This window comes from Taudactylus pleione, unplaced genomic scaffold (genome assembly GCF_031769625.1).
Source record: "Taudactylus pleione unplaced genomic scaffold, aTauple2 ptg000016l, whole genome shotgun sequence".
NCBI lineage: Eukaryota > Metazoa > Chordata > Amphibia > Anura > Myobatrachidae > Taudactylus > Taudactylus pleione.
This window is the reverse complement of record NW_028284418.1, coordinates 2967912-3040000: the sequence shown is the minus strand read 5'-3', so window position 1 is coordinate 3040000 and position 72089 is coordinate 2967912. Positions and strand designations below refer to the sequence as shown.

The 72089-nt window shown below is 42.7% G+C and overlaps 1 protein-coding gene across 1 annotated transcript; it reads right to left on the bottom strand.

The window, feature by feature from the left end:
* Window positions 1-13745: 13745 nt before the first annotated feature.
* FSCN2 (fascin actin-bundling protein 2, retinal) lies at window positions 13746-68044 on the bottom strand. Its single transcript, XM_088472917.1, has 5 exons — window positions 67119-68044; window positions 29479-29635; window positions 21648-21769; window positions 19379-19546; window positions 13746-15831 (listed from the first exon to the last, which is right to left on the bottom strand). The coding sequence occupies exons 1-5, from the start codon at window positions 67942-67944 to the stop codon at window positions 15626-15628; spliced, it is 1479 nt and encodes a 492-aa protein (XP_088329043.1). The 5' UTR covers window positions 67945-68044; the 3' UTR covers window positions 13746-15625.
* Window positions 68045-72089: the final 4045 nt, after the last annotated feature.

Here is a 72089-nt window from a genome sequence, read left to right as displayed (position 1 = left end):
ATGAGCAAAACAGGTCAGGGAGGAGTACCTGGCATATTTTAATGGACAAGGTGCTGTGCCATGGCAGTAGGACTCTATCAGATAAAGTACATTGGACTATTGGGGACCTTCTCACAATTAAACATTTCTCTAAAAATCTGGACTCTCACATTTCACAATTACATTTAATTACGTTGTCTCTACTTACCGATAGTGCTTCAGATGTTCCCCACATCTACGGGCTCCTCTACATTCTCTTTCTCAGCCATTACTACCTTTACTCTTACATTACTACCTTTATTACTCTTCTCTGTGGTTCCTGGTCAAGGGTGAAAATTAGCTTGTCATAATACCACAGTGTGGGCTGGCACAATTCATCGGACGCCGCACCGGACCTCCAGGAATTCTGTATTTTTTTTTGTGTTCTTTGACAAAAACTGTTTTAAGGTTCTGGATTTTTCTTCATACCCAATCCAGTAAGGCAGCTTCGTAATAAGGCCTGCTGAAGTTGGTCAACTGTTGCAGCGCCTGGTTATGTTTGGACTTGTTGGCGTAGTCCCTGGATTTTATACGCCAGAGACACTCATGGTCTCTGTACATTTCAATAAAGCCTTGGATAAATTCACAATCCTTATACATTGACATATCTATGAGAAAAGTATCAAAGAAAAACCCTTATTTTTAGCATATAATACACATTTGGGGGTAAACATAAAACACATTTGGGACAGTTTTATTTTAACACAAAGTAAATTTATTTATGCAAATGTTTTTAAACTTAGTTTTTTTGTGTTCATTTTTTAAAAAGATTTCTACATCTAGTTAGTGGTTTTAATGTTAAGATAATGTTTTTACTTGCTTATTAAAGTTTATACGTTTAATCATCTATCAATTATTTTATATGTATATATTTGCCTTTTAATGTATAGGTACAATAAAGAGTGGCAAAATAAAGTTTGACACAAAAGTCCATTTAAAAAAAAAACATAAAAAAAAAATGTAATGAAAAAAGCAAAGGTTTGTGTAAATTAAATCCATATTTTGGTTGCTTATAATACACAACTGGCCATCAGTAGCATATGATATACATTTTGGGGTCAGTGGCATATAAAACATATGGGAGACAGTAGCTGGTTCGGTATGAAATCCCGACTGTCGGGATGCTGCTGGTCAGAATCCCGACGCCCATAGGAACGCATGGTAAGTATTTTCCCATCCCTAACCCTCCCTCCCTGGTGCCTAACGCTAACCTCCCCCCTAGTGCCTAAACCTAACCTTTCCCTCCCCGCACCCTAATGCTAACACTCCCTTCCCGGTGCCTAACCCCACTAGCTAAGCCTAACCTCCCCCTAACACCCCGATACTTACCTTCAGGATGCCAACGGTCTGTATACCGGTGCCGGGATCCCGACCTGTCGGGGTTTCGTCGCAGGTATTTAGACAGTCGGCATCCCGCACGCCGGGATGCCGACTACATCCCGACAGTAGCATATACTACACATTTGGGGGAGAGTAGCACATAAAACACAATTGCACATCATCAGCAAATATTCCACTTTGGGGGACAGTATAAAATATAAAAATTAATTGGTGTTCAGGGGATCATACTTTATTGGTATGCAACCATAAGTGTTCAGAGGATCATACTTTTTTGGCGGCCAAACATTGATGCTCAGTGTATATAGAAATAGGTGTCCAGTGGGATAAACATTGGCGTTCAGGGGGGTAAAATAAATACACATTATGGCCTACATTGGTGTTTAGTGGGATAAACGTTGATGGCCAGCAGTACACATACCAAAAACAGAAGAATTGTCGCTGTTCTGTCTGCTGCATGTGCTGCCACTCCAGTCTCCTTGCGATTCTGCACAAAATGAAGGGTGGGAGTGTACAGTCAAATGGCGCAGATTGGACGATTTATCGTACAATCGATCGCAGGCGCAAGAAAAATACCGATCTGCACAAAATCGCTAATGATATTGCCAGATCTTACCTGCAGTAGGTAAGATCTGAAGATACAACAATCGACCCACGGGACTGCGCATCGAATTGTTATTGTTCTTGGCAGCTGCACGATTTGCACGTATTTAAACTGTATAATTCCGATGTGTTTCGTGCAAATCGTGCCCAAAATCGTCCAGTGTTTGGGCACCTTTAGAGTGCAGGGACCCAACGCCCCTCTCACAAAACTGAAGTCTTTAGCACAGCACTTACATTCAGTAATTACAGTGTTTCTCAACAGGCCTTTGACCTGTTTCCCAGGCAGTGAGAGACTGACTATAAAGACTGACACACCCTTTATCAGCCTATCACAGGTGGTCTGGCAATCAAGGCTGCTAATCAGCTTCTGTCTACCAGACGGAAGCTAAAAACATGTGGCATTTACTGAATATCCCCCTTTGACAAACTTTCCAGTGTTTTTGTCACTATACACACACACACTATATATTTATTTTGCTTTGCATCCACTGTCAGGCTGGTGGGAGTTTGACAGAGCTAACATTTCATTTGTACTCTTGTAGTAATGTGCACACTGTCATTCATACATGTAGCTATGGTTACCAAGGCAGTCATTAAAGGCTTGTGAGTCACTGTGAAAAGACTGATTACTGTCTGGATGAGAGGATGCTTTGTACACAAGTACAGACACATTCTCTATTGAAATCAGTGGGGTTTAGAATTTATCCATTTTTCATATATATTTTGATATATATATTTGATGTAATTCATTTAGATACATTTAGCAGATTTTAAAAATTTACATTATTTTATTGGTCCACAGAAAATGAGCAACTTTTTAAAATTATAATAGAACAATGGATTCATCACATCAGAGACAGGAATGTAACAAACCAATATATCTGTATTGCTTCATATGCAGGTCTGTAATGCTCACAAATGTTATCAACCAATCTGGTATTTTGTTTTTCTTACCCAAATGGGCCAAACTGCAATTACACAATGTGTAGGTGTGCCGCCTCACCATAAATGTCCAAAATCAGAAGCCCCAGCAATATGTAAGCCAATTGGATCTGTGTAGTTTGGTATCCAATGTGTGGCTATATTGCTTATAGAACACAACAGATTACAGTGACCAGTACAATTGGGCAGCAACATGTTTGGTCTGCACAATACCCATGTTTAGTGTCACTGCCTTTATCTAACAAGACTCAGAGTATAGGTGTACCCACAATTAGTATGGCCATGGTCAGACATTTCAGTTCAGACACATCTGAAGTGCACATATTCAGGGTGGGTTTCAGTTTACAAAAATGCCACGCCACTCAATCCTTTGCTTGCACACTTCATATCACATCTGCACCTGCAAAAGCTGTATGTTGGCACTGATTAGTTCAGATATGTGCATGTTGTAACAACAGAGGACATGCACAGTACGGTTCACTGATTGCAGAAATGACCATTTGTTATAAGCTTACTAGCGTGCATTAAGCAAGCAATGTGAGCACAGTACAGTATGTTTCCCTGGACACACATTGTGGGAAATCTTTCACATTTGGGGAGTTGGGTGTTGGTGCAGGATATAGTCAGGATGCCAGCGGTCAGAATCCTATTGTTTTCAATCCCTGTACAGTGTTAACCACATGTCCCTCAATACCCTATTAGCCAGAGGCTTGTAGGGCCTGCTGGAACTTATAATTCTATAGCAGCAGATGAGCGACAGGTTGCTTAAACTATCTGCAAGTTATTACATGCACTTATGCTGCATGTTGTTCTAGAAACATGAATTCTGTATTTCTTTATTGATCAAGTTAAATGAACACAATAGTACACATTAAGTGATTTGTTTATACACTGAGTAAAAGCAACATACCATGTTTGGTAAATTACTGTTAATTAGTTTCTTAGTTTAGGGCTAGCCATGCAATAGACATTAAGCCTTTGATATCTGGGTGGGTATAACACTACACTGCCCTTTATTACATGCCCTTTGTTTTTAAATGGGAATAATATGCAGCAAGGACACATCTCATGAACCAATCCTTAACTTCCTCTTTCCAGGCTCTGTCCTTATAAGGTGAAACTTCAGAATGTTTCTGTGTGAATTCTTCCCTTCCCCTCCCTTCTGCCCAAGAGCACTGCAGAGAGCCGCTGGCTGCTTTACATTCCACTTAGATTACTGCATAGTATTGTAGTACAGCCCTGCTAGGAACTTTACAGAACTTGTCCCCCTTCTTTAGTAAGCATACCTCTTATTACTCTCACTTATAAAAGAGAGACAACCTATTACTGTTTGTAGGTAAAGTCGTGCTTATCAGCAAATCGTGTGTATACAGTATGTGCTGTTTTACATTCCCAATAGGATTTCTAAACTGCGTGCGCCTTTAAATAAGTCTTATCCATTGTGATATGAACAACTGCAGCACCAGCTGCTGTGTACACAGCAATAATGTACTGGGGATTTTGGAGCACTTTAAAACCAACCTCCGCTGTACATGGCCACTGCTATTGTTCTAATTGCTTTAGCGCTTCTGTATCAGCTGTATAGTAAAGTAGATACTACCTGATCAATGATTTATATTTGTGGTACAACATGACCATAATCAAAGGTCATTTTCTTTATTTTATGACATGAGCTGGTTTACATCATATAGCCTGAGATTGAATGCAGGTTAGGTCATCGTGTCTTTATGACCCACCCTGCCCCCAGATGCTGGTTACCATGTCACTGAATCCAATTACATAATGCCCCAGTTCTGGTAGAGCGTAAACTACTGCATCATTGTATGGAACTCTTCATACATTTCACTTTTGGCTTGTGTTTGCCACTGCTTGCATTATATAGGAGGGCAGCATTTGCCACCAATCATAGCTCTTTTACACAGGAGAAAAATGGTGCCTGGTACAGAGACAGCAGGCTCATGTCAATTGAATTCCTTTAGATAAATAAACCCTAGTCTTAAAGTTTACAGAAACTTGTCTCAGCCTCTTGTAAATGCATACAGAGACAGACAATAGCAGACAGATCAAAAAGCTGCTTGTCCAGGTTTCTTCTTACAAAAGAGGTGAAATGTTATGCTGTAAAGTTAGTTACATTTGTTCTAGATGTTCAGAAGCTACAAGACTATATCAATATACCTGTTGCAAAATAAATGCAATAAAACAAATAAAATTTTAATATATTTGACTTTAGAAGCAAAATTAATTGCAGTGGCATCTTGCCCGATAAACAGCTCATCAGTGGAAACTGCTTATTTTTTTAAAATTGCAAGTTTTATTGTTTTTTTCTATGCGCTTTTGCAAAGTAACAACCACATAGTGCATTCAATCAATCTCCATCTGTCACATGACTTGAATAGTTTCTAGACATGAGGTTTTTCATTTTGCATTAGGGATGGTCATTGACCATCGATGGTTAGAAACCATCAAGGGTTTTATCATCAATGGCGGAGATACAGATAGTTTCCCACGATAGATGGTAGCCATGTCCTCAATGGTTTTATTTTTACGCTTGCACTGCGGCACAGAGCTATTGGTTATCAACCAGCAGCCCTGCACCGCAGCGCTAATCTGATCCCGGCTCCGAGAGCCACAACAGTGACAGAACACAGTACCTGTGCTAGGATGGTTAGCCCGCTGCCCGCCCTCTTTCTCTACTTCTAGTTGCTGACTTAACAGGCTCAGCTGTCAGTCAGCATCTGCGACCACTTTCTCTTATCTTCATTGGCGGGCAAGATTGTTACTTGCGTATTGCCTCGCCTCTGTGGGCGTACAGTCAGCCTCAGGGAGGAGGAGTCGATGACTCTATCTTTCCTCTCTCCCGTCAGCTGTACGTGTTGTGGGCAGCGCCAGCTTTGGCCCAGCTGCCGCTGCGCATGTGAGAACCTTCAATAGTAGGAGCCATGGATGGTTCCCTCTGTTTTCTCTATCGATGGAGAGCACACCGATGGCTATCCCTATCTTGCATGTGCAATAGATTTTCCCAGTTCATATACATTTTACAGAACTGCCAGAAGTTGCAGGTATTTGGTGTTCCTTATGTAAGCGGCTCCTTGTCTTAGGCTGAAGAACATGGTCATGTATGATTGTGTGTGTAGTGGCTAATTTCCAATCACTATATCGCTAGTATAGACATGCATCAGACAGATTAGAATGTACAGACTGAATCCAACATAACATAACTTTTAACAGCTGCTGAAATGCTGAGTGTACTGGCCCATTGAAACATTCATGTTTAAAGTGTTGCGTTCAAGGTATATTAAAAAACAATGTTAAATGCTGGAAATAATGCTCATGCTAGTTTCTGGTAGAAAAGGTTGGAACAAATGCATGTCTCACAACATTAATACACAGACACTGCTAGATAATATTGGTTGGTTGCAGACGACTAGTTGAGCCTTTTTACTAAAGTGCCAAAACACATTGGGCCAAATGTTATAGGGTGAGAGTTTAGAAATTGGTCAAGTTTTATCTTAAAAATGGGAAAACAACTGAATGAGAGTTTAAAAACACGCGAGTTTGCATGTTCTCGGACTCTATTACATTGGCCGAGTTTAAAAAGTGTGAGAGTTTACTGCTAAACTGACACTTTTGCTAAACTCTCACCCTATTACATTTGGCTCTGGAACACCTTGTCCCTTTGCTCATCAATCAAACATAGAATAAGCTGTCAAATATCCTCCCCTAGTTCTTTGTTCATACAGTAGTTACTGGTAAATCAGGGTCATTATGTCCAGCAGGCTAGTCTCACACGTGTAAGTAAAGCACATATACCCTTGATCTGAAATGCCCTTATAAGGAAATATATATTAAATCCCTATACAAGCAAATTGTTTTCCTTGTTTTAATGTAAAGTACTGCAAACAAAGCAAGAAGCTGCATTGTATCACAAGTACTAAAAATAATACAAATATCTATATGAAAACAGTGCTACAAATTGAGATTTTTTGTTTTTTTGTAAATATTGACTTGTGGTTGTTTTAACAAACAAGTATAAATTAGATTGTCAGCATTCTGAGTAGTTCACTCTTGAGATGCTTACTTAAAAGCTATATGAGAATCACTCTAGTCATCAGATTGCCTGCTTTCTGATTGGACGCAACCATTGCTGCGACTAGCTGTCACATGACTTTGTTCATTAACTCACTTCTGCGATGTGCAACTTTGGAAATTTACCATGAAATTTGCCACAACTCAGATTTAGATATTTTCTTATTCCTTACTAATATATATCAGAGGACAATTACATTTTTGTAAAAGAACTTGTCTAACAGGCACAAGTGAGTTATCTCACTGTGTTATGTTAATGTAACGTTTTATTTGGCTTATCTATCCCTCAGACATGTGTAGTGGATCTAAGGAGCTGAATGAATATACTCCTACATAACAAATATAAAATTTTAATGGTAAAGGGAATGTAAGTATCAAGCTCCAATACGCACCAGTAGCAATAGAATAACAATTATTACATATAAAATTATGTTTTGTGTTAGAATGTAGTCTATTTTCCCCGTAAATTGAGAGTTATACAGTGCAGCTAGAGTATTTTTGCAACACAAACCCTAATACTTGCAGTAGCTTTTACTGTACAGGTATGCAGCCTACTAACCTGGATGTTACATGACTGTGCTATATCCGAACACCGATGAACAATCAGTATGTTAATTAGAGATTATTGCTTCCTATGAGACTGTTGTCCCATAAACACTTGTACAATAGAGTGTATGAACTTGAATTATGGAGCAAAAACGTTGTATCTCAGCATCATTTCATTGTATTCTCTAGTTATTCTTAGCATATAAAGCAAAGAGTGTTAATTGGACAAAAATCCATAAGACATGTTTATAAAGTTGGATCTGAATGTGAAAAGCAAAGCATGATTAGCTTGTAAAACACAGGTAAAGCTAGTGTGATGTGTAGTTATAAAGCAAATTTAGCATGTAAGCATCAGGGTGTCACCAATTAAGCAGACCCTATTGAATGCTGTGTCTGTGATTTGGTAATATGATAGTGATGTGATGTTTGTGTGTCATTTACTTGCCATAATATTATAGATCCAGCCTTTGCTTTCTCATGAAGCCTTGGTACAGCGTTCATTGCGGTGTGGTTTGATCTGTCGATATTCATCATGTAGACTAATGAAATGTCGACATGTTAGTATGGTCTCTGGTGGGCAGCGGTGATGGCTACAGCAGCTTCCAGCAGCATCTTCTGGGTCCCATCGGTCATGTGATTGTTACTTCCAGCAGAGTCATCAGCAGGTGGGGAGTACCGTTTCTATACCTAGCCCTAATCCCTAGCCCTCCCTCTAGTGTGTTACCCCAAGCTGCCCCCATGTAGTCTAATTCCAACCTCAACCTAGTGTTTAACCCTCCTGTCATGCAGCCTAACCCTAATATCGACATACTGACAATGTTGACATTTGACATGTCGATTTAATGACTGTAGACTGGGCAGGAACTGACTGCATATGCATGCACATTGGCTTACAGGTTTAGCTCCAGTTCAGTTAATATCTAGCAGGGCAGGCTGCGGAGGGAGCCATACCCAATGCCAAGTCAAATAAGCAGAGCCATCCCAGGTTCGAAGACTAATGTACAGAGCTATACCTAGGGGTATATTTAGTGAGAGTTTTTAGAAGTGGGGATGTTGCCCATAACAACCATTCTGATTCTACTTAGTATTTAACTAGCACCTTCTATGAGATAATAGCTAGAATCTGATTTTTTGCTATGGGCAACATCTCCACTTCGAAAAACTCTCACTTTAGTAAATTTACCCCCTAGTATCAAGGCTAATTTGCACAGCTATATTTGGCCAAGACTAATATACAGAACTATATCTGGTACCAAGACTATTGTGTAGAGCCATATCTGTTGACAATTTTAAGATACAGAGCCATACTTAGTGCAAAGACTAATATGCTTAGTCATATCTGGTGCCAAAGTTAATATGCAGAGCTCTGTATGCTGCTAAAACTAACGTAGAGAGTCATGTGATTTCAGAGGGTGAAATCTCACGCAGCCTTCAATCATTTGTAGTAAATAATAGTAATGAAAAGTGAATTCTGTCATAGTCACTAAACTTGCCATCTATTCTACACCAAAGCAGTGGTGCTTGGTTGCATATACCAGAAAGTAAAATCATCATGAAGTATGTAGTATTGAGAGTATCTCCCTTTACACAGTAGTTATTGTCACCAGACTTTCAGAGTGACAGCTCCTATTCAGGTTTTATGAGGATTTGTCACTTGTCACTCTTAGGAACTATACCTGCTTGTTTCTCTGTCATAGTCACTAAAGTTGCCATCTATTCTACACCAAAACAGTGGTGCTTGGTTGCATATACCAGAAAGTAAAATCATCATGAAGTATGTATTAATGAGAGTATCTCCCTTTACACAGTAGTTATTGTCACCAGACTTTCAGAGTGACAGCTCCTATTCAGGTTTTATGAGGATTTGTCACTTGTCACTCTTAGGAACTATACCTGCTTGTTTACACTGTCAGCTAAGTTCAGTCCCACATATTTCATTATGATTTTTCTTTCTGACACTGTTATGTGTAGGTAAGATCATACTTACATACATTACCGCAGTGTCCTAAAACTCCCAACATTTGAGAGTAGCGATCCCAGATTCCTGAATGAACAGACCAGCCTCACATATGCTGCCCATTTCCTGAGTGACGCGGATGGTCCGGGGGCTTGATGATCACAGTTTTGTACAGTGGTGAGCAGGACCATGATAACACGATACTTGCACCATGCCCCCCACACCTCCCAGCTGGATATCCCCTCCAGGATTCTCTCAGAGTGATATTATTACAAGTTGGAAAGTATGGGTTATAAAATGGTCTCTAAGCCCAGACCTTATTACAATTGCACTCCGCAATCTCGGCTGGGGCTTTACTGTCAAGATAAACCCAGTCTCCGAATGGGACTAGTAGTTCCACAACAGCAAAGGAGTTGAAACTACTCCTGCTTAATGTAAACGCTTTCTATATTATTTAGATTAAGCAATTGCAAATGATTACAGTTTACAAGCGCTTCACTAATTGATGTTAAATAAAAGCATTGTTGATCACCAGTGAATGCAGAATAGTGTAGGTAATTGTAACAGTACATTAGGTGTTGAATCTGAGAGCAGAGTATTTTCTACCATGTATAAGGGGTGGTGCTAGAGGATCTGAAAACAACTAAATAGCTTTAGGTATATATAAGGTGAAAAGTCAGAAAGATAGGAGGAGACTGGGAAAGAGCAGAGCACAACAAATTCAATTAAACTTTTGCTCTTGAGTAAGAAACTTCTGAGGATGTGAATAGGATTAAACTTGAACAGCTAATTATGTCTAAGCAGTCATGTTTCCTGACAGCTCTGTTTTGGAGATGGGCCTACAGCAAAAATAAGTGAAGCCTTTTATGATCACGGAGTTAGTAAGGAGTGTCAAGATCACAGAGAGTTAAATGGATTCTATGTAAGATAAAGAAAAATAGTTCCCCTGAACCAAAATACTAGTTGCCATAAAGGGACTTCCAATTTAGGAAGGAGCTTTTGCAGTGGGAGGTGCCCAGGACTCTGAGAGCAAAGGGTGCGGACACTCATCTCCCCACATATGGTAAGGCAAGCTCTGGTCCACAACCTGGACTGACCCTCCCACTGCATGTCCATTGTGCAAAAGAGGATTGGGAATAATGCTTGCTTCACTAAACCACAGCTCTCGGTGTATTATGCAAGGCTAGTACTTTGACTCTATAGAAGAGATTAACCCTGAAAGACTTGTCACTGATATTGTGGACAATGTTTATTAAATAGGATGAACAATAATCAGTATAACATTTAAAAAAATATATATTTTTAGTATTTAAAAATATTGTACAATTCACTGGCTTATTTTTCATTACATTGTAATCCAAATTACTAGTAAAAAGAACTGCAATGCTTCCTACTCTCCATGTTACATCTTACTATTCCTCAGTGACTCTGGCAACTAGATAGAACATGCGTTCTCTATATAGTGGCTGTCAATAAAAGAGACAGTGCAAAAGACTCAACAGCTAACCGTATTGGGAGAAATAACTTGTGAGGTGTAACAGTGTCACTGCTGCAGGGGTTAAACTATTTTCAGTCAGAGGAAATGAAAAGTGACTTTTCTAGTCCCACTACTAACAATGTCATGGGGAATTCTACTTGTGGGGAAGGAGGGGGGTTAAGTTATTTTGTTTGTTATTCGTTTGGGCAATTTTCTTATATCAGGTTCATCAGAGAAAATAAAATAATGTGTCTTAATCGTGCCTTAACGCTGCCTTGCAATTGGCAAAAACGGGACACAGCGTTTAGAATTCCTTGTGTTTACCCAGAAGCAAATGAATAAATACTAATCTAGTCACATCATTATATGTATGAAATATTATTTATTCATTTTTTCGGGGTGGGGGGAGAGTTGGTTCCCATATTTTAAAAATAGAATTTGCTGTGAGTCTCAGCCAGATGCAGAGCAGTATAAGCTTCCTTCCTGCCAGAGTTAACTCCTCCTGGCTGCACAAACAGTTATGGTGCGTACACACTGGGCGATTAAAGTGGACGACTGAACGATAACGATATCGTTATCGTTCAGTCGTCCACTTTATCGTCCATTTTTAACACAAAAAAGATGAACGATGACGACGACGCGCGTTCCCGCGGGTCGTTCCTCATCCTCGTTCATCGGGCTGACATGCAGGCCAACCTGACGACCTCGTCAGGTTGCTGCATGTCAGGGAATGGGTGAGAGAGCCCGGCGCTGAACGATATCGCTAATGATATCGTTCAGCGGCTGTGCTCAATGTCATGAACGACATTGAGCACAGCCTGCCGGGGACACACTAGACGATATCGCTCAGGGAGCATATCGTCTAGTGTGTATGCACCTTTACAGTGTGAGCCCCATGTTTTCCTTAATATTCCAGGGTTTACTGAATTACCAGTAGCACTAAGGGAATGTGATGTAGAGTAATGCTGTACCACTCTCCCATTATCAGCTCACTGACTGATTCACCATGAGGATATTTCCTGCAGGACAGCTCTCTGTATGATTTCTTCTTGCCAGATATCTGTCTAGTCTCAGTACCTAGTGGAAGGCTCACACTTGGCTACTTACATTAATTACATAGCGGCTGAGGCTGGAAAAGGTCATTCATTGACGGCAATAGGTAAACATTCAATGAAGCCACACAAGACAATGGTGAATTATTCCCAAAGGTATCATTACACTTCATAGCTTAACATTTTGCCACGACTCAAGCTGGCTGAATTTAAAAGACCACACATTTTATATTCATATTAGAAACTGTTCAGTTGTGAAAATATGCATATTCTGTGTTATAGTTGTCCCTAGTTCTTCTCTGTATGTGGAGGAGATTTTGGTTTCTTCTTAAAGTATGAGCTCTCGCTTCCACCTCCGTCACTAATCACTGCAATAAAGCTTGGCAGCAGCCACAGCAGTTAGTTGTTCCATTGTTGCAACAATGGGGTTGATTCAGCGTTGCGCACTGCTACAACTACTGTAGCATCTTTTGCCGTAGTTACGTCTACGACTTTATGCTATTACTAGTAATAGCCCTTCCACAGGAGTACAAGTGTGTGACTGTGCAAGGACTGAGACGTCCACTGTATGCAACAATCCAACTTGGTGCATCTTTAGACACTACCATGGGATGCACTATTGAAACTTGCGCGTGTCCCATGCTAGGTGCAGATTCTCCATCAGAGTATGGCCTCCAATATAAGCGATTCAGTATGCAACTAGTTATGCTACACTCCCATAACACACCCATGAAACAGTGTATGGAAATAGTCACTGCCCAGGAACGCCCAATGCATTTCTGAAACCACGTGTCTCGATCGCTATTGCGTGCACACCGTGAGGTGCATGCAATGCATGACTTTTTAGTTCTTAGACACATGAGCAGTTGAAAAGCATTGACCATTTACAGGAATATCAGCATTGCATGAAGCCCAATATAGCAGATTTCTGCCAAACAGCTATGTCTAAGTGTGCATATGTAGTTTAATTATTTGTAGCCTGGAATGTAACAGATAACTGAAATGTACATATACTTGATTACCAGAAGTCATCATGCTATTATCGGGCCTAGTTCAGAGATGTTTTGGTAGTGCACATGTGTGAAAAGTCCAAGAATTCCTTACTGCACATGCGCAAGCCAAGTGTCCGATGGTGTTTGCAATTGCGTACAGCATCGCTAACATTTCAGAAGGGGTTTGCGATATTATGTATCAAGGTGGATACTGGGAGGTGACTTAAAGTGATCTCAAAAAGGGGCCGTTTCATGGGAGAGTTAGGGAAGTGTAACGGGCGTGTCTGGGAACGCTGCTGCAGTCCCAGTTGCAAAGCTAATGCTTCAGAGGCCATGTGTAGTTGGTTTTGAGTAGAGTAGCTAGAGTAGATCCTAGGCTACCGCAAATGTTGATGGTGTGACCAATGTTGTGTTGATGTTGGAGTGTTTACAAACACCATCGCAAATGCACAGACCACGGAGCCTGACAGTGGGCGTCTCACTGCTCGTACACTCCATCGCACCGTGGAGCAGAAAAGAAAGGCTGACATCAGCATTTGCTTATTCCCACAACTGCATGGTTGCCACCTGTTCCTAATTCCACAAACAGTCCAGGTTTTAAATACAATCCCCTGGAAATCTTTGTGTCTGGATTTGTCACTATTTTGTAGTATTGACCAACTACACACAAATAAATACAATTTTTTCTATGGTTATTGTTATTCTTTAATGTATGCGTATTCACTAGGCTTTATAAGTCAATATGAAGTCGAGCATTAAGATGAAAAATAAAAGTATGCACTATAAACAGCTTTAGTACACATAACATCATGACGATTGAAGAGCTCCAAGGTCTGCTGATATTATCACGTGTGATATCCTCAAATCTGCTGACTCGGCAACAAAATGTCCATGGAAAATTTGTTAAAATGTTGGCAACTATGGACTTTTGTTCTAAACCATCTGGAGCACCATATGCTGCTCAAGTTTGGTCTTTCCCAAACGCTGGAGCGCCTCAGGTTGCATAAGTTTGGTCTTCTTCACCATCTGGAGAACCACAGAATGCCAAAGACCAGTCTTATCAGCTGGAAAGCCACATGTTGCCTAAATTTGGTCTTCCTCACCAGCTGGAGATCCACAGGTTGGCAAAGTCTGGTTTTCCTTGACATCTGGAGAGCAATATGTTGTCTAAATATCTGGTTTTCTGCAGTAGCTGGAGAGCTACAGATATCCAAAACCTTGTTTTAATCAGCAGGTTGAGAGCCGCAGGTTATTCTACATTAATAAAATGGTTCTATCTGTTCAAATGTCCTGCAACCAATATCAACCAATGTTGCTGCCATTTTCTATTGCAGTTGACCAAATTTAAGCAATATTCTTAGGGGTTGCTATGTGTTACAGAACATTTCTGCTCAAGGCACCAGTTTATTAAATAAGCCCCAATATATAATTATTGCTATGACTGTTTAGTCCATCATATTTACTTTTCGTATGCCGTATGCTACCCCCCCACAGACATACTGCCTGTATTGAGGAACGCTTAGGTGAAGATAGGCCCTTTTACAAATGATGTTACGTTTGCACTCCTTCCTGTTCCAACATGGCTGGCATCTCCAAGAAAAACCTCTGTACTTTTTGTTTCCATTGATGTATAAATTAGACCTACTGTAGCTTGTGTTCTATGCCTTTATAAAGGGGCGATTGATACACTTTTTGTGGTCAACAAATTCATCTTTATTAATTTTGTGAATGAATACAGCAGCAACTCTTAAAAATGGTATAAAAAAAAGCACCCACCCCATTTTCTATCAACAAAAGGGATGCAGCTTATGCCAACTTGTGTGCTTTGCATGTGGTTTCTTACCAGGGCACTGGTCAAGGTACAGCTACATTACTGACCGCTCTGCATATTAAGGGTGTATCTTGGATGAACTACTGTAATTGTACAATTACTAATTCTGCAGTTCAATTGCAAAATACATATGTTTCCATCTGTATGGTATGGTCCACTTACATTGTGTCTTTAGAATACAATCTCAGACATGTATATGTACATGTATTATATTTGAACTATACTAAATATAATAAAATGGTACTTATATAATTACATGCATTTCCCATAATCCTAATGGGACATTGCTAGTAGAAGGTCATTGTGTCCTTGACAGACTACGCCTGATCTCATTACAGAACACTGAACTCATGTGGGAAGCTCATTGTCTCAGTGCCCACCTCTCTAATATTGTTTTGGGGAAACATCTTGCCAGGGCCGTAACTAGGGTAGTGCGACCAGTACCGTGGCACAGGGCACCACAGGGCAGGGGGCGCTGTTTGGGCCTGTCAATTTTCCTGTTTATAATCATTCTCACTTGTAGCTTCCTTTTCTTTTATTCCCAGCATCTCCTGGCCTCCCCTATGTCTTCCCTGGCCCATCCCCATGAGGTCATGGCCCTTTTTCAGATGCACTATCTTATGTCCCTATTTAAAAAATGGAGGGGGGGCGCCAATGCTCTCTCTGGCACAGGGCATCATAAAATCTAGTTACGGCTCTGCATCTTGCTTTGTCAGTCCTTTAACCTCTCCCTCAAAGTAAATCATCTAATGTCTTCTATATCTAAGATGTGCTGGGTGTGAGTTAGTACTCCCAGAGTGTTGCATTGTTCACCGACTCTGCATCTGCTTTCAGGGTGCCTGCCTGGTCCCCCCGTAGATATCGGCCATTTTTGCCCTTGATGGCCACACGGTTGTATTCTCGGAACTCAAAGAAGAAATCTTCTGACATGTCTCCATCTGTACAAATGGTGCCATTGCTAGAGATGTACCAGAACTTTCCACCCTGACCTAAGAAGGGAGTGAAGATTAGAACATTTAGGATTACATTCTAGAATTTATATGTATTATCTATATTACCAGGGCTGCTTTTAGCATAGGGCAGAGAGCATATCTGGATTGGGGTTCCACAACTAGAATGTGTCCCAAGTTTCCATAGAAATTGTCAATATAACTATATTTAAAAAAAAAAAGTTTAATTTTAAGGGTGGGATTTTATTTTTAAGGGGCTTTATAGTCAAGCTGAAGTATTCACAGCTTGTAATGTATCCTTGGCCTCTTCATTTCTACCTGTTACAAATTAAGACCTGGGGGTATATTTTCTAAAGTGTAGGTTTTTTGAAATGGAGGTGTTGCCCATAGCAACCAATCAGATTCTAGCTATTATCTTCTAGAAGGTGCTAGATAAATGTAAAAGTAGAACCTGGTTGGTTGCTATGGTCAACAGCTCCACTTCTAAAAACCTGCACTTTAGTAAATATACCCCTAGAATTTATGTTATTTTATTATTTATCTAAAATATTATGCCTCTATATTTGTCATATATTCAAGTTTGTTAAATAAACACTGATTTCTACTCTATTTGTGGGAAAGGTTTTCCACTGTACCTTTTGTACACTTTGAAAAGCTTAAGGTGGGTACACAACTAGCAGATATATCTGCAGATCGAGTGATCTATATATCTGCAGATGGTCGTTCATACACACTGAACGACCATCATCTTCCAGGCAGCCGCTGCATGTGCCACCCGTAAACACTTGCTGATAAACAGATATGTCTGTAGATATATCTGTCCATCGGCTGTGCAGCACAGCCAATGCGATATGTCTGTAAGCGACGTTGTTCACAGACATATCGCTGGTACACGCTGGCCGACAGGCGCCAGATATATTGGCCGATTCAGCATAAACCCATGCAATCCACACATGCAAAGAAATCAAACCATAGATGTCCATAAATTAAGTTATGTGTAATAATGTGAAATGATACAGGGAAAAAGTATTGAACATGCTTACTGAAATGTATTTAATACTTCGTACAAAAGCCTTTGTTGGTAATGACAGCTTCAAGACGCCTCCTGTATGGAGAAACTAGTCTCATGCATTGCTCAGCTGTGATTTTTCTTCCACACAAACAGTCTTTAAATCTTGAAGGTTCCATGGGTCTCTTCTATGAACTCTGATCTTTAGTTCGTTCAATAGATTTTCAATTGGATTCAAGTCAGGTGATTGGCTGGACCATTCTAGCAGTTTTATTTTCTTTCTCTGAAACCAATTGAGAATGTCCTTGGCTATGTGTTTGGGATCATTGTCTTGCTGAAATGTCCACCCTCGTTTCATCTTCAGCATCCTGGTAGATGGCAGCAGATTTTTATCAAGAATGTCTCGGTACATTTTTCCATTTAACCTTCCTTCAACTACATGAGGTATGCCAGCACCGTATGCTGAAAAACAGCCCCGCACCATGATGTTCCCACCTCCAAACTTCACTGTTGGTATGTTTTTTTTCTGGTGATGTGCAGTGCCATTTCTCCTCCAAACATGGTATTATGGCATCCAGAGAGTTACATTTTGGTCTCATCTGACCGGACATATTCTCACAGTATTTCACAGGCTTGTTCAAATGTTGTGCAGCAAACTTTAAACGACCTTCAATATGCTTTTTCTTCAGCAATGGAGTCTTGCGTGGTGAACGTGCATCCAGGCCATGGTGGCTGAGTGCATTACTTTTTGTTTTCTTTAAAACAATTGTACCTGCTAATTCCAGGTCTTTCTGAAGCTCTCCACAAGTGGTCCTTGGCTCTTGGACAACTCTTCTGATAATTATTTTCACTCCTCTGTCAGAAATCTTGCTAGGAGCACCTGGTCGTGGCCGGTTTATGATGAAATTATGTTCTTTCCACTTCCAGATTATGGCCCCAACAGTGCTCACCGGAACATTCAGAAGTTTAGAAATCCTTCTGTAACCAATGCCATCAGTATATTTTGCAACAATAAGTTTGCGAAGGTCTTGAGAGAGCTCTTTGCTTTTACCCATCATGAGATGTTTCTTGTGTGACACCTTTGTAATAAGACACCTTTTTATAGTCCATCTTTTGGGACTGAACCAGCTTATATTAATTTGCACTGACAAGGGGCAGGGTTGCTTTCTAATTACTGATGGATTTCAGCTGGTGTCTTGGCTTTCCATGCCTTATTGCACCTCCCTTTTTCATGTGTTCAATACTTTTTCCCTGTGTCATTTCACATTATTACACATAACTTATGGTGCATACACACGGTCAGGTTTTTCTTCAGATCTGAACGATAACAATTTAAAAAATCGTTCATATCTGAAGGAAAATCTGACATATCTGACATGCCTGAAAGATGAACGATGAACGATGCGCATTCCCGATGGTCAGATAACGATATCTGACATCTGATGTGTTTGTAGTCAGACTTGGACGATTCCATTCATTTTAATGCAGTCAAAAATCGTTCAAATCTTTGGTAAAATCGTTCATCTGACAGATCTGACAAATCTGACCGTGTGTATGCACCATTAATTTATGGACATTTATGGTTTGATTTCTTTGCATATGTGGATTGCAAGGGTTGTTGCTGACATTTGGTGAAAATGTCATTACAATAGCCCCATTACAAATATATTTACTGAGAAAAATGTTGATATGTTCAATACTTATTTTACCCGCTGTATGCTCAAACTCATGGAGTTGCGGAGGGGGCAGAATGACTATTAAGTTCCTGCAGGCTTTAACTGTAAATCCATGATTATTTTAACTGTTTGTAGGATATTCCTGTAAAAACTATATATACATTATTAATCTAAAAAAAATCCTAATTTGAGCAATTTCTTTGAGTTCGCTTTACATCATTTAGCACCGATCCCATTCTGTCTCATGTTATAGTGTACAATTTAGTACATAGGGCCTCATTCAGCATGGATCACAAGTCTGTAATCTCACGCACCCGCTCGCTGTGAAATTATGCAAATGAATGCGATCGCAGTACTATAACAAGACACCCACCACTGTATAAAGCCGGCCAGTTCCCATTACATCCACAAGTCAGCGAAAACATCGGTAACATCGAGTAACGTCAGACCCACACAAACAGCTGTGGTTGAGCTGACCCTGACTCACAAACTGAGAAACTTCCTGTCGCCATCTAGAACTCTGGCTGTGTATGCCATAGCAGGGTCTTAATTATGCACGCCTCTGTAACGGCATTCAAACGCACAGGCACGCCTGTGTTCCTTCTGCCACACCCCCTCTCCACCCCCAAATGGCACTTCCTGTCAATCATTTCTTGATGGCTCTGCGTACCTGCTGCGTTTGTTTTCGTGATCGCAGCAGCCGGTTCGTGCGTGCTGCAGTGTATGCACAAAACACAAACATCGACCAGGTGCGTGCGTTCGCAGACGTGCGATCCAAGCTGAATCAGGCCCATAGAGAAACAAACTTATCTCCTACCCGGGATCCGACTATGTATTCAAAGATAAGCACTGAACTTGAACCCTATACATTGTATGTAGCACACACTAAATGGCATCTGACCTTTAATTTGATATGCTCCATTGTTACAGATGATCTGGAAGACATCATATGATGAGCGATTTGCATCTAGAGTATTTGATGTTTTATGGTAACAGACAAATCCCAGATCTCCACGTAAGACCAGTATTGGTCTGTTTATCAGCTTCAATGTGAACTCCTCATCCTCACCTGTGGATTAAAGTGAAAAAATGGAGGTAGAGTATTAATGTCTAGCTGGAATTACATAGTCAATCTGATTGCCAACCCACCAGTCATTCACACACTTATGTTGATCGGTCTCTGAATAGATTTCCAGGGATACTTTACTGCTGAGCTGACTTGTCTTAACTCATCATGTGATACTGTCTCCATCATCAACACCTATTTAATGAATTTGACAGCAATAATAACAATAATAATTTTATGTAACACTTTTTTTCTCAGTAGAACTCAAAGCACTTTTTATTTGCAGAATAAAAACAATACAAAATAAGCATAACAAACATTTTGCATTTTAAATTGTCATATTTAATATATAACAATTTATACAGTGCAAAGATTAAGAATAGATGGTATAAATTGTAATAAGAGTGAAAAAAAAAAATTACTGAGTAGTTGGTCAGTATTAACAAATAGGAACATTTCTTGGGAAACTTTACCAGGAACAAATCTCTAAAACCTGGGACAATTGGCAATTATACTATGACTCAACATAATATTTTATGGAGTAATGTAATCGCCCTTTTCTGGTGGATTGTGTTTGTTTTCTATGTATAACTAGTCTGTGTATGGCACTTTTATGACACTTATATGGTTATATTCTGTGTGCAAGCACTCTGATGCTGGAGTCTCGTGAGTATCTTTCCTACATAAATAAATCATAGTACGCTAATCCATTGCGATCGCTATGCCGTCGCAGCACAACATCAGGACGCCCACACATCCGTAATGTTTAGCAAGACTGCGAAACCATCGGTAACATCGAGTACCATCGCAGCCTCATGCACACTTGCACAAGCTCTGACCATACTCAGGAATTGCTAGCTTTATTGCATGCTATCAGTACTCATGATGTGTATGGCATCGCAGTGAATAACTTATGCACGCCCACGCAACAGCGTTCAAATGCACTGGCACGCCTGCGTTTCGCCGACCCCCCCATCACCTCCCAAAAAGGGCACTTCCTGTCAATCACTCTGTGATGGTTCTGCGTAGTCACTGCGATCGCAGTACCAATCACCGTGGCTGGTTCGTGAACTGTGAGATGCATGCTCAGAAAACAAAAATTGGACGATTGCGTGCGTAATCGCAATTGCGACTGTAATTAATCAGGCCAAATGTTCTGTCACCTCCATCTATGAAGCATTGCTGTCCCACACAGCTGTTCCTGACGTGTCATGTCATCATTTCCCTAATCAACTGCAACCTCTCCCCAACTGACCTAACCTTCAGTCATGTAGTACAGTGTTGAATCTGAATCATCGCACTCACAATAATAATTATTTCTTGCTTTTTGTTAAGACCCCAGCTTCACTTATTTATTGTTACTTTCTCCTTACCACTCGTGTCTTCCTATTTTTCCTACCCCACCTTAATGTCACACAAACTTTCAGATTTTATCATATAAACCAGAGGTTCTAAATTCTGCCATTACAGTCCAGGTTTTAAGGCTATCCATGCTTGAACCCAGATGGTTAAGTCAAATTGACTGTCTGTGCTCAAATATGGATATCCTTAAAACCTGGACTGTAATGACGGAGTTTGGGAACCTCTGACATAAACTATTTTGTCACATAACCAACATGATTATTTTAGCTCTACCCACTGTATAGCATATTGCTTCCCAATCTGCATCAACCCAAAAAATATTGTTTATGCCCCCTTCTGTTATCAGTAAGATTAGTTATGTGTATTGTTAGAAAGCCTGTGCTTTATGTTTTCCAGTCTGACTGATAAGTGAGAACCTTATAGTTTTGCAGCCAATAAAATAATGAATGTTAGTGATTACTAGGGTGCGATTGTTTTATCATCCTCTGGACAAGCCAGTTAGAATTTAGAAAATGTAGAATTGTATGGACATATGTATTTTTAAACCTCTGTAAACCTGTATCTACGTATGTAAACCGTCGGCTAATCAGATTCAGCATTGATAAGTCAAGTGTGAGTTAAATAATATCTGGTTACTACGGCATATAGTACACACAGTAATTTATTCACAGTTTTGGACAATGTTGTACTGAATATTTCTAGAAAAAAAAAGTAAATGTAAGTCCTAGCTTTCTAAACTCACCAACTGAGTCGCACACAGCCGCCAGCTGTCCGTTCTTTTTCGTACAGACGTACTTCCCATTGCTGGCCTTCAGTGCAACTCTCCTTCCCCTCCATTCAATCTCGAACATTGTGTTGGCAGCACTGTTGGTGACAGGGGAAGGATAAAGGGTAACATTTCAGTTAAACCCCTTCTACTCTGTTAGATACTTACAGTAGATTCTTTGGTGACCTAGAAATAATGATGATGATCATTTAAAAAATTATTTCACTTACTGTTATTTTTCTCCTATCATATATATTTTACAAGATATAGCTAGTTTAAGCAGATTGCAAGTTTATAATTCATACTGCAGTTTTAGTTATTGAATCACACTGAAATGGATAGTGTTCTCAGTGACGTAAAAAACAAAAAGAAATCTGCTGACTTGATGCAGAATGGTTTGCACTCTCAAGTGCTTTATGGCGTTTTACACACTTTGATTTTCAAACATCTACCCTGGTGCAGGATTATGACTTTCAGGGTCCAAGTGTAATACTGACCCTTTCTATACTGGAATATATATAGTATTATACTTAGAGATGAGCGGTTCGGTTTTGCTGAAAACCAAACACACCCAAACGTTGGGCGTCTGGGTCGAACCTTGTTTAGGCTCGGGTAGAACCAAGTCCTGTCTAGGGTCTTCTCGCCAAGTTCGAAACTCTGATCTAAAAAAAATGTATCTTGTGTATTTTGGATTGCATTTAAGTCTCTCCCTTGTGACTTCAGGTTCTGTAAGGTAGTCAAAATTGAGTGGAAATGAATGTTTTTGATGTTACTACTACTATAGGAACAAAAGCTGGTCATGAGTTACATGATTTTAGCTATTTTTATCAATATTTAAAGAAAACTGAAATCGAACGAAAACACTTAAAAGGGCGGTTTGGCCAACATCAAAACACGACGATGATTTAGAACCAAAACACGGGGATCTGACATCTCTATTTCTACATAATCCATGTGCTGTGTAGAAATTGCAACCCTTCTTGCTGAGCTCTTAAAATGATTACACGTAGTGGAAGCAACCATATTGTGCATTCAACTGGCATTCAGAGAAGGCAGCGTATCAACTTATTAGGAACCAGTGACAATACTGAGTTATATTGATAGGCTCTTGTATGTAATTTTGGGCCTAATTCAGTCTTGGGAATAGACTAAGACAGAGCAAGTAACTGTGTACCTGGACAAACCATGTGCAATGCAAGTGGTGTTAATACACACATTGGTTTTTTGCATGTGGGGTAAATACTGGCTAATTTTGCATATAGCCCACAAATGCTTGTCAGCTTTATTTTTTTATACTGTAATTTAGATATCAGTTTGAACTTACCCCTCCCAAATCTAAATCTCTCTGCATATTTAAAGTCTGCCCCACCTGCAGTGCAGCATGGTTTTACCAAGATGCAGTTACTTGCTCTTTGTTAAGGGGCATACACACGAGACGATATCTTTGAACGATATATCGTTCATATCGTTCCGTGTGTATGCAATGAACGACCAACGATGCGCACTCCTGCTGGACGATAACGATATCTTTGGTCGTCCGTACATGCAGGCCAATATCGTCAAGAATTGCCTGTTCAGAGATGTGGCAGGATGACTTCACTGAAAGATATCTTTCAGTGTGTATACCCAATATCGTTTTTCCTACAATACAGAAAGTTCAAGGGAAATCGTTCACCAATATCGTTCTAACAGTACATTGTCCCGTGTGTATGAGGCTTTACTCTATTCCCAAATCTGAATCAGGCCGCAGGCTCACACCTTTCACTTCTGTGATCCTGCAATGGTCAGTGATGGGATGTGCATACATTTTTTTTTATTCTTTTAATTCTTTTTATTGAATCAGAGACATAAAGACAAACAATTCAATTCGACAGTAAATCAAAAATAGGTTTGTGGATACATAATAGCAAACAGCATCAATTTGGTTTAACAAGATGTCAGAGTATATATGATACAAAATATAAATAGCAAAATGATGAAAATATAAATAATATAAGTAGTATAAGTACTATATGTGGAGAATGCACCGTGTGGGATCCCACTATTGAGCCACTGGGGGATCATTATCCAGCAGACGTAGGAGGTACCACGAGGAAGAAGAAAAACATTTGATAAGAAGTTGTTGTGTAACTACTGGAAGTGTACAAATATAGCTCTCCCATATTTCAAAAAATTTAGCCACCTTGGATTCTTTGTCCAAAGAGGCCTCCACCCAGTCCATTTGGAACAAATAAAATAACTTTTCTTTAAATAATGAAAAGGGGGGAGTGCTTGGTTGAATCCAAACCTGTAAAATTGTTTTCTTAGCGGCTGCACTAATTGCCAACAGTAGTTTGTGACAACCTTTTGTGATACGTTGGTCTTGGGGGGGAAAATACCCAATATTGCCCACATAGGATCAAATGGCACAAAATTAACTAAATTATCCAGAGCAAATTTACGAACCCTTAGCCAAAAAAACTAATCAGGGGGCAGGACCACAGACAGTGATAAATATCTGCGTTGTCTTCCCTACAACGGGGGCATGCATGTGAGGTCGAGGATCCCGTTAGGAAACTACAGTGTGGGCTAATATACGTTTTGTGATAAATATTTAAAAATAGTTCCTGATAAGAACTCGCCGAGATAAGTCAACAAGAGTCATATAAATTCTTGAGCAGTATATCAGGCGTGAGATGAGGGAATTGGTGTGACCATAAGGGCAGACTTGTTTGAAGAGTATCGTAATCCAAACTATCTCCCAAAATAGGTAGTGGTGGGATATCGCCTTGCATGAGGGTGGGGGAACCGATGGTAATGAATCTAAATTGTTAACCCAGTCCTTATCAGAAAAATATTTGGTGACCTGTCTTATATAATGTTGAACTCGGTAGTAAGCAAAAGGAAAACATCATAGAAACTCAAATTTCTCAACTGCCTGATGGAACGTGAGAGGGCTCCTAAGACTAGAATCTACCAAACATTTCACAGAGTGAATACCCCGGGCTGCCCACATTGAGAAAGGGATTGTAGCACACCCATGTTGAAATTCTGGGTTTCGGATCAGAGATATAAATAGAGTTTTGTGGGCATTTAATCCATGTTTGTGCCTTAGTATGTGCCACATCCGACGTGTGGGCCACAAAAGAGGGTTAGCCTTTTGATCCAGAGTGATTTCACAATCATGAAGGTGCAAAAATGAGATTAGGTTATAGTCCATTAGAAAGTTTTCTTCAAGGACTAAGTCAGTGTAAACAGATGTGACATTCAACCAGTCTCGTAAATGTCGTAATAAAGCGGCATGGTTATAATTATTTATTTATTAACAGTTTCTTACATAGCGCAGCATATTCCGTTGCGCTTTACAATTGTCATTGATTAATAGAACAAAACTGGGTAATAGACAGATATATAGGTAGGGAAGGCCCTGCTCGCAAGCTTACAATCTATAGGGAAATAGGCAGTAATACACAAGGATAGGTACTATATATTGCATTTTGGTCCAGCCAGAATGCACAGTTTCTTGGTGGGCTGCATGATCCATTCACACCGGAAAGTCAGCCAAATGTCATGAGGATGTGAGAGAAAGACGATATGTGAGGTTGTGTGTGGACTGTGAAAGGGGATGTAATTGGATATGGAAGCTATGAAGGTTATGTGGGCGGTTCTGGGATCTGATAAGCTTGCCTGAAGAGGTAAGTTTTCAGGGATCGCTTGAAGGATTGGAGACTAGAGGAAAGTCGTATTGTGCGTGGTAAGGCATTCCATAGAGTGGGTGCAGCCCGAAGAAAGTCCTGTAACCATGAGTGGGAGCAAGTAATGCATAGGGATGAGAGACGCAGATCTTGTGCTGAGCGGAGAGGTCGGGTAGAGAGATATTTTGAGATGAGTGAAGAGATGTATGTTGGCGTGGCTTGGTTAATAGCCTTATGTGTAAGTAAGAGTATTTTGTATTGAATACGGTAGAAAACCGGCAACCAGTGGAGGGACTGACAGAGCGGGGCAGCAGACGATGAACGTTTGGCAAGGAAGCATAAGCCTTGCAGCTGCATTCATAATTGATTGTAATGGCGATAGCCTTTTTTTGGGAAGACCAGTAAGGAGACTGTTACAATAGTAAATGTGGGAAATAATAAGTGCATGGATTAGAGTTTTTGCAGTGTCTTGTGTGAGATATGGTCGAATTTTGGATATGTTTTTTAGATGTATGTAACATGATTTTGAGACAGATTGAATGTGGGGAACAAAGGACAGTTCAGAGTCAAGGATGACACCAAGGCAGCGAGCTTGTGGGGCAGGGTGGATTGTCGACTTATCAACTGTGATAGAAAGATCAGGTTGGTAACTGTTATTGGCTGGTGGAAATATAATTAATTCTGTTTTAGAAATATTAAGTTTCAGGTGGCGAGATGACATCCAAGATGAAATTGCAGAAAGACATTCAGTGACACGGACCAGTACAGTTGGTGATAAATCTGGGGAAGATAGGTAGATTTGAGTATCATCCGCATACAGATGGTACTGAAATACAAAAGAGCTGATTAGTTTGCCAAGAGAGGAGGTATAGATTAAGAATAGCAGAGGCCCTAAGACAGAGCCTTGTGGTACTCCAACTGATAGAGGTAGCGAAGAGGAGACAGAATCAGAAAAACGAACAGTGAAAGAGCGATCAGATAGGTAGGAAGAGAACCAAGAAAGAGCCGTGTCCTTAAAACCTAGGGATTGTAGTGTTGTATGAGAAGAGAGTGGTCAACAGTGTCAAAAGCAGCAGAGAGATCTAGAAGAATTAGGAGTCAGTAATGGCCTTTAGCCTTGGCAGTGACCAGATCATTTACTACCTTAGTCAGTGCTGTCTCTGTGGAGTGTTGGGAACGGAAGCCGGACTGAAGTAGGTCCAATAAGTTGTGTGAGTTAAGAAAGTGTGTGAGGCGGGTGTAGACAAATCTCTCAAGTAGCTTGGAGGGTCATGGGAGCTGGGAGATAGGACGGTAATTTGAGAGAGTGTTGGGGTCAGAGTTTTATTTTTTCAGAATAGGAGTAATCACTGCATGCTTGAACAGTGATGGAAAGTTGCCAGTAGAGAGAGAGAGATTACAGATTGGATAAGCACAGGAGACAGAGCTTTACTGATTTGTGAGGTTATAGGATCTAGAGGAGAGGTAATATAGTAGGAGGATGAGAAGAGGGAAGATACTTCATCTTCGTTTGTGAGATCAAATGAAGAGAATGTGCCAGAGGATACAGGTAGCGAATTGAGCAGGTCACTAGCTGAGGAAGAGCATACCATTTCATTTCGGATCTCATCAATCTTGTCCCTAAAATAGGAAGCAAAATCTTGCGCACAGATAGTAGCAGGTGGTTTGGGTGAGGGAGGTGTAAGAAGCAGTTTAAATGTATTAAAAAGTCGCTTGGGATTAGAGGCTTGAGCAGAGATAAGAGATTGGAAATATGTTTGTTTGGCAGTGTCCAGAGCAGTACGATAAGAGTTGTAGATAGTCTTATATGTGAGGAAGTCACTTGGAGTATGAGACTTTCGCCACTGACATTCTACTTTACGTGAGAGTTTTTGTAGATGCCTTGTAAAGTTAGAATGCGACGGTTGACATATAAGTCTACGTGGTGTGTGATGGGTAGCTGGAGCTACTTCATCAAGGGCTTTTTCTAGAATCTGGTTTAAGTGTGATGCAGCAGTCTCAGGAGAAGTGAATGTAGAAATTGGTGAGAGTTGTTGTTGTAGAGAGGTAGATAGTTGATGAAAGTTAATAGCATTAATATTTCTGCAGGTTTTAGGAGGTTTGGTTGATTTCACTGACGTTGAGGTTGACGTAATGGAGGAGAGTGTGCAGGTGATAAGGTTGTGATCTGAGAGAGGGAGAGGGGCATTAATGAAATCAGAGACTGAGCATAGTCGGGTGAATACAAGATCAAGGCAGTGGCCCTCCTTATGAGTAGCGGAGTCAGTCCATTGGGAGAGGCCAAGAGAGGAGGTTAGAGAGAGTAGTTTGGAGGCATGAGGAGATTGTGGACTGTCAATGGGGATATTGAAATCACCCATAATGATGGTGGAGATATAATGGACAATATTAGGGAAATTAATTCCTCCATTGAATTTGTGGATGTGCATACATTTAGAAATAAAAGTGGTAGAGTACAGGTAACTGTTAAAGGCTTGTTTGGTGTGTTTGTCTGTGGTGCAGTCACAGTGGGCAAACCACATATAAACTGAAGGCAATATAAATCAGCAACAGGGAACATTGGGGCTGTATCAGAGGTGGACGCTAATGCAATAGCTGCTGCGACTTGTCACCAAGCCCGCCAATATCCACGGCAGGCCCGGGTAACAGGGGCCGTGGCCTAATCGCGGGAGGCGTGGCCACGCCCCCTTAAAAAATATATATGTTTTCAGCGCTGCAAAGCGGCACTGCGCGCTGGTGGGGGGGGGGGGGCGCTCTGAGCCCCATCAGACCGGCGCTAAGCCAGGGGGTGCTCGATCAGTGTGATCGCTACCCCCCTCAGGCATAGGAGACTGCTGTGGCTGCTGCTCAGCAGCCACGAACAGTCTCCCGCTGTAGCCCAGCACACGCTGTGTGCTGGGCTGCTGTGAGGGGGGGGCGGCATCGGACCCGGGCCCCCCAGGAAGCCCGGGCAATTTGTACCCGTTCCCCCCCCCCTCTTGGCGCCCCTGCTTGTCACAGCCGCTACTGCAAATGTATGCTAATACCGCTGCAGATGGGCTGTCTATTGAAATTCCCACCAGCTGCGTCTGTAATCACACAATCAAGTGGACATCGGCCGCACCATCGGACATTAGAGCAACCCAGCGGTTGTTCAGAAATTCCGATGGTACATGGCCACCGGTGCCAATGGAACTGCGTCTTTCAACGCAGTCCCTGACACTGATACGCCTGCCAATGAATACCACCCGCCAGTCACCTATTGGAACTGCACTTCCGATCTGTGTTTCCCACCGGGATGCATACGCAGTGCTGGACTTTTCGCTCCACATCGGAGATTTTTCAGGGATAAAGTATCGGGCACGCACCCAATTTATCCCCGTATTCAATATAAAATCTACGAAAAAGGGACCTGGCGACGTGGGATTTGCGATAAACTACGAAATTTTCCTGGAAAAACTTGTAGGACCCCCCTAAAGTTGCAAAAACATGGGGGATCACTATGGGTACCCCCGTTTTAGCCTGCAAATGAAAGTCGGGGATTTAAATAGCCGCAGCAGGTGTTTTTTTCCCGACATTGAAGAAGTGTTGCAGAAGAGCACTTAGGTTATTTTTTTAGTTTTTTTTAAGTGGTCCCATCAAATTGGGGGTACATGAAAATGGGTACTAGCATATTTTTATGTCCCTAAGTTTTTAAAAATTCTGCAACTATGCATCTGCCGCTAATAGCCTATTCTAGAATACACCTGCCTCATACTTGCAGAATAGCCCTGAAGCTATTTCCCTATTTTTAAACACTTTTTTCCCATTTATTTTTTTTCACCCCAATTTTTAAATAAATTTTTTGGGGTGTCCCTATTTTTTTTTTTTTTTGTTCTTTTTAAAATGTCATTCCCAGGGATGCAGGCTATTTTTTTTAAGCCTGCACCCCTAAACCCCAATTCTGCACTTTTTTTCGCCACCTATTCAGTGGTGAAAAGTTGTCCCCGTATTTTTTCCAAAGACTTTTCGAACCTGCGAAAAGTCTTTGAAATTGAATACAGTGTAAAACTAAAACCGGGCAATAATGACGTCATAGGTGCGATATTATCGCAAAAACTGAGTTTTCGTTCCATATTGAATTCCCCTAATAATCTTAAATAAATGGTACTTACATTTCAGTGGCTGTAGATTGGATTCCACCATGGCTCACAAGGGTCCAATACTTGCCAGAATTAGTATGAAAACTACACTTCTTGGTTTCTTTATTAATTTGCATTTGGAAAGTTTCAAAGTCTGTCTCTTCATCTTGGTTGGCAGAAACATTTGTACCTAAAGATTAAAAAAACAGTTTACTAAAGATGGAACTAAACCCCTTGAAACTCTGTTCAAGTTGCTCACAATGAAAAAGTCTGTCACACATCTGTACCCACTGATTTTAATTAATAAATCAGCTACCATGTTCAGAGCTTAACTTTTTTTTAGTATAACAAGGTTTATTTTCAAAACAATTTTTAATATGATCAATTGCAGCAAAATTGTGTGTTTTTAGAACTTATTTTGTAGAATTGCTCTGTATCAGGCAAAGGAAACTTTTAAACATATTATTTTTATGGCAATCCACAGGTACTAAGTTAGAAAAAATGAGAAAGTGTGGCTGGAGATATCTGTAAATATTTAATCTATTACCTAGAACCTTGCATTGTTATAAAATAACATATTTAACTTTTCCTGTTAACACTGCATCAGATGTGGGACGCATATGCTTGCTCTCTGTGGCGACAGTGGTGTACATGCCCAAACCACCTTTGCTTGGCATTTTGATGAGTTGGGATTGAAAATTAAGGGTGTATCATGCTGAACACCCTTTTTGAATTTCATTACATATTTTGTGACTTGAGATGTATTCGGGATCCCAGCGGTCAGGATCCCGACGGTCAGAATACTGTCTCCGAAATCCTGACGGTCATCAGACTACCGGCTCCGGAATCCCAACGGTGAGTATTAGGGTTAGGCTGCCGAAGGGGAAGGTTAGGGTTTAGCTGCGGTAGGGGTGGGTTGGGGGAAAGTTAGGGTAAGGGTTAAAATACTTACCAACAATACATTTCACCATCGGGATTCCGGAGCTGACATTATTACTATTCGGATTCTGACTGTTGGGATCCTTTTCCCAACCCGTTCGAATCATGTATGAAAGTATTTTAGGTTAATTGTACAGTTCTTATATATCAACAGGTGGGGTTGTAGCTTTTGTATAATCAGTATTTGTTTGTGAACTGTAATATGCAGGGTTGGCTGGTTTAAACCAAATGGTTTCTTTAAAAAAAAAAAAAAAACTTTTTTTTCATTATGCTGTGACTGCAGGCACGGCACTGTGACTTCTGAAAACAAACCTATTATAAGGAAATTCCACATTCTAGTTGCTTGTGGTCTTCGTTTGAGTGAGCTGAACCAATACAGTAAATTTACACACAATAATGAATTAGGGAGGGTGAACCATATCAGAGAGGTACTAAATCTGCCTAGGATCAGCTAAGACTCCACAAACTCCTCCCCTAACAATCCTATAGGACAGAAGAAACCAACACTAACATTCTCAGGGGTCTATTTACTAAGCAGTGTTAGGAGACAGAGTGAAAAGTGATAAGGTACCAGCCAATCAGCTCCTAACTGCCATCTCACAGTCTGTGTTTGAAAAATGACAGTTGGGAGCTGTTTGGTTGGCTCCTTATCACTTTTCACTCTGTCTCCTAACACTGCTTAGTAAATAGACCCCTCAATCTTAAAGGGTTAACAACTCCAACACATTAAAGAGGCAATACACAGAGAAACACCCCATAGTTTAATCTCCTTCTTGTTTATTTCAATTCAAAACCTTCAGTCCTACTGAGATGAGTGGAAAGGAGGAAAGACTTGTCTCTGTTTGGATGAGATAAAAAAATCCTAATAATTTTGGATTGTTCATGTTAGAAAGCATGGAAACATGGTTGGTCAAGGTTTCTAATACATAGCTAAACTTGCTATCCTCACAGCCAGCTGTGGTTTACACCGGAACAATCTGGTGTCTGGATTTCAGAGTAATGCTCAGATTTCAATGATCTCAAGGGCAGTTTGATCCACATTTCCAAGGGCCAGATATCAAACTCAAGGTAAGAAACAATTGTAGGAAAGAAGTTATAAAGCCATCAAAAGCACAAGAAGACAATGGCTTTACACTGGACGATGGGCTGCTCTGGTGGTGGTGGACACTGCCGCAGAGTATTCCCCAGATGTAGTTTATGGGTTTTTTAAAAGTGGTGAATCCCTTTAACTAAAGATGGAACATTGGTTTTCTCCCATTGTACTGTCTTACTTTTAACAATCTTTTAATTTATAGGAATAAAAATTAGCAGCTGCTTTGTGCAACTGTATGAAATAGCATGAGAATAGCCTTGGGATAACAAGAACAACATACAGTACATTAAAGAACAACATACAGTATATTATTGATTAAAGCACAATAAGGCTCAGAAGTACTAATTACATCAAATATTTTGTTGCTGTTCCTTGTCAAACCAAAGGTAACACTAACACCACCAAACTATTGCACAGTCCTATCCAGCAAATGGCAAGATAGCTCCTGCGTCCAGCTAAGGCTGGGTACCCGCTAGATGATATGTCGTCTGATCCGGAGGATGGGACCAACATATCGGGCATATCGTCTAGCGTGTACCCACTATGTTGCTAACAATGCGCGCTCCTGTAAAGCATCCTGAGACCATTCATGTGTGGGTTTCTTCTCAGCCAAGGGAGTGGGCTCACTCACAATTTTGCCTTAGAGCACAGCCATGAATAAAGAATGGTACCACAACATCCTCCAAGAGCAACTTCTCTCAACCATCCAAGAACAGTTTGGTGACGAACAATGCCTTTTCCAGCATGATGGAGCACCTTGCCATAATGCACAAGTGATAACTAAGTGGCTCGGGGAACAAAAACATCAAAATTTTGGGTCCATGGCCAAGGAATCTCCCCAGACCTTAATCCCATTAAGAACTAGTGGTCAATCCTCAAGAGGCGGGTGGACAAACAAAAACCCACAAATTCTGACAAACTCCAAGCATTGATTAGGCAAGAATGGGTGGCCATCAGTCAGTATGTGGCCCAGAAGTTGATTGACAGCATGCCAGAGCGAATTGCAGAGTTCTTGAAAAATAAGACTGCAAATATTGACTCTCTGCATAAACTTAAAGATGATTGTCAATAAAAGCCTTTGACACTTATGAAATGCTTGTAATGTTACTTCAATATACCATACTAACATCTGACAAAAAGGTTTAAAAACACTGAAGCAGCAAACTTTGTGAAAACCAATACTTGTGTCATTCTCAAAACTTTTGGCCACGGCTGTACTATAATCTCTGGTACAGTGTGTTTGGCAACACCGCATTGGCAAACCCAACCAGTTTATCATCCTCCATCAGTGGCAGTTCACAGGTTTCAACAGCAGAAAACAGCCAGAGCAGCACCCAAACAATCGTGTAAAGTGCCCAGTGCTGCCCATCCTCACCCTGCTTACTGGAGATGACCTAACCAACTCAAGCGATAAGGAAAGGTCCACTCTTGACATCACTTTACCCCCCCACCATTACAGAGATGAACAGCAGTGACCAACTCAGAATACCGTCACCCCAGCTTTACGCACAAATGGTACCACAATTTTCAAAACACACACATTTCAAAAAAACAAGCATAATGAACAACTTAAAATGGTAAAAGTATTTTTAACAAATTAGTAAACACAAACTGTATCTGTCGCAGAGTGCAGCTAGTGTGCAGGTAAGAGAAGGCCACAAACACATGTACGCCAACACCACTTCTATGTTTATATACGCTCAGTGTTGATTCTAATGTTTTTTGTTTCTCCCCTTTGCACTATTCAGTGTACCGCAAAAGGAAAGGGAAATGATAAAAACAGAACAGTTGGCCAAAGCTATGACCTCAGTCCTTCTACAGCAACTTAAAGAAATGGACACCGCAATGGCGGTCCAGGAGGATGCTCACTTAGACAAATTTTTAGAGATGGAGTGTGAAATGCATTAGTCCTTCATGGCCCAGTGTCTGACGATGCAGGAGCATTTGTCATGGGTATCTCAGGAGCGACAATTTGCTTTCCTAGAGCCATGTTCCCTCACACTCGATGCACAGCCACCACCCCAACAGGACCCATCCTACCAAGATCAACCTATTTATAACCCCTACAGTACAATAGGGGGCCTTACTATGACCCTAGTGCATCTTAAGCAAACCCCGAATTAGAATAGACTAAATAAATAAGGCTCATTTACTGTTGCAGGGCAGGGGAAGACGATACAAATTTATTTCTATGAGTCTAGTTTGCAATTTCTACTGTCAGGCACTTCACCAATAAATGGAAGTTAAGGGGGGCTGTTGAAGTCAAGGCAAGATCTTTAAGATCCCTAAAAAATATATTAGATAAGCCAGAAATGTTTGTCAACGGAGATACATGTGCCCACTGTTAAGGCATCATTTCATATTACGCACTTCAGTGTATAAAATATTTATGCTGTGTGCCATTGTATAATTGCCTACAGCAATTTAGTGTCGTGGATAATAAAACAAGCGTTCACGGTAGTGTACACTCTAGATAGAAGGGTGGTGATTATTAAGGTAAACAAATTTTAGCTTCAGTGGGCCTACATGTGATATACAGTATAGCTACTGGTAATGTAGCTATACATGTTTGATTTGCCCATTAAAATATGTCCTCCTTACGGATTAGCACCCTGTCCCTACAGTGAATTGCACAAAAATAACATTATGTACTTTACATGTGCATAGGGCTATGCTATATTGTAAACAAGTTACTATTGGAAATGTTATGTCAGGTTATTTAACAGTTCAAATAATGTTTCTACTTCAGAGTCCATAGGGGGTCCACAGGGTTGACCTTGGGGGATATAGCTGGATCAGGATCCATGGGCACCACACAGTTAAGCTTTTAGCTCCCAGGATGCACTTGGGTCCTCCTCTATACCCCGCCCCCGAGCCACAGGTACCTCAGTGTAAGTTGGTGCCCGGCCGCAGTCGGTCACCGCGCAGGGGGGCTGCAGGAGCAGCCCCCAGAAGCTTTTCATTTTCTAATAGATTTTATTTATTTTAGTTTCTCTTTTTACTACAGACGGCAGTGAAGGGCTGTCTGTACAGACGCCCACGCTGCCGCTCTGATCCCCGACTGGCGCCGCGACGCCAGTACTGATCTGGGGATCGCGGCGGGAGGCCAGAGTCCGTACTAGCCGGACTCTGTCTACCTCCCAGGACTGCTGCCGGAGTCGCCGGGGATTCAGGTAAGCCGCGCGTTCGCTGGCTAGCGGCGGCGCGCGGAATACCTTAAAATGCAGTCCTTTAGCCTCCGGTCCTGGGGACAGATCGGAGGCTGCTGGCAGTGGCGGCGGGGCCCCCCATAACCCGTGGGACCACTAGACCACCAGGGATAACCGTCAAGCGGGAAGCCAGCATCCCTGGGGTTAATGGCCAGCCAGGGTAGGAAGCCTTCCTTGTTCAGCGGCTCCTCCCCTCAGCTCAGCGCGCTTTTCAGCCTGCATGTCTAGCGTCCCTGAGCTGCAGTTCACTCTGCCACTCCTCCTTTGAGGTCTCTGGCGGCCATTTTTTACTACATGTGGCAGCGCAGATCCCTCAGGGAGCACGCGGACCGGTCCCCCTGTGTACCTCTCCCCTGTTAGGACAGCGTACACAGCACTATAGCCCTCCCAGACACTGAATCTTGGTGGTTGAGTGTAGTGTAAAGGTACAGTGAGTATATCTTCCTGCATGGTATGTGACTTTTGCTAGTACTGCTGTCTGTATTTTTCTCTTATTACTGTCAGCTTATATCTATCTCTTTCCTTCTTCCTTAGCCCTACAGGTGTGTAGGAGGGGCTTTTCTACTAACCTCACATATATAAATCAAGTATTTGTGAGGTCTGTCACATACAGTTGTGTGCTACACAGTGCCATATTCAGGACTGTTGTTCAGCACACAGGGAAGTGCAATTCTTTTTTCCTCTATTGCCATATATATTTTGTCTGTACATTATATTTGGTCATGTCTGAGGGTGAAGTTGAGCACTCCGGGACTCTAGTGTTGTTTTCCTGCAGGCGCTGCTCTGCGGGATTACATAGGGAAGAGGCATCTCTGGATGGCCTTTGTGAGCGGTGTCAGGTGACTCCTGGTCAATCCAGACCCCCTATGACACAGGAGCCACCATGGGCTATGTTTTCACAGGTGCTGGTATCTCTGGCGGACCGCCTTGCGGCTACGTCTGCTGGCCCTACGAGGACTCTGTCCCAGCCTATCATTTCCCATTCCCAGGGTACCCCGCAATTATTGCAGAGTTCCTCTGGGTCACAGACTGTGGACCCTTATTCAGGATTGCCTATCTATTTTCAGGCCACTCCTGCTACACAACAGTCTGTAGTGCCTTTCCAGGCCAATGTGGCAGCTCCTCCACCATGGGTGGATGTGCTCTCCAGTTCAGTCCAGAGTCTGGCAGCTGCATCTTCGACTTTTCAGTTGATGTTGCAGAATGACAGGTCTGCAGGGGCGTCTAAGCGTGCACATAAGTTGCATGCGGCGCAGATTTCAGGACACTTGAGGGGTCCTCAGATGAGGGTGAGGTCCAGGACGACTCCGATTCGTACACCTCAGCTCAGGAGGTGGAATCTCGGTCGTCTATTAATGTACGAGCTCTGGTTAGGGCGGTGCGTGCCATTCTCCTAATAGAGGATGAGTGACCTGCTCCTAAGTCGAAATTCCCTAGTTTTAAAAAGACTAAGGTGACTTCGGCGGTGTTCCCCCTGTCTGATCAATTAACGGATCATATGGCGGTGGCTTGGCAGACACCCAGTAAGAGATTTGTGCCTCAAAAGAGGTTGGCTTCCAATTATCCATTCCCGGAGGCGCATTGTAGGAAGTGGGAAGCTCCACCGGCGGTGGATTCCCACGTCACACGCCTTATTAGGAGTGCTATGCTGCCAATACCGTCAGTTTCCTCGTTAAAGGATCCCATGGACAGAAAGGTTGAGGCTTGCCTTAAGTCTATTTATTCCCTCTCGGGAGCAATTGCTCGCCCGTCCATGGCCATTTCCTGGGTGGCTAAGGCCATTGAGGGTTGGGCCAATGCCTTAGAGGACACTTTTCCTGAGGATACTCAGGAAGTACAGAGGGCATTACTAGGACAGATGAGAGATGCAGCTACTTATATTGGAGAAGCTTCCTTGGACGCTAGTCTGCTAACCTCTAGGGTGTCGGCTGCGGCTGTGCATGCCCGCCGCTCCTTATGGCTGAGGTCCTGGAGAGCGGACGCTGATTCATAGAAGGGCCTGGAGGCCTTACATTTTAATGGGGAAATACTTTTTGGTCCAGACTTGGATAGGATCGTGGATAGACTGGCTAAGTCCAAGTCGGCCTTCCTTCCTTCAGCTGCAGCATCTGCCAAGGTCCGGAGTTCGGCTTTTTGGCCCTTTCGGGTTCAGAGTAAGGCAAGAGGTCAGTCTTTCCCGAGGCAAGCAGCAGTTAAGTCAGCCTCCAAGTCCAAGAAACAAGCTTGGAGTGCCAGGCGTCCCTCTTCCAAACAGGAAGATAAGCCTTCCGCCTGATGGGACGGGCCTCCCTCTGGGGGATCCCAGAGTGGGAGGCCGACTTCTTCAATTCGCCCAGAGCTGGTTCAATACCACCACCGATGCCTGGGTGCGAGAAGTGGTCTCCCAGGGGTACGCCCTGTCTTTTCGGCGCAGACCGCCTCACCAGTTTTTCTGCATGAGTCCTTCTCAGGACATAGCCAAGGCTATGCTGATCAGGGAAGCTATAGACTCCTTGCTGACTGCAGGGGTCATTGTACCTGTTCCACAATCTCAGCGTGGGATGGGGTACTATTCTACGCTGTTTCTGGTACAGAAACCCAATGGCTCCCATCGACCCATTCTAAATTTAAAGTCTCTGAACAGGTTTCTCAGGATTCCCAAGTTCAGAATGGAAACCTTGCGTTCCATAATTCTGGCTATGGAACCAGGGGATTACATGGTCTCCCTGGATATCCAGGACGCTTACCTCAATGTGCCGATAGCAACGTCACATCAGAGGTATCTGCGGTTCGCTCTGTTACACCATCACTACCAGTTCCGGGCCCTGCCTTTTGGGCTCTCCACAGCGCTGAGGGTGTTCACCAAGGTGATGGCAGTTATGGCTGCCCACCTTCGGAACCAGGGGGTACGGTTGTTACTGTATCTGGACGACCTCCTATTGCTGGCAAGCTCTCCGGAGGTTCTGCTGCAACATCTCCAACTGACGGTGGCTTGTCTGCAGACGCTTGGGTGGTTAATAAATTGGAGGAAGTCATCCCTGTTCCCATCTCAGCAGATGGTCCATCTGGGGGCCCTCCTAGACTCTCGTCAGCAGCGGATTTTTCTAACTCCAGAAAAGGTATCTTCCCTACAGTTGCGGATACGCAGTTGCCTGGATTGTGCCAGTCTTTTGGTACACTCGGCAATGAGAGTGCTGGGGTCCATGGTGTCGACATTCGACATGGTGGAATTTGCCCAGTTTCACTCCAGGCCTCTGCAGAGGCTGATTCTAGCAAACTGAAACGGGTTGCCTCGCCGGATCCGGTCCCAGACGCTGGTGCTATCTCCGGATGTACGACAGTCCCTGAATTGGTGGCGTCAAACAGCTCACCTCCTAGAGGGTCGCCCCTTTTGGATCCCGGACTGGGTTCTGCTCACGACGGATGCCAGTCTTCGGGGTTGGGGGGGCGGTGACAGGCTCCTTGTCACTTCAGGGTCGTTGGACAGCGGAGGAAGCGGCTCTCCCCATCAATGTTCTGGAACTAAGAGCCGTGTACAGGGCTCTGCAGTCGGCCGGCACCGCTCTTCACGGAAGAGCAGTGCAAGTGCAGTCAGACAACGCCACCACGGTGGCGTACATCAATCACCAGGGAGGAACTCGCAGCCGGGCTGCGATGGCAGAAGTGTCTCACATCCTAACTTGGGCGGAGTGCCACCTTCCAGCGATCTCGTGCAGTCTTCATTCCCGGAATCCTCAATTGGTAGGCAGACTTCCTCAGCCGTTACGACGTGCATCCAGGGGAATGGTCGCTTCATCCAGAGGTATTCCAACTACTCGTGGACAAGTGGGGACTGCCGGAGGTGGACTTGATGGCCTCTCGTCACAATTACAAGTTGCCCGTGTACGGGTCAAGGACAAGGGACGACGGCACCAGTCTGGTGGACGCTCTGTCGGTGTGATGGACGTTTCAGCTGGCATATCTGTTTCCTCCGATATCCCTTCTGCCTTGGGTCCTGCGCAAGTTCAGCAGGATGGAGGCACTCTGGTACTGGTGGCCCCAGCGTGGCCAAGACGTCCGTGGTACTCCAACCTACAGAGTCTGTCCACCGACGTTCCGTACCTTCTTCCTCAGCGGCAGGACTTGTTGTCTCAGGGGCCCTGCCTTTACCCGGATCTGGGTTGTCTGTCTTTGACGGCGTGGCTCTTGAGACGGCCGTCTTAAGGTCCCGGGGCTTTTCTAGTTCCATTATTTCTACCATGCTGAGGGCACGCAAGCCTGCTTCTGCAAGGATTTACCATAGAGTGTGGCACACGTACTTTCAGTGGTGTGAGTCCAGAAACTATGATCCTCAGGTATTCAGAGTTTCAAGGATTCTGGCTTTTCTTCAGTCGGGTTTGGATCTCAGGATTCAGCCACCCTTTGTGCCTCCGGTGGCACCTTGGGATTTGGCGGTGGTTCTTCGAGTTCTGCAAGGACCTCCCTTTGAGCCTCTTGAGTCAGTTGACCTCAAATGGTTAACGCTTAAAACTGTGTTTCTCCTGGGTATTGCTTCAGCAAGGAGGGTTTCCGAGTTGGGGACACTTTTATGTAGTCCCCCCTTCTTAATTTTTTTCTCCAGGACAGAGCAGTGCTTCGCACTCGTCCTGAGTTTTTACCTAAGGTTGTCTCTAAGTTCCACATCAATCAGGAACTGGTGGTCCCAGCCTTTCAGTCCCCTGATATTACAGCAGGGGAGACTTCGTTGGACGTTGTCCATGCTCTCAGAGTTTATGTTGATCGGACTGTTTCTGTTCGAAAGTCCGACTCCTTGTTTGTCCTCTTTGGTTTTCATAAGAGGGGTTGGCCTGCTAACAAACAGACTTTGGCCCGTTGGTTTTGTTCTGTTATTAGGGAGGCTTAAATACAAGAGCATTTACCTGTTCCAGCCTCTGTTAAGGCTCATTCCACTCGTTCTGTGGGCCCTTCTTGGGCTGCTAGACGTGGTGCCTCAGCTGTGTAAGGCAGCCACTTGGTCTTCGGTTCAGACGTTTCTAAGATTTTATGCGTTTGACACCTTTGCCTCTCAGGATGCATCCTTCGGGCGCAGGATTCTCCTTTCTGCACAGGAGCGTCCCCGCCCTTAGTTGAACTGCTTTGGGACATCCCCAAGGTCAGCCCTGTGGACCCCCTATGGACCCTGAAGTAGAAAACAAGAGATATGGTAAGAACTTACCTTTGTTATCTCTGTTTCTACGAAGTCCATAGGGTCCACAGGGCGCCTGCCCTGACGCACCTGGCTTCAAATGGGCTGTGTTGCTGGTCACCGGTGTTTCCGTCTCCCTTTTCTGTGAGTATGGTTTCTTGTGTGTTCCAGTCTTCCTTCTCTCTGTTCCATATTCTCCTCCGGCCTAGGCTGCTTACCAACTGAGGTACCTGTGGCTCGGGGGCGGGGTATAGAGGAGGACCCAAGTGCATCCTGGGAGCTAAAAGCTTAACTGTGTGGTGCCCATGGATCCTGATCCAGCTATATCCCCCAAGGTCAACCCTGTGGACCCTATGGACTTCGTAGAAACAGAGATATCAAAGGTAAGTTCTTACCATATCTCTTGTTTTTGTTGGTATCGGTATGCAGGCTATAGCTAGACAGTTAAAAGGTCGACAGTATCTAGATAGATACCAGATGTTAGACAGGCAATAGGTCCACAGGGACCAAATGTCGACACACTAAAGGTCGACGGTTACACGTGGTTGACAGGGTCAAAAGGTTGTCACAAAAAAAATGATTGACACACAATTGGTCAACACTTTTTTTTTATAGGATTAGGCACTAGAAGGGACGGTTAGGGTCAGGCACCTACCGCCATAGTTAGGGTTAGGCACCAGGAGGGAGGGTTAGGGTGAAGATTGGGGTTAGAAAAAAAAAATTGTCTCAACCATTTTTGTGTCGACCTTTTGGCCCTGTCGATCATTTGTACACGTTGACCTTCCATGTCGACTTTTTGTCCCTGTCAACCTATTACTTGTCTAACATCTGGTGTCGATCTGTTAACTGTCACCCGTTTGTATTGTATTTAAAGCTGACAATCCTTAACAGTTAAACGATACGCAGGTACTTGTAAATATAACACGTTATGTTAATGTGTGCCAAACTATGAAAATTTCCACATATTATTCCACAAATATTACAATAATATATTTTTGGAATAATAAAAAATCTTTATTTAAACAATGAAAACTTTTGTGTCCTTACATAGAGGGGAGGTTAGCTGTAAAGGTCGACCGAATGAGTTCTGCAGTCCAGCTATGGTCCACCTTATAAACCGCAGAATCAAGTGAACTGGTGGGTAGGGCAGGGTCTTGGATGTACCACTGAGGGGGGGAATTGTTCCTTCTGTATTTCACATATATTATGCAATTTTCTTCCCTTTTATAACCGTATCTTTGTGAGCCTGAAAAAGGCCATTTCTTATAACATCCATAGGTTTTGCAGGGCTGTAACAGTGTAATTGGGGCCTACCTGGGAATAACCCTGGTCGGAAGTTCAGTGTGAAAGGGGTCTACCCGGGTCTCACCGGCTTTTTCCCAAGTTAAAAGTACCGGGTCGGACTCTGGATTTTGGTGTAAAAGGGGTATTATTCTGGCTGCTACAGCCACATCAGTCATTGCAGGGCTGGACGGTGGCTCTGGATGACTGCTGTAAGGGTTATCTGCAAGATCAGGGAACTTGCTCAGATTAATACAATCATGCATACATCAGAAACACATCACACATGAACAATAAATTTAAAAGATTAATTTCCCATAGCAGCTTACACCACAGGATTCAAATCAATGTGTGACAGATAGTAGTTTAAATGACATTGCAATGCAAATGCTGCAACTTGATATAATAAAGCTGTGATGCTAATGAATCAAGTGGGGAGTACAATACGCAAACAGAAGCAGCTAGAGAGTGCTGCTTGATTTATTTTTGCATCAGCCCACCTGTACTCACAAGACTTAAGGCATGGCCTCGACTAATCTACAGTGGTGGTTGAAAGTTTGTGAACCCTTCAGAATTTTCTATATTTTGATCAAATTTTGCCTAAAACTACCTCAGATTTTCACAATAGTCCTAAAAGTAGATAAAGAGAACCAAATCAAACAAATGAAGCAAAAAAAATTGCTCAATTTTTATTGAGGAAAATGATCCAATATCACGTATCTCTTAGTTGCAAATGTATGTGAACCTTTGCTTTCAGTATCTGGTATGATCCCTTTGTGCAGCAATAACTGCTTCTAAACGTTTCCGGTAATTGTTGATTAGTCCTGAACATCGACTTGGATGAATTTTACCCCATTCCTCCGTACAAAACAGCTTCAACTCTGTTATGTTGGTGGGTTTCCTTCAATGAACTGCTTGCTTCAGGTCCTTCCACAACATTTTGATTGGGTTAAGGTCAGGCTTTTTACTTTTCCATACCAAAACTTTAAATGTATTCTTCTTTAACCATTCTTTGGTTGAATAACTTGTGTGCTCTGGATTGTTGTCTTGCTGCATGACCCAAGTTCTCTTAAGATGCAGCGCATGGACAGATGTCCTGATATTTTCCTCTAGAATATTCTGGTATAATTCAGAATTCATTGTCCCATCAATGATGGCAAGTTGTCCTGGGCCAAATGCAGCAAAACAGGCCAAAACCAGGATACCACCACCACCACCACCACAGTGTTTCACAGATGGTATGAGGTTCTTATGCTGGAATGCAGTGTTCTCCTTTCTCCAAACATTTAAACCAAAAAGCTCTATTTTGGACTCATTTATCCACAAAACATTGTTCCAATAGTCTTCTGGCTTGTGCAGTTAATCTTCAGCAAACTGCAGACAGGCAGCAATGTTCCTTTTGGTGAGCAGCAGCTTTCTCCTTACAGTCCTGCCATGCACACCATTGTTGTTCAGTGTCCTCCTGATGGTGGACTCATGAATATTAACATTAGCTAATGTGAGAAAGGCTTTAAGTTGCTTAGAGGTTACCTTGGGTTCCTTTGTGACCTTGCAAACTAATAAGACGCCTTGCTCTTGGTGTGATCTTTGTCGGTCGACCACTCCTTCAGAGGGTAATAATGGTCTGGAATTTCCTCCATTTGTACACAATCAATCTGACTGTTGATTGGTGGAGTCCAAACTCCAGCGATGGTGGAGTCCAAACTCTTTAGAGCCTGATGAGCATCAACAACTCTTCTTCTGAGGTCCTCAGAAATCTCCCTTGTTCGTGGCATGATACACTTCCACAAACGTGTGTTGTGAACATCAGACTTTGATAGACCCCTGTTCTTTTAAAAAGACTGGTTGTCCTATTACACCTGATTGTCATCCCATAAATTGAAAATACCTAACTCTAATGTCACCTTCAAAATATCTGCTAAGCCTAAAGGTTCACATACTTTTGCCACTCACAGATGTGTGATATTGGATCATTTTCCTAAAAAAAAATTATATGTTTGATTTGGTTCTCTTTATCTACTTTGAGGACTTGTGTGAAAATCTGAAGTAGTTTTAGGCCAAATTTCCACAGAAATAGAGAATATTCTGAAGGGTTCACAAACTTTCAAGCACCACTGTATGTCACACATGTGAACACTCCCTTACTTACGCATGCATGTCCTTGCATCTTTTGCTTCTCCTTACATATGGGTAGTCAAGACTATGATGGATGATTTGCAATGGACTCAACAAATGGTTTGCTGTTACAATATTATTAGACTTCTCTGCAGGCAGCTGTACATCATACACAGTGGGGGCTATTATGAACCTAATTAGTAAATGTTACACCTCACAGTAGAGTAGTGGGCATTTAAAATTGAATAAATAGCTTTGATTAGAGCCCAGCAAAGCGCTAGAAGCAGAGTGATAACTTACACTATCACTCTGCTTCGGCGCTAAGGAGCGGTTGGAATTTGAGGGACTGTGGCAGATGTTGGTTATAACTGCTGTGGTCCCTCCATGGTAAATCCCAGGGATCCTAAATATCTGCAGATACCCCCCATAAAACACTCAGAAATATTGCAAATATTGTTTAATAACTATGCCCCTAAGAGATACATTACTAAACTACAGTTTGTTCTACTTTTTAAACTAATCCTTTTTTGTATGCATGGTTTTCTCTGTTAAAGTGTTTCTATTTCTACAATATACACCTAATATCCACTGAAAGTACATGTTACATTATTTATTTAAATTCAGTTTGCATTCTATTTTTCATTCCATTATTTCTTCATGTTTCCAAGAGCAAAAAATGTTTTACCCTATTAGTTAGCACCACTATCATTAATATAGTCCAGGTTTCAGCAACAATCGGCATGCCTGGGGATAATGCCTTCAGTGGCATCAGCGGGTCTGCCTGCTAACAGCCCAAATTAAGATTTCCATTAGTTGCCAGACAGAGCATGCAGGGTGCTTGGTTCTCTGCTTCTTGCTATGGGATGTAGTCGGTATTCAAATGAGAGGCAGGCTGAGTTGCGAGGGCTGAGCCTAGATCCTATTCAGCTAATGGACCCGGATGTGACGTCGAGTGAGGGTGGAAGTGCGGTTCCATGCATGCCCTGAAAGTGCTGTTATTTTGTCTCAAATGTAGTGTCCGGCCACCAACAGTAGAAACATGTACCCTCGCGGGGTGATTCACTCACCACACTTCGGGCATGGTGGCTCGCTCCTCTTCGCTCGCCACAGGTTACTATTCCTAATAGATGTCCACGTGCATAGTAAATGATGACGTCAGGGTGCTTTAGCTGATGGGGATCTAGCGGCAACCGTGATGCAAGTCTCAATCGTGATGCTATGCTCCAGGGCCCTCCAGGATCAAGTAAACGTGCTCCGTGATAGGAGAAGCTCAGCACATGCTCCTCTGACCATCACATGATGGAGCATGAGATTAGACAGGGAAAGATCGACCCTGCCGCACTGCAACAGTAAGCATAGGTGCCGGGCCTCAAAGTGACCCTTGAAGTGCTAGCCCTGTGATACGTTAGGGGTCCCCAGGGTCGACAACAGAAATCTCGGGGCCTGGTTCACTGTTATTTCTGGGGGCCCCACCATCTCACCACCACCCCCTAATCCCACACATCCCTCCCCTGCATGCAGGGCTGGACTGGCCATCTGGCAAATGCCAGAAGGGCTGATGGGCCGCAGGAGTCCGCACCGGTCAGACGAGAGCCTCATGATATGCACTCTCTCACTCCCACTTGCCCCGACCAGCTGCATGACATTCAGACAACTACTGATTGGCTGTGACCAGTGTCAGTCTGGCTGAGGAGTATCGTAGATATTGCAACTTGCATGCAGCTAAAAGCTCCTACACCAGCACCCTGACCCCTCTATGCCCACCTCTACCTTTCTGCACTACCTCCTGGCCCCTCCATGCCCGTCACTACCTTTCTGCACTACACCCCTGACCCCTTCAAACCCGCCTCTATTTCTCTGCACTACTACCCTGACCCTGCCACTACGTATCTGCACTACCCCCCTTACCCCTCCATACCCTAAACTACACCTCTGTACTATATCACTTAGTCCTACATACTTGACCCTTCCATACCCAGCACTACAACACTGATCTGTGAAGCCACTGGTTTTCTTTGCCTACATCCAGACACTCATCCTTCATGTGGCCACGTCTCTCTCCATGAGAATCCAATTTTCTGGAGTGCGCGCATGCGTTCAGTGATCAGCACTAAGTATCTACAATGACAGAAATGATTGATGTGGGCAGAACACCAAGCATGATGCAGTCCACCAGCAACACCCCATCTGCGTGCAATTATATTCTGCATGGACCCCACAGCAGGTGGGCCTGTGCACTTTAAATGCCAGGGCCAATTTTTAGTCACAGTCCGGCATGTGTAATATGTGAAGCATGGTATATTAACTGAAAGATATGCCAGCCTTTAAATAAAGCAAAAATACACTATGATTTACCACACTGTCTCTCTGTCACTAACAATGCAGGCTGTAGTTCTTGTCTGCCGTCTCTTGCAAGGTCTTCTTGATGAAGTGCTGTCAGGGTTAGGAGGGATGGTGTTTGCAGCCAGCCATCCTCAGTTGTCTGCCCCTCATCACCTTCCTCAAATTCAGCCTCTCATCACCATCCTCAGCCCAGAAGCCTCCATCCCCAGCACCCATCACCTTCCTCTGCCCGCAGCCCCTGTCACCTTCCTCTGCCCCCAACCCCCATCACCTTCCTCTGCCCCAGCCCCTAACACCTTCCCCTGCCCCAGCCCCCTTCACCTTCCTCCATCCCCTAACATAGAAACATAGAATTTGACGGCAGTTAAGAACCACTTGGCCCATCAAGTCTGCCCCATTTTTAAACATTGTTACCTCAACCCTTATTGATCCTTACTTCTTCTGAAGGATATCCTTATGTCTATCCCATGCATGTTTAAATTGCTCTACTGTATTAGCATCTACCACCTCTGATGGGAGGCTATTCCATTTGTCCACTACCTTGTCTGTGAAGTAATTTTTCCTCAAATTTCCCCTGAACCTACCACCCTTCAGTTTCAGAACATGTCCTCTTGTTGTAATACTTCTCTTTCTTTGAAGAATGTTTCCTTCCTTTACCTTGTTAAAACCCTTTATATATTTGAACGTTTCTGTCATGTCCCCCCTTTCCCCTCTCTGCTCCAAACTATACATATTAAGGTCTTTTAGTCTTTCCTGGTACGTTTTGTGGTCTAGACCTTGTACCATTTTAGTTGCCATTCTTTGTACAGTCTCTAATGTATTAATATCTTTCTGGAGATATGGCCTCCAGAACTGAACACAGTATTTGAGATGAGGACATACCAATGACCTATACAGTGGTATTATCACTTCTTTCTTTTTGCTACTGATTCCTCTCCCTATACAACCAAGCATCTGACTTGCCTTCCTCATTGCTTTGTTACAATGTTTGCTTGCCTTTAAGTCACCTGAAATAGTGACTCCTAGATCCCTTTCCTCTTCAGTAGTTTCCAGTATAGTGAAATTAATACTATATTTAGCCTTTGGATTTTTGAGACCCAAGTGGATGATCCTGCAATTTTTGGCATTAAGCTGTAGTTGCCACGTTCTTGACCATTCCTCTAGTCTATCTAGATCAGTGGTGTCAAACTCCAGCCCTTCAGCATTTGTGGGACTACATATCCCAGCATGCCCTGCCACAGTTTTAACATGCCCTAATAGCAAAACTGTGGCACTGCATGCTGGGATGTGTAGTTCCACTGCAGCTGGAGGGCCCGAGTTTGACACCACTGACCTAGATCATAATTCATTTGTTTTACCCCTCCTGGTGTGTCTACCCTGTTGCATACCTTTGTGTCATCTACAAAAAGGCATAGTTTCCCTTCAATGCCATATGCAATGTCACAAATAAAGATATTAAAAATCACTGGTCCAAGTACAGATCCGTGAGGTACACCACTGGTAACATTTCCCTCTTGAGACTGCACTCCGTTTACTACAACTCTCTGTTTCCTACCCTGCAGCCATGATTTTATCCATTCAACTATCTTTGTATCCAATCCCATGCTTTCCAGTTTATTTAACAGTCTGCATGTGGAACAGTGTCAAATGCCCTACTAAAGTCTAGATAAGCTACATCTCTACATCTATGCCCCCCCCCCCCCCACACCCTTTACCTATTTCATTAGTCACCCAGTCAAAAAAGTCAATAAGATTTTGTTTGACATGATCTCCCCCAAGTAAATCCATGCTGTTTGGAGTCCTGCAAATTGCTGGATTTGAGATAATCTGTGACTATTTCTTTTAAGAGTGTTTCCATCAATTTCCCTACTACTGATGTAAGGCTCACTAGTTGGTAGTTGCTTGCCTCTTCCTTGCTTCCACTTTTGTGCAGTGGGACAACGTTTTCTATTTTCCAGTCCTCTGGAATTACTCCAGTAGCTAGTGACTGGTTGAATAATTCTGTTAATGGTGTTACCAGCACCCCTTTAAGCTCTTTTATTATCCTTGGATGTATCCCATCTGGCCCCATTGATTTATCCACTTTCAGTTTTGAGAGTTCTGTTAGGATCTTCTCCTCTATAAATGTGCTTGTTCCTACCTTATATTTCTGATTTCACCTGCAACTTAACTGTGGCCCCTTGCCCTCTCTTTCGGTAGTGAATACTGAACAAAAATAATTATTAAGATGATCAGCTATTACATTGACTCCCTCTTTCTGGCGCTGATTCAGAGCCGCTCGCAAAAAGCGAGCACTCGCACTGAATTAGGGAGGCCGCTTTTTTTTTTTTTTTAAACGGCCTCCTGGCCGCTCACTAAGATGTGGGTGACCAATACTTTCTTCAATACTATGTATTAACGTAGTATTTATGCTATCCTTGACATACACTGCTACTCCCCCTCCTATTCTTCCCATTCTGTCCTTCCTAAATAAAGTATATCCCAGTATAGCTATGTCCCAGTCATGATTTTCATTGCACCATGATTCTGTAAGAGCCACAATATGCAGATCATCCCTTGTCATTATTGCAATGAGTTTGGGGATTTTATTTACTAAGCTTCTAGCATTTGCACGCATTGGTCTTAGAGTTTTATTTATTTGCTTATTTCTCCTGTTACTAGGTATGTTCTCTGCCTATGTTTATTTGGTTTTGTTCTGAATTATCTTCTGTTGCTGTGGATATGCTTCCTGTTCCATTTGCCAGCAGAAATAATACCTCTTGGTTGGGGGAGCAGATTTATTTTTTCTTGTTTGCTTCACTGTCCCCCTCTTCTAGTTTAAATAGTTCTTGGTGAAACTTTCAAACTGTTCACTCAGTATTCTAGTTCCTTTTGAAGATGGGTGCAGGCCATTATATTTGTATAAGCTTCTATCTTGCCAGATGGCGTGGCTATGGACTGTCAATCCAAATTCCTCCTCATAACACCACTTCTATAACCAAACATTGAAGTTTCTTATGCAATGATTTCTATCTTTCCCCTTCTGTGTACTGGCAATACTTCTGAAAAAGTTACAGTGCTTGCAACCTGCTTTAGAGCAGTCTTCCTGAATTCATCTTTTACTGCCATGACTTCATCATTGGCCAGGTCATTTGTCCTTAGGTGGACAATGACATGCACCTCTCCAGTGGCGGGCTGGGCCGGGGGGCAGGGTGCCATCTGCCCCCCGGGCCGGTATAATTTCAGTGTTATGGGGCCGCCAGTTGCCTTATGTTCCATGCACGTCTGGCACCCAGGAGACATGCAGAGGATGCTCCCCGGCCACTCAGTTTGTGTAACAAGGATAATCAGTGCGGCCGTCCTTGAAGCCCTTTTAACAAACTAAGCAACCTGGGAGCGTCCTCTGCATGTCTCCCGGCCAGGGGCAGATTGCCTGTAGACCTCAGCGGGAGTTTGGGGCTGTTGTTTTATTTTATTCTTCTTAAACATCTTACCTCTCTGCCCTGGCCAGCGCTGATCGGGAGCTGGCCCTCAGTGATGACAACTGGAGGGAGGCCCCGCCTCCAGCCCTCACTCTCCAGTCTTCTCAGCTCTGCCTCTGACGGTTGGTGGCTGGCTGCACGCCTGGGCTGGCTTGGCACAACTGAGCCTCTAGTCCTCTCTTCCAACCAAGCCAGCCTGACACACCACCCCCGCAGCCGCTACCCCCCCTCCCCCGCTCCTACAGAAAAGTGTGGCAGCGCTACCTCTTCCAGCAGCCGCAGCAGGGAGATGGAGACTAAGCAGGGGCTGCTCAGGATGCAGCTGTCAGCGTGTGAAGTGTGCACCATGTGCAGGACCAGGCATGTCGTCTACAGGAACAGCAGCAATCCCAGGTCAGTGCTCCCATTCCCCCAGCCCAGTGCCCACCCAGTGTCTTCCCCTTGTCCAGCCCAGTGTCCCTTATCATCTATAACTGATCCCCCAAATGCCAGTGTATCCCACCTAACCAGCCCAGTGTCTCTCCCCTTCCCAACAAGTCCACATCTCACCTAGGACCCCCAGCCATAGTGTCCATCTTTCTTGAGCCTTTTGTTCCCCCCCATCGCACTGTCCCACAAAGGGGAATTTCTAGAGAGGAGGGGGACCGTGTGCAGTCTCCGACACGGGCCCCCTCCTCTCTGCCTGGCAGCTGGCAGCGCAATGAGCTGTGCGCAGCCAGCGCCAGAGTTATAGACTCTGGGAACTAGAGTGCACCCAGAGTCTATAGAGTATGTGCAGGTCACCGGGAAAATGGCTGCGGCGGCCATTTTCCCTGTACTGCGCATGAGCAAACGACGGGAAAATGGCCGTGATGGACCCAGGGGCCCGTGTGCCCCGCACACCCTGCACCCGTAATGGATATGCCCCTGGTCCCACATCCAGCCCAGTGTCACCCTCATATCGCTTGATTTCAATCTCCTTTATTGGAAAGTTTCCTCAAGGACTCTAAATAATTAATAAATAAGGGAGATTCTAACTTTGGCATTAAGACGACCTATTGTTTGCTGATATTGCACGATGAGAGTACTTCACAGGTTGATTTTTTTTTTTTTTTTTTTGGAGAAAGCCGGGGCCACTTGCTTGTGTTGCCCCCCAGGCTGAAAGATGCCAGCCAGCCCCTGCACCTCTCCATCTTTTCTTGCTGCCTTCACAATTCGCAGCATGCACTCTTTATCCCTTGTAGCTGTGGCTCCAGGTAAACACCTTACTTGTCTCTCTACTTCAGCAGTTTCCCCAGATGTACTCCACTAATACTGGAATCTCCCAAGAGAAGTGTAGTCCTTTTTGAAGATGTAATTTTCCTGTTCCTATTCCTTTTTCTATAGTCAGTGGAAGACCCCATATCTTCCTGTTCTGTATTGCCTATATTAGCTGTACCTTCCAGCCCTGCCGCAGATGAGCCACCAGGAAGAGCCCAGCGCTGCCTGGGCCAGGCTACAAGGGAGGCAGAGCTGGGTCTGGGCGGCGGCTATGAATCCCGGCGGCCACAGCCCTGTTTTGTGCCCGTCCGGTCCTTGGGGCCCGGTACAGGTGTCCCCTTAGTCCACTCTTGTCGCCGTGCCTGGTAGTCCCCCAACATAATATGATCTGGCAGGGAAAACAATAGGAGCAGATATAAAACAAAAGTCAATAGGAGCAGATATAAAACAAAAGTTAGCTTGCTGGTACCAAGAGGGAAGGGGTGGAAAACATTAGACAAGGGAGCGGTTTTGCAGGATAGACTTAAAGTAAAAAATCAACAGGACATGGAGCAGAGGACAGCAAGACCTGGGGATATGGGAGAAAACACCAGGGAGACTTGAAGAAGATGAGGCAAGTAGGCAGCTAGCAATCAACACATGGGGAAAATAAGGATGGACAGACATGTTGTGCATAGAAAATATCGCTGATTTAGGAATTGGGGCAGTTTCACCATTAGTCGCAACCCCAGAGTAAATGACCAGGAAAGCAAGCTTTGTACATCTACCTGGACTTCTGTGAGTAAAATTTAGTATTTATTTAAGACCCCGCTTGTGTGTATAGATCAGTGCATACCAAGTGTGTGATGTCAGTGTGTAGTGTATAGTGATCAGCAGTCTGTCCCATGTGTGATATCAGCGTGTGTATCACAATCTCAGTTCACCTCCCAACATTCTGCTGTTCCAATCCAGGACTTCTCACCGCACCCTTGGTGTATGACGTTTTAGGGGCATGGCCGTGTGTCACACTCCATTGTCACTCTGGAGGTGAGCCCAGCACACTGGCAGCTGTTGGGCCTCTCCCGGCACTAAATGGACGGGCATCCATTCACCGCTGCTCTGTAACAGAGGCAGAGTGTCCACCAACATCTCGACCACCCACGGGACACTGTGACCTGCGGGTGGGTTAGTGGGACAGTTGGGAGGCATGATATCAGTGTGATCTCTTTATAGTTATTAATGTGCATTAGGTGTGTGATATTACTGCATTTACTAATGGCAATAAGCTTGGTGCATTTTAAAATAATTATGGCACTCTGCAGATATTTTTGGCTTGTAATATTGAACATCTGGCAACTGAAGACAAAAACATTGCCTATCCCTTAAACAGTCAATGGGACAAAGACTTTATTTAATTTTTTGGTAACAGTTATCAGATGAACTGTCTTTCATCCCTTTTGTGACATGCCACGCTAGCATGTCGCTGCTAACAGCCTTCACAAATTACTTCCTGAAGTCTTAGTTTATCACTGGCTCTGTAGCACTTTCCTGCATCTACTTACCAATCCAGTAAATCTGCAAATTCCCTCCCTAAACAATTGCCACTAATTGAGCCTGTTAATCTGATTGCCGCTATTTCCATCTGGCTGTCTGTTCCAGCACTTGCGACCCTCACCCCCATTTAATCTTGGCAGTTATCCTTCATTTGGCATAAGCAGCTTTGTTCAAGCTCAGTAGACTTGCGAATGCATTTATTGGCCCCTCCTGGTCTAAAAAAGACATTTCGTTGTATTTTTACATGACCAGCGCAGGACTATATGAATGTATTGTCAGCAATGCTCTGAATTGTCAACAGTATTACATTGAAAACAGGAAAGCCTGAATCCTGGGCTAGCACATTCTGATCATAGGAAATATTTTATAGGAGTCCGTTAACTATGCTTCAGAAATGTAATTTTCCAGGTCCTCTGTTTGGCAGAGGACAGTAGTTGCTGATGTCACCAGGAACAGAAAATTGCATGGTAATAATTATTTTTTTTGTACTTCATATAAAACATCAATAATATACAGATCCTCTTTACACATTACTTTATACTCTTTCCCATGTTGTTCACAAGACTCTTTTTATATAATCTAGAGAGTTCTTTATTTTTGCTGTTGAATAGATGACAAAACTACTCAATTGTGCAATTGTATCAGTGTCATATCCACATATAAATTGTTCTGTCTGGTAGATATAATGGACTTGGAGGCCCATCCATTTTTGTTTTCTTTTTCTTTTTAAAGAGTCTTTTTTTATTAAAGATTTTGCAAGCAATACGGAAGTGGTATTGGTAATTTGCTACATAAGAAAAGAAAATGGCACACAATCTGAATGATGCTCAAGATAATGAAAACTCCAATACAAAATTATTAGAACATCCAGAGTAAATTTGTGGAGCAGGTACAATATTGAGCAAATATGTAAGCAAGTGAGGGGAGATGTGCCTTTGAAAAAAAAAAAGAGAGAGAAAAAAGAATAGTAAAAAAACAATAAAGGAAAATAAACAAGGAGGAGTGGAAAAGAGGATTGGGGGTCAATAAGGGTTAAACAGTTGCAAGGGGGGTTCGGCCACAAAATAGTCCATTGAGTCTAAGTGATGTAGTGTGGCGGTAATACGCTACGTCCAGTATACTGACCAGATAGAGTTAATGATGGCTGGAATAGGAGAAGGCATAGCTTGCCTCCAATTGGAAACTTAGCCGCATTTAAGATCTGTTTGATGAGCTTTGCAGGAGGTTTAGGAACCTAAGGGATGGGTCAAGGTAATAAGGAATATAGTGGTGAGTTAGAGATCAAGACACCAGTTATGGCGACAATTCGTTTATGGATCTGATAAAAAAAAAAAACACTGCTTTTAAAACAAGACCACCAGATGTGCAGCTGGTAGTTTCATTGGCTGCACAGATCAGATGAGGAGGGAAAAATGGAGCCCAAACAAGTAGGAACCAAATACCAGCAATAGAAAAGTGTCTCCCTTGTATAGTGATGGAGCTTTTTGCTAGTTTTGATTTTCATTTTAAGCCATTCCTCAGGGTCCAAGGTCTCCCCTACGTCCCTCTGCCAGGCCATTACATGAGCTTCCTTCACAGGTTGATTGAATGAGAGAGGTAGATGGTAAAGGGTCGAGATCAAGTCCGTCAAAGCTTAATTATGTCTGCAAAAAGTGCTGTGAACCTCCGCAGACTAAGGGCTTCCAGCTGGAGGCAGGTGAGAGGGGCTGAAACTGGCAGCGCTGTGAACACACTGGGTGCGGCCATCTTGGATTTAGACCACATGCCTGATCGGGCCAATCAGGTTACAGCATGGACTGGGGAGGCTAGCAGCCAATCCTGCATTACCTGAGGGTACTAAAGGGCTGTCAAGAGGCTCTTTAGTTGCCAGTGCAACGTCTATCACAGCGTAAGCTGTGAGCTAGTTCTCTCCCATACTCCTAAAAGTGCCATAGCTCCAGTGTGCGGTTACAGTTACTCTCTCAGCCTTGGTGCGGTCCCACTCCGGTTACTGTCCGTTCCCGGTTCCTGATACCCGCTATTCGGCAAGCCGACCCCGGTTCTCTGTGTACCAATTGTATCTCTCAGCTTCATCTGCCTACGTGTGTACCCTTTCCTTCATGAGTCATACCACCCTGAGACCGGCTGCTTTCCAGTACCAGCAAACGAACCCTCACTTGCCATCCGACTCCACTCCGGGTCCAAGTGAACGCCCAGCCGTGACAAGGAGCCTGCGCAGATTCCCAATCATCGGGAATCTGCATTCAGCAGTGCACTAGCATGCACTGCTGAATAAGGCCCTCTGTTCTTACAAAATTGCTTCAAAATATTTATAATAATAAATTGCATAATTATACAAACATATTCTCTATTAATGTGGTCATACCCTGTGCAACCTTTGGATGGTACATTTGCCTGAATAAACCAGCCACTAACTATGTGTAAGCTCCAAAATTATTGCTATACACAATGAAAAACCAATCATATTACATCAAAGTGGATTGAATAATAAGGAAAACCAGCTGAAATGATGACCCTGATTGTTGGGCAAATAAGGTCACCAGATGCCCTGGAAATATAAGTAAACTGTACATTAATAAATACAAAATAAAAAAATTTAAATTGGCAGCAGAAAACATTGTCATTCTACTGCCAGTTCCCTAAACAACCATATGTGTCCGTTTAGTAATTATGCAGTGCTCAATGTGCATGAACACCTTCTGTGTCATAGTGCTACAAATTAGAGAAACAATGATACCTAACATGGTTTCATGGCTGTGTTAGCCAAGAAAAGTATCTAGTATGTGCATGAGCAAAGCTATCAGCACTATAAGTAGAAACACTATCGGGTACTAGAACAGCACTTCAATTAATGACAAGACTGAGTACAGTCTATCTGCAGCTTTGTCTGTGTTAATGTCAGTATCTATGTTATCGTTGCTCTGTATCTGCTTCAGTGTATCTTGTCAGTGTGTGTTTTTAATATGTGTTTTCTAAGGCACTGTATACTACCCCTTTCTGCGAAATATATACCGATATGAGAAGTGAACTCTGAGTACCATGATTAGCTTATCTGCTCATGGGATGCTTTGGTGATTCCTAGGAGGAAATTCAATAGTTTTTTTGCGTGTCCAAAAGTAATGTGTGCCCAAGGGCAGGCACCGCTGGTGCCCATTACTTATCGAGCATGTCGCACGCAAATGCACAATTGGGCGCGCTGCTGAAGCGGCAGTTTGGGCCTACTTTTCGCACATTTCTGCTTGCCACCTCAGGAGGGTGCGTGCAGAAACAACTGGGGCCCAAAAAAAACAATTGAATCTCGCATACAGTAGTGCAGAGGTTCTCAAACTCGGTCCTCAGGACCCCACACAGGTCACATTTTTTAGGTCACCCAGCAGGTGCACAGGTGTATTCAATACTCACTGACACATTTTAAAAGATCCACAGGTGGAGATAATTATTTCACTTGTGATTCTGTGAGGACACCTGGAAAACATGCACTGTTTGGGGTCCTGAGGACAGAGTTTAAGAACCTGTGCAGTAGTGTATTATCCTATATATAATGTTACATGCAATTAGCAAAATTACACTAGTTTAGTAGATTGTGTCTGCTCAATGCTGAAGTACATACAAAAGTATATTATTATTACATAACACTAGTAAAAGTTTGATTTAATTGGCAGTGAAGTATTCTCCTTCTCTGCTGCCTCCAATCCCCAGTGACATCAGGAGGTTGGGCATTGCAGTGTCACATAAGGAGCCTGATTCGCATTTGAGTCATACGCAAAAGCGCACACAGCTGCGTTTTATTGGCGGTTGCCCATCTGTGAGTTTATGCAAATGGAATACAAACTCCTTCCCTTGGGTACATCCACGCAGCCGTTGGGTGCAAGGACTGAGATGCCCACTTCTAGCGAGCAGCTGAACGTCTGTGAATACAGCCACTTACATTGATAACTAGCCACCTCATTCACTGCCTATGAATGCCCATCACTTTTCTCCACATTTATGTAAACGTTTGACCAGATCGCAACAGCACCTCTGTGTAATACCCCTTTTACACCAAAGTCCCGGGTCTGACCCAGGATCTGGAACACAGTTGTAAACCGTGACATCGGCTCCGCCCCGGGTTATTCCCGGGTTTGGCCGTTACACTGCACACGGGTGCAGTGTTAAGATTTCTGCCATCATCTCCAAGTGCCATTGAGCCAGCTGTTACGATGCTGTAAAGGGAACTTGGGTCGGATGACCCAAGTCTCCCATTTACACTGCCCTGTAACCCAGGTCCAACGCTGCTCGCTACCCTGGTTAGATTACCTGGTCACTAGACCCGGGTTATTTTTCGTGGACTTTTTTACACCGAGCCTCAACCCGGGTTGACATGGCAAAAACCTGGGTTATTTGGTCAGTGTAAAAGGTACCACATGCGTTATTGGGGGTTTCTGAAATCTTCATGTATGCACAGATACAAATAATTGCTCAAGCCTTCACTTGCAGCAACCAGCTCCTTCCTGCTTTATTGTCAAACTTGTTGTTTTTTAGCTTGTAACCCTTGTTTAAAATGCCTGCTGATATGTTATTACAGATTGGTAATTCTTTCATTGATACTGAAAGACACCTGCTCATGGGTGAGGATTAAATACAACACAATGCTAATGAATGTATTGTACAAAAGCTTTGTGGTACCGAATTAACCCATTCTCTTCTGTATTGTTACTCTACACAAAATTTCAGTACAGCTTTTTTAAATATGTATGTGTTGAAGACATTATTCTGTACATCTGAGGTGTTTAACTTCTTTTTTTGTTTGGGACTCAAATTTTGGTAGCTATGAATCAGCTTTAATTATTATTATTAATGCTATACCTTATAATTGCTAATATGCAGCTGGTTTAGCTTTTGATTATTATTATTATTATTATACTTTCTTCTAATTATTATTTGACAAATATACAAAGGTTAAGTATGTCCAGCAATATTTAGCAGTGCATTGGGCTTATGCTGGGAACACACTATGCAATATGTCTTGAAATCAGCCAACGAGTGACATATTGCATAGTGCCACAGACATATCGCATCTGTCCTGCAGCACAGCTGATGCCGATATATCTTGCAGATATATTGGCACATATAGCTGTGTATACGGGTGACCCAGCGACCACCCATACACTTGCTGCAGGGACCCGCCAGTGACTGACATCTCAACTGGGCGGAAAAATGTAAATACCCATCCAGTTATGATGTCAGAGTAGACACATTGAGCGGCAGATTGGTAAATGTGTATTGGCTTATCAATTTACCGTTTGATGTGAAGATCCCTGGGTCGGTGGATATGTTGCCCAGGTATGTACTTAGCTTAAGGCTCGACTCAACCCTACATAAGGATGTCACCGACACACAAATGTAGCACCTATAACTTTTTGGTGTGAGTGCAAAAAAATCTGTTTACAATACACATTTTAGACATTACTCTTGCTCCATATACTTGCCCTACCCATGGGGCAGGATCAAATTGCTTCTTTGTGTCCTGGCTGTACTGCACTTACATGTCTCTGATCCATTTCTCAATGTGCAAGTTTTAGATACATACAGCTTTTATGCATGCGCAGTGTGACACATCTTACGTGATGCAGTGTGACAAACGTTACATGACGCAGTGTGACACATCTTACGTGTCGCAGTGTGACAAACGTAACGTGACACGGTGTGACAAACATTACGTGACGCAGTGTGACGAATCTTACGTGACGCAGTGCGACAAACGTAACGTGATGCATGTGTGACAAATCTTATGTGACATACAAAATTACAGTGCACTCTTCACCCAACTCAGAATCAGGCCCAGTGTGGTTAAAATAAAAACCGGGATACTATATAGTACTAGTACCATTCATTGTCATAGTATACCATATTATTATCGGTCATAGATGGCAGAAGTGCAAAGGGAAGCCAGCCCAGAATCTTGGAACCCTTGCAGCTACTGTTAGCATAACCTCTTACAGCCTACTCCAGAAAGATATGGAGATTAAATAATGGGAGCATTCAGCACTGAACAGCGATTACATCCTTATGGTGAGAAAGACAAACTAGAAAGTGAGAATACACATCAATAAGAAGATAGCCTCTTTATAAACACCTCAATTAAGTACTCCTCATACATCTTCATGAAGACTTCATCTCAGTGCATATCTAGCTGCATCAAGGGTTCGCAGATAAGTCATCTCAAATGGGAAACATGATAACTTACATACTACACACCTGCATTGCAGTAAGTTTTGCTATTTGCTATATGTTTGCATACCCAGTAGCATTTGCATGTATCTAACCATAACGCAGATAGGTAGAATGTGTATTTACTTGTGCCTAGTTTATCTGATTATCCTAGACGCACTTGTGAGTCAATACTTGGAACTATGCCAGCGTGATGGTTGCTGCTAGTGACTTATGACAGGGTATCAGATGGGACAAATGGGAGTTGTGTTACTTGTTGCAAAGGCTTGGAGAGTCATCTTACACAGTATCCCGGAGCATTTGCTGAAAAGACCACTGTCTGGCTTGGAAGAGCTCATTTATGCCATTGCATTTTGCTGTAGGTTATACAATAAAAGCTTGTGTGTCTGATTGGTTGATGTGGTATAGTGTATATTTTGTACCTAAGTGCAATGGTAAAGAAAAAAAATAACAATCCCTATAAGTGTACATTCTGACTACTACACACAGTAGAGAGACTTTGCGGACTGAACCAATATTCAGCTTATGAATCTATATGAGTTAGTGACATCACTGAGGCACGAGGCACAATTAATTGGGACACATTCTCATCAATTTAAGAAAATATATTGCCTCCATTTTGTGTTAGTGACATATATTCTGTTACTTCCAATATATTAAGACTTTTATGCATTTACTTCCTGTCTTAATTCATCATTTGATTGTCGCAGTCCTTAGTAAGTCTATGGTCCTGCAGAATGGCCGTTGGAAGAGAGAAGCTGGAGCCATGGATACTGAGTACGAGATTTCAGATACAGGCAATGACAGCTGAAAATACTTCGCAACACGCCCACATTTTAACCGCCACTCCCTGTTACCTCCCCCAAATGCTGTCGGTTTGTCAATCACACTGTGAATAAAAAGTTGCTGCGCACAACTATGGTAAAATACTTTGACGCATGCACATAAATCGCTCAACTACAAAAAGATCGGCATACCATACTTCTTTACATCATGCCCTATGTATCTTCAAGGCTACATCACAAAATTCAAATATATGACATCAAGATCCAGATAGAAACTTGCCTCCTCGTAAAACCATCTACGCATGATCAATTCTTCATGAAACTATAATGTGTGCTGTCACATTATTTTCTACAATATATTTCAGAATCGGATTCCCTCAGAAGCCCTTCCTATAATTTACCCTTGACTTAAGTCAGACTCATAGGTCTATAATTTCCTGGCTCCAATCTTCTTTCTTTTTTAAACATTGATGCCACACTTGTTTATTGCCAGAGCTGTAACTAGACTTTTTGGTGCCCTGGGCCAGAAAGAAAGAACATTAGCACCACCCGGTTTCTCCCCACACACACATTTTTTAAATAGAGACATTAGGTGCGCGCCTCATGAAAAAGGGGTACCGATCCCTTTGTACAAACTGCCAGAGCCACTGTTATCCAGGTGTCACTGCCAACTACAATGTGAATCCAATGGCTGCAGCGATGATACACAATAAGTATGCAGTATAACTCACCAGCTCTAGATGTAGTAGAGCGCTGTGAAGCTGACCTACAGCAGAATTTGTCCATAAGAAAAGCCGTGGAAAAGCCTGGAGCTCACCAACTGAAGGTATAGAAAGAGTGCTACTTGTACTGTATATGCATCACATATCAGCGGGGGTAGGGGGTTCCATGTATGTACTCCTGTGCCGGCAATTGAACTCACCGGCAAATGTACTCAAGGTGTGCTAGTTACACCTGGGTCGGGACTCGTGGCTTTCTTTGGAGCTGCCATCAGAAATTGTGGGGCCCAGTACACATGTAACAGACAGGGCCCCCTTATCCTTCCCCACCCTGGCCTGTTGGATGCAAAGTCCCTACCCACATGACATATGTATATATATTTATAGAACACCTATACTAACAATTAGAACACTCCAAGAAAATGTATTTGGACACTAAGGGGTCTATTCATCATCACTTAATTTTTACAAAAGCAGGTGAAAATGCACAATGCGGGCTATGCATCAAGAAGGTAAAGCAGGAGACATCACAGATATCTCCTACTTACCTTCCTTTTGCGGAATGGCCCGCTGTCCCCATACACTAGTATGGGGCAGTATTCATTAAGCTCCGAAAATATAATATTTTCGGAGCTTGACTGTGGGAGCATTCGCCATCTTCAGATGGTAAACACTCCTGCTCCAGCATCGCAACCCGCTCCTTCCCTATGGGAAGAATGTCCGGGTTGCGAAGGGGATGCTTTCGGATCCCTCCGCCCGTCTGGCTCCTTCCGCCGGACGTCGGGGCTCTTGTGCGCATGCGTGACCTGTAGCTCGCGCACGCGCACCAGTGAAAGGATTCACTGCTCCGAAAAAGGAGCAGTGAAGCCGCTCCCAGGGGCAGCTGATTTCACATCAGCTGTCACCGCGCCGGAGCAATGATGAATTGCTCCGGCAGCCGCTCCTGCGTAGGAAGTCTGAATTATAACTATATGAAGAGACTTGTAACTGTCAGTTTAAAACCATTTCAGCTAGGCAAATCAACAGTGCATTCGGAAAGTATTCACAACGCATCAGTTTTTCCACATTTTGTTATGTTACAGCCTTATTCCAAAATGGAATAAATTAATTTTTGTCCTCAAAATTCTACACACAATACCCCATAATGACAACTTGTAAAAAAAATTTTTTACGATTTTTGCAAATTTAATAAAACAAAAACAAACTAAGAAATCACACGTACATAAGTATTCACAATCTTTGCTCAATACTTTGTTAATGCACCTTTGGCAGCAATTACAGTCTCAAGTCTTTTTGAATATGATACCACAAGCTTGGCACACCTATCTTTGGGCAGTTTCACCCATTCCTCTTTGCAGCACCTCTCAAGCTCCATCAGGTTGGATGGGAAGCCTCGGTGCACAGCCATTTTCAGATCTCTCCAGAGATGTTCAATTGGATTCAAGTCTGGGCTCTGCCTGGGCCACTCAAGGACATTCACAGAGTTGTCCTGAATCCACTCCTTTGATTTCTTGGCTGTGTGCTTAGGGTCGTTGTCCTGCTGAAAGATGAACTGTCGCCCCAGTCTGAGGTCAAGAGCGCTCTCTAGCAGGTTTTCATCCAGGATGTCTCTGTACATTGCTGCATTCATCTTTCCCTCTATCCTGACTAGTCTCCCAGTTCCTGCCACTGAAAAACATCCCCACAGCTTGATGCTGCCACCACCATGCTTCACTGTAGGGATGGTATTGGCCTGGTGATGAGCGGTGCCTGATTTGTTCCAAACATAACGCCTGGCATTCACGCCAAAGAGTTCAGTCTTTGTCTCATCAGACCAGAGAGTCCTTCAGGTGCATTTTGGCAATCTCCAGGTGGGCTGCCATCTGCTTTTTACTAAGGAGTGGCTTCCGTCTGGCCACTCTAATATACAGGCCTGATTGGTGGATTGCTGCAGAGATGGTTGTACTTCTGGAAGGTTCTTCACTCTCCAAAGAGGAATGCTGTAGCTCTGACAGAGTTACCATTGGGTTCTTGGTCACCTCCCTGACTAGGGCCCTTCTCCCCCAATCACTCAGTTTAGACGGCCGGTCAACTCTAGGAAGAGTCCTGGTGGTTCCGAACTTCTTCCATTTACGGATGACGGAGGCCACTGTGCTCATTGGGACCTTCAAAGCAGCAGAGATATTTTTCTGTACCCTTCCCCAGATTTGTGCCTCGAGACAATCCTGTCTCGGAGCTCTACAAACAATTCCTTGGACTTCATGCTTGGTTTGTGCTCTGACATGCACTGTCAAGTGTGGGACCTTATATAGACAGGTGTATGCCTTTCAAAATCATGTCCAAACAACTGAATTTACCACAGGTGGACTCCAATTAAGCTGTAGAACATCTCAAGGATGATCAGTGGAAACAGGATGCACCTGAGCTCAATTTTGAGCTTCATGGCAAAGGGCGTGAATACTTATGTACATGTGATTTCTTAGTGGGTTTTTTTTTTTTATTAAATTAGCAAAAATCTCAAAAAAACCTTTTACACGTTGTCATTATGGGGTATTGTGTGTAGAATTTTGAGGACAAAAATAAATTTATTCCATTTTGGAATAAGGCTGTAACATAACAAAATGTGAAAAAAGTGAAGCATTGTGAATACTTTCCGGATGCACTGTATGTGGTGTGCAGTCACACATCCAATCCCCTGCAGCCACACATACATACAGTTGATCTGCTCAGCTGCAATGGTTTATACTGTCAATTACAAGTAGCTTAATACTGTTAGAATTTGCAGGCTTCTGTTTAAGAAGCAGATAGCTTCATGTGTAAGGTGCCTGACTGCAATGTTAGAGGTGATGGGTTTGAGTCCCAGTATGACAGTAATTTGAAATGTGTACAGTTACTGTTGCTTTCAGGAGAAGGTACATAAATAGACCCTTCATTGTTACATCAGTTACACGATAGACATGGACCTAGCAGTTTGATTAATTCATATCCTGTTTTACATTTGTATGTTTCTGCTTGTTTTTCTAGAGCCGGTGAGTAAAGGTGCCCATACATGGTGCGATGCACCGTTTAGGGCGACTCCCATTCCGTCGGCAGACGGATCGTGCCGTCACTGCCGGCAATCGTACGGTCCCCGCAGACCACACAATATGCCGGCTTCCCCCTCCTTCATCTGAATGGGATCGTACATCGCATCCCAGATCAGATGGTTTTGCAGGAAGATCTGGGGATGCGATGTACGACCCTGCGGGAGCGAGCAGCACGATATCAGGTATGATATCGTACCCATATACGGCACGACATAGCACCTATATCATGCCGATCTGTCGGATCGGCACGTGTATCGTGCAGTGTATGGGGGCTTTAACACTATTAACATTTCTAACACAGGTAAGAGATACATGTGGTGTGTAGTAAGTATTTTAGGAGATGAAAGGACTTCCTGCTTACACAGTCATGATTATCACCATCAAAATAAGTAACATTGGGTTACTTAATGGGTTTATAGTCACATAATCCCCACTAAGTGACCGGTTAATATATACTGTAAATGAGTAACAATATTATAATAGACATAATCACATTATTCATTGAAGAACAGTGTATGGATGAAGCTGTTTGTAACTTAATAAATTACATTACTGAACAATTCACATTGCGCATATTTCGGAGCACTAACATGCTCATGTTATCAAAAAGAAGCTAGAATTGGCAATATGCACCTTATTCAGATGAATATTCCTAATCTATGTCTCTTATTTAGGGGGTGCTGGGATATGTAGTTCCACACCTGCTGGTTGGGCACAGGTTGCTGAAGCCCGCACTGCATATTCACAGTTTTCCAACATGAGATGCAGCTCTTTTCACAAGTAAAGTGATCTCCCTCAATGTAGTTGTCACATTTCAATACTAAAGAGCCTATTTATTAAAGTATATTTGTGGCACCTGTATTTAAGGAGTACAGGCAAATATTAAGTCAAGATGTAACATGGAGGGAAATCAGCAGTAATCACCAACAACAGCCCCCATAGGGTTGTTTGGGAGCCACTGTGCTTCTGGATTTATCAAACTCGGAATTCTTGGCCCCAGTCCCATGCCCGTGACTTCGGCTTGCGCATGAGCCGACATCAGCTGAGGGAACAAAGCAGGAAGTAATGTGATCTCATTAATTCTCAGTGATCTCAGAGACGGGCTCCTATCAGAGCCCCTGTCCAGGCGACTCACCAATGATACATCCTGGCGAATAAAGATTCCTTATTGCCGCGAATTGCGTTGATTAGGAATCCTTATTTTCTGGGACAGACTGCAAATAATAATAAATGCGCCCCATAGGGCCTTATGCAAGATGCAGGCACAGGAGCTATTACGGCGAGTCTACCTGTATTTTTAAAGTGGCAATAATTTAAAAAGGCAAAACCAACAGATGGTGCAGATTTAAAATGTGCAAATAGATTTATAATTGGGAAGGGGTTTGTCTAGCATATGTCTATCTTTCAGATAAATAAAGCTGGCCAGTATTAGTTAGCTACATGCAAAAGCATCTAGTACTTACCCTGCATGCAAAAAAAATGGTTTGCACCCTTTGCATTGCAACTTGGTTTATTCCAAAAACAAATTGCTCTTGTTTGCTCCTTTTTTTATTTATCCTAACTCTGAATCAGGCCTTTTGTACCAGTAATTATCCAAATTAGCCTCCAAGTGGTTCCATCCTAATAGGGCAGTTTCACAAGGGGGAATTTGTCTTAGGCTGTGTACACACTATAAAGCTGGGTACACACTGTAAGAATTATCACATGATATATCATTGCGTTGTGAATCGGAACTATCGTGCGGATCGTATATTGTCAGGGTCGGCGCTACCATTAGGCAGCTGCCTAAGGGTGCCGGCTCCTGGAGGGTGCCACTGAATCAATCAGGAAACTGAAGGATGTCTCTGTATGAGACAGACCTTGCACCGGCCCTGTATAGTGTGTACTCTCTTTTGCGGGTGCACGCTGGTCATTCATTGCATCGTCTCATCTGCTGTGCTGCACAGTAGATGGGACGATGCAATGAACGATGCCGTGCTGCTAAATGCAAAATGGGAGGATATATTGTGTGGTCGCACATCGGATCATAACGTGTGTACGGCACACATGATATTTCGTTCCATTGCGTATCGAGCGCATCATTTTATAGTGTGTACCCAGTTTAAGATTATCTGTCCAATCTGGCTGGTTAGAACGACATTCTGGTAATGGTTGATTCACATTTGCTCCCATATATTACCAGATTTTTGTTCCAACCTGCCAGCTGGCCGGACAGATACTTCTATAGTGTGTACCTAGCTTTGTCTGTGTATCTCTAAAGGTGCGTATCCACCAGCAGATAGTGGAACGACAGTACAATTACAACATTGTAATCGTACAGTCGTTCCAGTTCCCCTGTAGTGCCTACACTGAATGATAAGTCGTTCAGTGCAGGCAGCCTCCCCCTTCCCTGAACATGGTCAATCTGCCGTTATCGGCAGATTGACCAGCATGTTCAGGCGATGATTGATGTCAAAAACGACCAGCGGGAGCGCGCATTGCTGGTCGTTTTTTATGCCCGATTAAGGAGCGATTGAATGACAACGATATCGTTATCGTTCAATCGCTCATTTTAATCGGCAAGTGGTTAACACAGGTAAGAAATGTATGTGATGTAATAAGTATTTTATAAGAGGAAACAGCTTCCTGCCCATAGACTAGTGATTGTCATCATCCAAATAAGTGGGTTCATATTTAATTACATCATTTGCACTGAATGGCCGGTTAAATTATGAGTAACAATATTATAATAGACACAAGCACATTATTCTAGGAAGAACAGCAAGTGCATGAGGCCATTACAATTTCACAATATTTTGAATTATATTACTGTGCAATGAGCATTTCACATTGTGCACATTAAAACACTCATGGATAGATTGGTAAATTTTCACCTTATTCAGCTAAAAATAAATACTAAAACCTCATCTCAAGGGAGTGATAGGATGTGTAGATCCACACATGTGGAATGTCCACAGGTTTTCCAAGCTTATCATATATATTCACTATTATACAAAACAGGAAGGCCAGCACTTTGTACTATTCACAAGTAAGATGATCTCACTCCCTGTAGTTTTGCTACTCTAATAAACCTATATTCACTAAATATGAAACAATAAACACTCAATATAAAACACATGAGATACGGATCTTGTAACATTCCCAGATATGCAGTGCATCCCAAATCCCCCATGTTTCCATACCAATGTGTTGTATAAACATACATACCTACTCTTCCAGATTCATGGAAGAACGGGTGACACCAAGTTAAAATCCATAGCAGCTAATCAAATGTGGACATTTTTCTAGTGCAGTTTCCAAAATGGTAGCAAATGCTTGATTGGTTGCCATGGGTTACAGCACATTTGTGGACATTGCACCATTATTAAAGACGTCACTCCATACATGTGCTTGTTATCTAGTTTATGTGCTGTATTTTAGTAATTATCTATTCTAGACTACAATTGGCTCCTCAATGTGTTTTTCGGAGAATGTGCCACCTATATGATGTGATCAGAATATTCACAAGCTCATAATAGATGCCAACATTTTGAATTATTATACATTTTTATATTTGAAATTCTCTTTTTCAATAACACTACCAAAGAATTATGAGATATGCATTTTAAGACAGAATAAAATGAATTGTGTACTGTACAGTTTACAGTATTTAAAAGTAAGGATATTCTTGAGAGCAAGATTTTCTGTGTAAATATTTAAAATTGAGAATGGAAACTAGTTACAGGCAACTGTACCTTATATCTTCATTTTGGGCCTTCCTCAAACCTTTGTGTATACTTTTGTGAATTTAAAGAAAAACAAAACATTTTGTAAAGCATCTTGTTAATATGTGTAATTTATTATATGACTATATAAATAATTGAAAGTGAATTAAACCAGTGGCTGGAACTTCTTAAGCCATTTCAAAATCAGCATTGACTCATCTGCACATTGGATACGTTTATGCAGGACTTTTTTGTGGTAGTACTCAGTGATACGCAGTACTGACATCTTTTGTTTTAATTTTCAGTGGAATTTTTATTTTTTATAACTACTTCCAGAAACAGGAAGCAATCATTGAAATAATTTTAGAAATTAATAAAATAAAAATCTTGAGAGTTGTCCAAAGTTTAGAAGCTATTATAAATATTGTATCAACTTGTAACTTTAGGTGTGTACCAGTACCTTTATACATAGAAAACATACACTGCGTTTATGTAAGAAATATATACAGAAATATATAACTGTGGCTTTTCCTGCTTAAGTAGGATGTTGACTTATGCATCCTAGTATACATGCACCAAGCATGAGAAATGTCCCAACATGAAATTGAATGAATTGTATCCTTGTTCAAATGAAGTGAATTTATTTAAATGTGCATAAATGTATGGTGTAACCCATAGCAACCATCAATAGTCTGTAATGTTTCTAGTGCAATGCAGAAGATGAAAAAAAAATACTTTTTTGGTTGCAATGGATTATACCAACACATTTGTATTCATAACATCTTATTGTATAAAAAAAATTTGTGGAAGTGAAATTTATTTGGTATTTTTTACCTTGCCTGATAGATATATATCTTCTGTTGGATGCCATAAAAACAACTTGTGGGTGACTTTCCTCAAGATCAAAGAGTTCATCTTTGCCAGGCTTGGAGCTCCGCCCAGACTTCAGTGTACCCGTGGGTCCCATTGGCGTCAAGTACTTCCCACTACAATCCTTGAAGGCCAATTTCCCTGCTTTGAACTCAAGAGTGTAGCCTGTGCCATTATCAGGATCTTTAACCAGCTTCCCGTCATTACGCAGGTATCTGTTGTCACAAGTCTTCAAGCAGTACTTTTTGTCCTGATAGATCAGGGTGATGAGGGAGTGTACACCCCATGGAATATTGCTGTCTGTGGAGATTTCATCTTCTTGAGGACTCAGGTGTGCATACCTCCTCCTGCTGACACTAAGAAGGTTAGCTTGAGGATGGATAGCCAAATGTACAGCCCAGAGCTCTGTCTCCGTGATGGTCTGTGCAAAACATGACAGCTTGTCTTCTGAACCTCCAAAGAATCGCTTGTGTAAATCAGATTGGAGGGCCCATCTGCCATCTGACTGGGCAGTAATGGAAAAACGGCAATCTTGCTCTGGCTTCTCAGCCTCACATGACACATTCCCATCTTTGTCAGCAGACAGATATCTTCCTAGATGGTGGCTTTTGAGGTAGACCACTGAACTGTCCACCTCGTCCTGCTCTAAAGTCCATATCTGCTTCTTTTTCAAGCTTGGAGCAGATGCATAAACTTTGAAGCCAAACGCTTCTGCTGTCAAATACCTGTTATCACAGTTGATTAAGCCAAACTGAATCTTCAGAATTTGGTGTATCCCATTGGTTGGCATTGTTTTTTTTGTCTTCAAAATCAGTCGTAGGTTCACAAGCGAAAGTGACTTCTTGTACCGGCAATCCCTGGAGTGATCGCAAAGGGTAGGAACGTTGTAAACAGCCCTGGGAGATCTGGATTAAAATGAATGAACTTAAGAGAAACTCAAGTTAACACCCAATGACGCGGTTTTGATCCTTTTCCTGTTGCCTCTACATTGGGCTGTCTCGGCTGCCTTCCTATAATCTGCACATTGCCACGCTGCTCACATCTCCCTCCCAGAGCTGGACTTTCCTCTTCACATATTAAGCTAGGACGCAGACTGCTCAGCCAAGTGGTAGCTGCAGCCTGTTTAATTGGTTACATCTAGGATTACAAAAGCTCTGTCCCTGGTTTTCAATGAACCGCGAGCTGCTAGTAACCAATAGTGGAGCTATTGCATAAACCACAAAGAGGCTGTATATCGTGAAACAATGCTGCTTTTGTCAAGTTGCTTCTCAAATATTCAACTCAACTGAGTGAACACTTTCTCTTCACTTATGCAGGAGCTCTTTAATTCCTTTCAGCTCTAAGAAAAGGTTCTAATTTTTACAAACTACATCTTAGATTATTGTTCCAACTATAATAATAATAATAAAAACACACACACTTCTTCCCTGCTTCCTGTGTCTTTCCCCTGACTAAAATGTTACAGGTGGAAAAAAAAACAGTTGGGTAACCTAATCCTTTCCCTCCTCCCCATCAGCCGAATTCTGTCTGTATCTTTTCCTTTTTACACCTGTATACAATTACCTGCTTCTCTGATTCCTGTGGTTATTTCTGTAGGTCACCTCCTGGTCCCCATTCTGCAGCCCAGAGTATAATCTTCTTAACAATTATCCTGATATATTTTTTTTTAACTTTAATCCGTTTAGGCTTCCTATGGATCCCCACTGTGCTTTGTCTCCATCTGTCTATAACCCCTTCTAAATACTCATACCTGCACCAGAAGAATGTACATAGCCCACATGGAATGCTGACTTATTTTACAATAACTGTTAGCCAAAGTGAAGTTAGATGCAACAAGTAATATATTCGAACTACAGTTGACAGAATTATAAATTGTAATGGTTACAAGAATTTTATAGCTATGACCTTGAAAACTCTTTGGATCCTTGTTAAGGTCATTAGCCAGGATCTTATATTACACACCTCCCCTGCACAAATTCGCCAGGATCTTATATTACACCCCTCACCTGCACAAATTCGCCAGGATCTTATATTACACCCCTCACCTGCACAAATTCGCCAGGATCTTATATTACACCCCTCACCTGCACAAAGTGAGTCTGATTCAGAGCTGCACATAAGTTCGCTCTGCAGAAGGATCTCACAATTGTTTGCAACTGAACCTGCATCAGTCCCTGCATTTGCAACTTTGAGCAACTATTCCTCTCTACCACAGCTCCATTCGCCGTTTAGTAGGTGTAAGCAGTGGCATCATTCTGGGGGGGGTTGGGGGGCGGTACGCATCGGGTATCACCTTTAGAGGCAGTGACACCAATATGGCAGCTTGCCAGTGACGGGGAGCCTGGCGCTGCGCTGAGATGTTATTGTGTTGTACCCGGCTCCTGATCACTGAAAAGCAGCCGGCAGTGCGGGAAGAGACTCTGGGAGCAGTCGGGCATCTCCGCGAGTGCTGGACATGCCCCCTGAGTGATTTTAATGGAGGTGTACCAAGAGGCCACCCACCTTTTGGGGGCATGCCTCCGGTGCCCGCAGGGGTCTTTTGGCCGCACTGGGTGTCACCAACCCCAGTGATGCCACTGAGTGTAAGTGGGAGGCAACTGGACATTTGCATGTGGGATAAGTGTGCCATGTGTCATAGACATGTAGATGGAATTAAGGACTAGTCAAAGGTGAGCATACGCACAGACCTCTCTGACTTAAGACTGCTTTCTTGCACCAAGGATAGGGCTGGTGCAAACAGTTGTACCGTGGCGGTGCTGCCACATAAATGCAGCCAGCTCTGAATACAGATGGATATCAACATTTATTTCCAAGCACGTAATGTGGCCAAATTGCATGCAACTCTTAATCAGGCCCAGTGTAGTCAGCAAATAAATGGATTTTAATAATATTTACTAATGCTGCATATAAGTTGACTGATAACATAATTGAGACATATTGCTGCATGGCTAAACACATGCAGCATTTAGATGCACTAACTGCAATGAAGTCATGCCAATGTGTATTTCATATATATATAAATATATATATGTCTGATCTTGTAAATATTTACTCATTATTTTGCTCTTATTTATGTAGTACAATAAATTCTGCAGCACTGTACAATTAAATACTTTTATTCAAGCACTTCAGTCCCTGCCTCAACAGAGCTTGCAATGTGAATTCCCTATCCAGAAGCCAATTTAGCTATGTGTCTTTAGACCATGGAGTGGAATCAGGGCACCTGAATGAAACCCATACAAATACGTGAGACTGTACAAATTCCACACATATTGGATCCAGATTAGAGTTGAAGAATGATTATCACTGTGCCATATATTCATTATGGTGCATATACATGTGTGCCCATAATATGTTACCGTGCCCTGCATTTCCCGACTGGCCTCAAATATGTGACTTTCAACTGTCAGTACTCTGAGATACAATTTGCTGCAATTGAGTTCCAGCTGGCATTCATGTCGCTACCTGGAAACCTCATCGGACCACCCATTAGCCAGATTGCAGATCTGGCCTGAATTTAAATGTAATTTATGTCTGCAGCCACTCAGTTAGGAACTGATGTCATTGCCCGGAATTGCCTGCCTCTGAGTAGGAGGAGCTACTTTGTTCCCCTGCCTTGTTAAGTTGTTATTAGCAGCACCACTGCCAGCAATATCATGTAGACCGGCAGTTTATTTGTGCGACTCATGCAATGGCGCCACACCGTGCTTGCACACCTGATCTAACTGTGTGTGTGGTGTGGTGTGGTGTGCTGTGCCCAAGAAGAGGAGCCGTCTCAGCTGCGCACTGCAATGCCAGGAGGAGGACCACTGAGCAGTGAGTGTGAGAGAGAGTGACTTTCCTAACCAGTGCATAGTTGATCATTTGCAGCACTAAAGGAGCCCCATAACTTCTCAGTGTCTGCCATCATCTGTGAAACTACAGTGACCCAAGTGGCAACTTATTTTCCTCAAAAAATAAAATGAGCATGTTTAATTTTTTTGTCTCATTTGTTTGATTTTGTTCTTTTTATCTACTTGTAGGACTTATGTGAAAATCTGAAGTAGTTTTAGGACAAATTTCAGAAGAAATATATTAAATTCTGAAGGGTTCACACACTGTCAAGCATCACTGTATATATACATATATATATAGATATAGATATATATAGTTATATTAATATTATAAGAATGTTGTGTCTGTCTGTTCCAAGTTGGCGCAAAAATGACTGAACCGATTTTCATGAAAACTGCATTTTGTAGTCAAAACTCCTATAAATAACCTGCACCTTCTTTCTTCTCAATTTGTTAAGTTAAGGCTGAGCAATAACAAAAACAAAAGTTATTAGTATCATCAATGCAAGAGATAGATATGGCACCATGCGTGGGGACGGTAAAAGGTGGGGGGACAGGTGCTTTGGGCCCACGTTCACTACAATAGTATAAGCTACATAGCAGTCTGTGCACGAGGCACACAGTGACATTGGTGTGAGAAGGTGCTGCTGGTCATGTGGGCCACTCCCGCGACAGGTCCCCTATGCAAAGCAATACAACTATAGCATCTCAAATAAAAAAATGTAAGAGAAGCAATTTCAACGTGGGCGAAGCCACGGGCAACAGCTAGTATATAATGTATTAGATTCAGGTGTGGCTGGTGATCCCTTCAATATTCAACTATATATAAGTAAGACCTCATTGACATTGATAAGTGCCAGAGTGTTTCTGAAATGGCAAGGCATGCGGGGTGCTCAGTTTCAGACATGAGTACCCACTGACAGTGGTCCTAGGAGGCAAAAATCACGAACTGACAGGAGAGAACTGTTGGGAGGCCAAGACTCATCAATGTGAGGTCAACGAAGGCTATCCTGTCACAGAAATAGTGGTTATGGGAGTAATGTGTCATGACACAGTACATTGACCCTGCTCTATATGGAGCTAACCGCTGACCACCATCAAA

Excerpts from the sequence above, each read along its gene's own strand:
- FSCN2 (XM_088472917.1), bottom strand. The coding sequence starts at position 67,944 with ATGCCAACCAATGGGATACACCAAATTCTGAAGATTCAGTTTGGCTTA. Across the intron at positions 29,636-67,118 it reads ATATATATCTATCAGGCAAG|GTACAAATGTTTCTGCCAAC; the intron begins GTAAAAAATACC and ends TTTAATCTTTAG. Across the intron at positions 15,832-19,378 it reads TGGAGCATATCAAATTAAAG|GTCAGGGTGGAAAGTTCTGG; the intron begins GTCAGATGCCAT and ends CTCCCTTCTTAG.